Source organism: Parasteatoda tepidariorum, chromosome 1 (assembly GCF_982258835.1).
Source record: "Parasteatoda tepidariorum strain Cologne lab strain chromosome 1, Ptep-v5.0, whole genome shotgun sequence".
Taxonomy (NCBI): domain Eukaryota; kingdom Metazoa; phylum Arthropoda; class Arachnida; order Araneae; family Theridiidae; genus Parasteatoda; species Parasteatoda tepidariorum.
In genome coordinates this window covers 11,232,878-11,292,939 of record NC_141755.1, presented here as the reverse complement: position 1 = coordinate 11,292,939, position 60,062 = coordinate 11,232,878, and the positions used below count along the sequence as shown (strand labels likewise).

Here is a 60,062-nt window from a genome sequence, read left to right as displayed (position 1 = left end):
GATTTTTTTTTAAAATTTTATTTCATTACAGACGAAAAAGTTAAAATTAAAGGAATGAAAATTTTTGTATTATCTTTAAGAATATTATTTTATTCGTATCATTCCTGAAAAATGAAATTTTTAGTGTCTTACGTTTTTTAAAATTCGATTTCTCCGGTACTATTCGACCAATGTCGTTAAAATTTTGTATTTTCCCGTAAAAAAATTATATTTTTAAAGTGATGTAAAAATTTGTATACCTACCTTGCAATTCAATTTCTTTTCGACTAATATAAAATAAAATAGTAAGAAAAAGAAAAATTAAATAATTATTAAAGATTATTTTTTGTGTGGATAAATGAATTTTATAAATGTGTGTAAAAATCTTCCAGTTTGCTTAAAAAGTTTTCGAAATATGTTGATATGCGTAAAAAGTAAAATTAACATTGAGAGGTCTAAACTTTGGACATCTTTTTTAACCAAACTCTTGGGACCATATTTCCTAGATTGCGGTTACTCCCCATATTTTGAGGATCAGAAATTTAAATCCGGTCCAAACAAAAGTATATTTATTCAGAAAAAATACGTGTTTTGATCGAATTTCGTAAATTAAAATATCGTTCGCACTAACTAATTGGCGTTTTTGAGGCGATGCTTTTGAACCAATAGGATTGAGTTCAAATACGTGAAGATTCGATCATTAGATCAGATGTTATTCAAGCTTTTGTGTTTATCTTTTTACGCACTGTTCACCGGGGTAAATCACTCTTTCAGGTGAAGTATAATAGAGCTTGCACATCACGATAAATTTTGTCATTATAATAAAACCATGTGACTGTGGGACGAATCGAGAGAGTATTTCCGATTTCCGTTTCTTCTTTTTATTTCAATGGAAGACAAATGAAGCTGGAAATTTAAATTGAAAGTGTTAAAATAGGATGGTTTATTATGTTACATTTAATTGAGCAGAACAATTTGTTAAAATTTTTGTTAAAATGTAAACAATTATTCATGAATTATTAATTTAAAGATAAGAGTTCTAAAGTAATTTTTAACTTGCTTTACTGTTTCGCTAATCTTAACGTTCCAGAAGCTTCATATTTTCCTCCATTCCCTATATAAGTACAAAACATGAATCTCTCAGAAATGAGAATTCATCTCAACTGCCACACAACTGTATCTTCGCCAAAGTCGCCGAATGAGAGGGAACATTCGACTGTAGGAACTCGGATGTTTAGGACAAAAAGAGATGGGGAAATATAGGATAGGGCTTGCTATCTTTGTATTACAGCTCTATGAAATGTCTAGGGATCTGTCAAATTTGCAAAACACAAAAGCATCGCAATGTTATCTCAAAAAAAAAAAGAAATAAAAATTCAACCAACTTTCAAAATGAAAAAAAAAAGTATCTTAATGTTGGATCACATTAAATACGTAAGCTCGAATTCTGATATTATTGGACTTTGAATATTTATAAACAATTTATTGTGAGAAAAGAATATATAAAAACGTAACAAAGTATAGTTCGTTCACCAGCAGTTGGCACTTGACTCCACCTCCTCGGACGAAGAATTCATTTTAGAGTGGGAGTGAGAGGAGAAACGTATCCGCGCTTGAAATTAAGACAACCCTTAATGCGCGCTAAACGCAAACAGCGAATTCTCGTTCAGTCAGTACTTCGATTTATCATCTGCAATTATACATTTCGTTACTCTAGCTCAATGTTTCCCAAAGTTATGACTTTTGTGTACCCTTTCTACATTTTTCGTAACGCTGTGTACCACTAATAAAAATGAATGTATTTCTTACTACAAAAAGAATTGCACAGAAGTTAAAAATCACAACTGGCTGTTGACACCACAAATTATTAACTGTTAACTCTGCAAATATAGCCAATAGAAAAATACGTAATCGTAAATTTTCATGGCTAACTTTGTTTTTAAATAAAAGTTTTTGAAATTTTCGTTTGTTGCAAGATATTTCGCATAAGAACGCGTACCCCCGCTGAACTGTTACCGTACTCCTGGGGGTACGCGTACCACACTTTGGGAAACACTGCTCTAGCTAATTAAATGTATTGCAACAAAATGACTCAAAAAGGACAAACTATTCACTCAAAAGAGAAAAGCGTCATAAAATTTATAAAATATTTAATGTTAAAAAAATTTACATAAAGATTGCGAAATAAATATTTTGTCATACAATCGCCAAATAGCGACCTTGTTCAGGATTGTTCACATCCGTCTCCCAAAAATAGCGAAATAGTATTGTCGGATACCACGTGATGAAGGCGGAACCAAGTGCCAACTCCTGGTGAACGAACAATATTTACTCGTATTTGTCCAAAATAATGAAAAGATTCAAAACTTTAAAAAAGGTAGAGTTTTAACCTCCATCCATGCTTGCGATATAGCCAATAAATGGCAAAAAATCCTTCGCCAAACCATCACATGTGCGTTCGGTTGTTTCTACGTTCTGTTTTATCTACAAATTGTTACAAATTAATAAACTATGGCATATTGGGCATCTTATCTCAATGTTTTTATAAGCGTAAACAAGCTGTAATCCTTTTTTTTGTGTATAATAGAAATATGGATAAGTTATCTGTTTTGATTCTGTAAAAAGTTATCAAAATAAAACAAATGGATCAGAAAAAATTTGTTTTTCAGCCAAATTGCTTATTGCATCAATAAACAGTAATATAAACGTAAAAATATTTGCTTTTTGAACACAATAACAACGTGTTAATAAGCGCAAGCAAGCTGTGACCCTTATTTTTTTTTATAAACTAGCTGTACCCTGCGTGCGTTGCAACGCTTTCAATTTGAATTTGAATTTTGTATTTAAGTGTGTAAATGACATTTGCGATTATGATTTGAAATGCAAATTTTATTTAATGGTGAAAAAAAGCAGTTAATTCTCTAGGATATCATTAGTGCATTTTCAAACAGACATGTATGGTGATGCACACGGAGCATGAAACATATTTTGGACAATGATCTGAAATAAGACTGGATCTATGGTGACATCAAGAATTTCTGCTGATATCTGATCAGTTTTAGAAGGTGGTTTTTTTTCAATAAGCCAAATTAGAATGCGTGCCTGAGGCAATCCTCGTTTTTGCCATTCAATAGAGTACACCCAACACCGTGTCTCTCTAAAAACATGACGCTTCACAATGAAATCAAGTAAAGATTATCATTTTTGTTTGAACACACGTGCTGTAATATCATGACGATCCGATGATGATTGTCCTGGTAACAAAATATCTCTAATTTCAACCCAAGCAGAATTGCACGTAAATGTAATAAATAAATCTAGGAGCCCATATGCGAGAACATATGTCATTGCATCCTGTGAGTATTCATACATGTGCCTTGGAGTCCAAGGCACATGTATGAATACTCAGACATGTATGAATACTACATTTGCAGGGAGTCCAAGTTTTTCTCCCTGCAAATGTAGTCGGCAATATAATCATTTTCCCCACATCATTAGGATTAACGTTACCATCATTAATTATTGCATCCCGTAAATGAATGCATTCTTCAGAACGTAATTTGGTTTGATTTAATTTAATATACAGTAGGCGTTCAGTTTCAATTTTCGCATACATATCGACAATGTATTGATGAACTAATTGTCGACATTTTAAAGTATGATTATCAGCGTTTTGGCAATCATTAATCTATATGCATAAAAACTTATTGCACTTGCTTTCTTATTGGTTTTCTCGCCTGTTTGCGGACTTCTTAATTTTATGTTAAAATAATATCCCTCCTCTCCTCACCAAAATAAAATAGGATATTGCAATGCATCATATGATCGATACGTTTCTGAGAACTCTTTGAACGTCACGATTTCTGCGATGAAGAACTGTATCGCGGGAGGTAAATTCTTCGCCAACTATAACAATAGCCACTTCATCCAATGTTGGCGCATTGTATTTTTCTTTGTGGTGGCCTACAGGTGTTTTTTCAGCTCTAATAACAACTTTGTAAATATCGGATGACATTTAGTCTAGGGCAATTGTGAACAGCCTAATTAACTGATTATGTTGATCGAAAAATTTTTGTAATACGGTAACAATTTTTCGTTTAGTGCCATTGTTTACCTGACAACGTTGATTGACTTGATCATTTGTGTTATCCATGAAATAAATTTGTAGAAATTTATGATCTGCGTTAGGCATTGAAAGAAGTGATCCTTGCACGATGATAAATTTGGCCTTGCACTTTGAATGTTGGGATGTAATTCTCGTTCAGGATACGTGTAGCACCGAATAAAGTCATTTAGAAACACGAATTGTACCGGCGTATATGCGCCAAAAAATGTTTCGATTGGTTTGTTTGACCTGATACGAAGGTTGATAATGTCTCGGCAGGCGACGTAAAATCTTGTAGTTTCTGTATGCTTCTAGAACAGCAAATTTCAGCTGTTTCATTTTTAAATTTGAGAGCATTACAAAACATACATAATTGATATATTTCTCCGATGATGACACTTGGGGGAAGACTATAGTTTGTTGTCGGATCATAGTGAAATGCACTGAAATTCAAATCAGAGTATTGGCAGCGTCTGAATAGCGAAATGCGTTCTCGGTCGGTTTTCATTCTTGCTTCCCGTTGCTCTGATGTTTCCGACGAACGGGCTTGTGTAGTTCGTAGTTGATTTGTTGACAGTCTTCTTTCCTGTTGCTCAGACGTTTCTAAGGAACGGGCAAAAGCATTCTGTTCTCGATTAGTTTCAAGTCTTTTTCCCGTTGCTCCGATGTTTCTGAAACACGGGTAGTTCTCTTTTTGCGCGCTTGAGATGTCGACCGACTAAGAGCGATTTGCTTAGGCGGCATATTTTTGCAAATATTCTTTCTGACAACGAAAAAGAAATGTAAAAGTTGGCAGTGGTCGCAAATTTGCTAAATCGAAATATCACATACATATTTTAAATAATAAAAAGAGCAATAAAAATGAGATGAATAAGAAATATGAAAATTATAAGATTTAAAACAAAAATCAATTTTATAAATGAAAGAAATAAAATGGATGAATTCGAAAACTTTGCATAAATAAACAAACAAACTAATAGTTTTCAAATGACAACTGTCACAGCACTGAAATCTTCGAAAAGTATATTTAATTTTGCTAACCTAAAATTACGTACTAAATATAAATATTTCTGAAAACGTGCAATTTGAATGAAATTTGCTTTTGTCTTTATATTTATTAAACAGTTTTCACAGTACTGAATCCGTGATACGACCAACAATTAAGAAATCTATTCTCGTTGATTTTACTTGCTTGTGCTCACCTGACATAAAGAAAAGCGCGAATTAAAAATTAAAGTATATGCAATTTACTTTAATTTACTTTTCTAAATGAATAGAGTTATAAGATAGAAAATATCACTGTTGTTATCTTCAAGATATTTGAAAATTGAATCGTTTATAGCAAAATTTAAAACAATGGCTAGCTTTTAACCAATCAGAAAATTCCATTTCGACTTTCACTGATATCGCTGGAACGATTTATCGCACGGGATAAAAAGTATCCTATGTCCTTCTTCTGGCTCTAAACTACCTCCCTGCCAATTTTCAGCTAAATCGGTTCAGTCGTTCTTGAGTTATAAGTGAAGTAACTAACACGACTTTCTTTTATATATATAGATAACAGAAAAATAAATCTATACATAATAATAAAAGCGGCTGTGTGTGTGTGTGTGTGTGTGTGTGTGTCTGTAATCACAATATATCGCCCCAGAAGCCTCGCCCAGGCACGAAACTCGGCACATAATTGTGTTTTGACATAATGAAGAAGTATTTTTTTTCTTTTTCAAAAATTTGGATTAGTTTTTTAGTTATAAGTCATTTTGTAAGAAAATCTATGCTTTTTCGTTGCTTTCAAAAAATTGGCTGTTGCCAGCCAATTTTTTGAAAGTTAACTTAGAAATAACAAACCAAACGATGTTAAACAACAAACCAAACGATGTTAACAAAATGACGTAGAAAGCGCAACTAGATCGAAATTATACAAGCGCAACTAGATCAAAATTATAATACCTGAGCGCTTGACGTAACAATCGTCTTCAAAGAGCCATATTCAAAAAACTAGAACCCCTAAATTAGACAGGCCGACTCATCATCTATTTTTGCTTCAAAGAGCTAATGTATGCTAATGCGAACCTTACAATTGAAATATTAATTTTCGACAACTTAAACCAATAATATACGAAGGAATTAATAATTTAATTGTAAGGTTCGCATTAGTTTACATTTATCAAAGTGGAGAAAAGTTTAACTTTTGTATTAAAGATGTGGCAACATATTCGATACGTAAATAGAACGCTTCGCTTTGATATATTTGTCGCTGTTCATAATTGTTATAATAAGTTTTTCTTCTTCTTTACACGCTCTATTTTTTTTTTCTTAAGCGAAGACGATAATTTTTGTAGCGATATAGATATAGAAATTGATACAATAAAAAATTATGTAGAAATAGAAATTGATACCATAAAAAATTAATTCGTTTTCGTGTTCTTTTCATGTATTTAGCATTTTAGTTTTTTTTTTCTTAAGCATTGTAGCTATATAATATATAAAATAGGAATTTAAGACAAAATTGCAGGACAGGAACACTTTAATTGTCCACTAATTTTCAGATTTCCTGCTATGTTTTAAAAAACTTTATTTGTGAAAATCTTTAGCGTGGCGGACAGCTGGCCGCCTCAGGCGGCTAGTAGGTAATAAATAGGATGACCATACACCATACTAGAGGCAGCACACACTGTACAAGCCTCATTTTTTTGTCATCTTTTATCCTTAAGTTCAGACTACATTGGATTTATTGGCAATAGTTCTTGCCAGTGAATGGCACTTTCATTTCTGTTTTGAATACTTTATTATTCTGGAATAAGCTATATCCATACCAAATTTCATTTACTTATATGCAGTATTTTTTGAGATATTTGGGAAAATGTCTTCCATATCTTAATTTGGTCCACCAGTGTAGTTTACACGAATGAAAATATGTGAAGAAGTAGTTAAATGTTTCCTATGGTGATAATTGTGATAACAGATGTGATGCATTAAATTTGCAATAGGTTATTAAACAATTCAGATTTAAATTATTAAACTTGCTATAGGTTATTAAACAATTCAATTCAAATTCATAATCTTCATTTTTCATATCATTATAAATACTTGCGTGGATAATTTTTATAAAATCAAAAATCTCTTTTTTTTTCTTTTAAGCTAATGATCTAAAAATTTTTAAATAATCGAAGTTGGAGAGAAGCTAATATTTTTGACTGACGCTTGCGAAAGTTTCTGTGACTCCACAACCCTATGTACATTTAAGATAATGAACTTTAAAATTCTTAACAACAGAATTATACTGTTCAAACGTAAAAAAATATATATGTTTATTATATATTATAAAGAATGCATGTACAGGGTATATTGGCAAAATTTACAAGGTGGTAGAAACCATCGTTACAAACAATTTTCGCTGTACAGTACGGCTAGATGGCGCTGTAATGAAAAGCATAAAGAACTTGTTTTCTTACACATCGTATTTTCTACCATTTATTTCAGAAAGCATGGCAACGTAGGAAAAGTTGGATGTGCACTTTATGCGTGGTCTTGTAAATGCTCTGAAAGCCGAAACACTGCACAGGTGATGATATGTTAGAAGTCATGGGAGGGTTACTAAAGGATTCACCGTTGGGCCACTTTCATTATTTTGGAGTTAATGACAGCAGTAGCTTTCTGTTAACTATTTAGTACACTAAAGTTTAAAAATCACCATCATGGCTTTGAGTTAATTCTCGTTAAAATGCACTTCATCTACGAGAAATTATAAATTTTGTACTTTTCTACTAATTTTTCAATGAAAATAAATTCTGGATATCAATCAGACAGTAAGAGTTTTCATTGCTACTGATAGCATTTATAACTGTGTTTAATCAGCGCTATTTAGCCACGTTAATAGTCCTTGTGTACTTAGTAATAATAAAAAAAATTACGAACGTAGTATATATCGATTACTTCAATGAGGCAGTCATGTTGGCTATGAACGGGATGGTAGAAACATTATCCAGACTAACATTTTGCTATCGACTGACATTTTTCTATTTATTAGTAGCTAGCTCCAATAGTAAAATTTAACATAAAAACAAAAAGCTCTAGAGCTAACTTTCATTTCATCACACGCTGGTTCCAAAATTTTTTTTATCGCTCAAAAAAAGTTTATATTATTATCAGACTCGTGATTATAAAAACTGATAGACACATCAATAAGCAATACGTTGTAATACTAATATTATCAAAATAGTATTATCAATAATATATTGAATATGTACAAATCTCTCAAAACTGGATTATTTGCATTAGAACATTTCTTAATATACTTTAGAAAGATCTGTAATAAACATATTTAAATATTTCCAAGCCAGGCAGAGAACTTTAGTATTGTATACCTGAAAGAAATAAAAAGCACGTGAAATTTCTGGGAATTATGAGTACTATAATATATAGAAAAGTTTTTTTAACTACGGTTATAAAAAACCCGGGGTTTTGAAACATCAATAAAAGCAAAATGCCAAGCCATGGAAGTGAATAGTTTAATGAGTTCTTCTTAGGGAATGAGACTAATTATACTTTCCAAGATTTTAAATTAATCAGAACAAAAGATTACACTGTTAACCAGGGACCGTAGAGCCCGGTAGGGACAGAGAGGGCTTTAGACTCCCTTGCATTTCTTAAATGAAAGGACGCAACCACTTCTAAAATTACAATTCTTCACTCAATATTTGTGCTATTAAATTTACAATTAAAAAAAAATTTATTTCTGTCTGCATTCTAAAAAAATGTCTATTTAAACGAGCCTTATTATTTCCTTGGTTACTCATCCCCTTGTAGATGATATATATGTCCCTGTTGCTCCGATGGGAAAATTATTAGTTTCAAATGTCACAGACAACAGATTTAAAAAAAGCAAACTCGACAACAACAATGAAACAGAATGAGAAAAGTATCGTTAAATGAGAGAAAAATAACTTTAAGTGAACCATTTATTTCCTTAATTTTTTAAAAAACAATATACAGTCAAACCCCGCTATAGTGAACACGGCTTATAGTGAACTCCTGGATATAGTGAACGAAATGTTCGGTCCCGTGCCTTGCTATACACGTATAATGTTATTTTTTGTGTATATAGTGAACCAAAAAAGTGAGGAAGTTGGATATAATGAACTTTTCTCTGACTTTGACTGATTTTTTCCCTTTTTTTTTTCTTTGTAATAATTTTGAAATTTCTACTTCAAAATAAATACATATGCCGATTTTCAGAACCATCTATAGAGGGGAATGTTGCGTTAAGCATTTTTTCTTGTTTGCTTCTTTTATCTCACTCTCCCATCCCTAAACAAACCAAGCAGATGTTTCCAACTCGGGCAGATGATCCACCAGTTAGGTGTCAGTGGGATCAATATGCATTTTCTGTCAAAGGGAATGAGTAATTATTCATTATTGGTCAAAGGGTTGGACACTAATATGTGTTGATAAGGCCCTCCTTTCAACTCCCTTCTGCTATCAGTTCAGTTAAAAAAATCCTGCAAACAAGTGTCTCAAATTTAACTATGGCGAGCAGTAAATGCAAAACGTTCTCCATTGATGATAAAATGGGCATAACCCGAAAAATTGAAAATGGATGCAGTCAAGCTGATATTTCCAGGGAATATAAACTACTCAAATCTGCAGTTTGTAACATATGGAAAAAATAGCCAATTAATAATTCCTGCTCATAAAAAAAATTTAGATGGCAGAAAAACTTGAGAAAAGCAGATCACAAGGATGTTGAAGATGCATTACTGAAGTGGTTCACCAATCGAAGAGGCCTCAATTTTCCACTATCTGGACAAATGTCGATGAATTTGCTACGCGATTTTATGAAACTACTATTATGCGCTCGAATGGCAGGTTAGACAGGTTTAAAAAGTGGAATAACAGAAATTCAGGAAAAATTATCTGAGAGTCGGGAAATGTTTCCATATCTGATGTTGAGGATTGCTCATCAGCTAATGATTACTAATTTTCTTTTTTTTTTGTACTCAGGACGAAGAGTAATGAAAAATAACACATTTTTTGCTACTACATAATGTTTTCCAGTAATTTATTTGAATAATGTGTAATAAAAGGGAGGAGTTTAGGAACCATTAGTTAAATTGCCTCCGTAACGGATATAGTGAACTCCCGGTTATAGTGAACTGAAATTTCGGTCCCTTGAAGGTTCACTACAGCGGGGTTTGACTGTATATATATATATATATATATATATATATATATATATATATATATATATATATATATATATATATATATATATATATATATATATATATATAACGATTTTTAAGATACAAAAATAGGAAAAAAAATTACATAAAATGTTAAGCTGCGACAGCGCTAAGCTGCTAATGTCACTACTGGAAGATTATGTGAAGAAAATATTTTAAGGTTAAATACGAAAAGTAATTACTTCATATAAGAACAAAGAAATTAACATGAAATAACAAGATTAATGGCAAACTAAGAAACCACCTTGTGAGCCGCTAACAAAAAGTAAAAATATTAAAAAGAAATTAAAGAGGGAGCACTGACAAGCATGGCAGCATCGTCAGAGGGGTGTTACCATGCACCCAGAGCGTAACTTTATGCTTGCAGTAATTTTATACACTTCCACTTCGACTTTTGAGATGACGGTACATAGTCTTTGTCCGACATGACTTTAGTTTTTTTCCCCTTTGAGCAGTAAAGGATATGATTGTTTAAGGTAATATACCATCAATCGATGAAACTGCTCCCGCACTGGAGCTGCATTGTAATACCCCCCTGTCACTGCATGTCAGTGCTTCCACTTTCCACAATGCTTCCACAATGTCAGTGCTTCAATTTCTTTTTAATATTTTTCCTTTCTGTTTGCTTCTTTAGTGCTTTCACAAGGTGGTTTCTTAGTTTCACATCTAACTTTTTATTTTATGTTAATGACTTCGTTCGTGTATGAGGTAATTGCTTTTTGTGTTTCATCTTAAAATATTTTCTTCTACTATATATATACACATATAGACACGTTTTTCAGGTGAAATTAAAAAAAGATTTAAGTAAAAATTGAGAGTGAATTAAGAATCAAGTATTTTAATTTTGCCCATTTCAACAAAAAGTAGGGGGAGAGAATTCCTGGTGGGTGGTGAAGTTTTATTGTGAAAGTGATTGCCTTTAAATCTATTACCTTTAGAATATTTAAAATTTAAGGATAGCCAAGAATATTTCTATCTTCTCTGTTTCTTCTTAATGTCTCTGACTTCTGATAAACTCCAAGTGATGCGTTACAAGATGGGCAATAATGATGTATATCTTTCAAAGAGTCCATGTAAAGTGGTACCCAAGCGAAACAGAAACTGAAAAAAAGAATATAATAATGTTTGATGCATATATATATATATATATATATATATATATATATATATATATATATATATATATATATATATATATATATATATATATAGGTTTCAATACCATAGTGTAACAACTGCGAACATTGCGTCATCCACCATCTTGTAATATTAAAAAAAGTTGCATCATCCTCTTGACATTGAGAGGCGCCAACCAGACCAGAAGGGGAAGTCCCGAAGGGAAACTCCCGAATTTATAATTAACTCTTACTTTATACCATAGAACTATCTAATTCTTAGTCACATGCATTCCGGAGACCACTGCGCGAAGGCAGCTCTCACGTGTCATGTCAATAATGTTAACTGCTATATCCTTCTATCCTTTTTATTTCTATTAAATGTTAAGTTTGATTGTTAAATTATCGTCGTCATTTACTCCTATGCTGCACTAACTCCCCCCCACACACATATATATATATATATATATATATATATATATGTGTGTGTGTGTGTGTGTGTGTCATTCTCACGAAAACTGTCATTTTTCAGTTCATAAAATCCCAAAAAAGTAAAGTGAATAAAAAGCTCTGAAACTTTTTATATTAATAGAAATATGTAATGGCATTATAAAGAAAGTATATATCCTATAAATTATTCTTAATATTTAAATAAATTAATTAATTTCACTGTTTAAAAGGTGAGGGAATGACATTTTATTTTAATACATGTTTTTCTCTAAGTTATAGCTACCTCAAGTTTGAAAATGATAACATACTAATTATATCTAATGTTTATTATAATTTAGTTTTATATATTTAATAGTTTTTATAGGTTTGGGAAATAAAATTGGCTGGCACGATTGAACAAAAAAAAATTTAATAATATACTCATCTTGAATCATTCCCTCACTTTATACACTAGTGAGGGAATGGCAAATTTAATAAAATTTAAAAATAACGGTTAGGCCCAATTTATTTCTGAAATCAATCACATACAATTATATTCATACAAGAAAGCAACATATAATTATCCACTTTCTCGTTGAAGTTGTATTTTGTTTTACTCTAAAAAACGACATGAGGGAACGGCAAATGTAAAAATTTTTACCTGGTTTGATTCATTCAAATTTATTCCACAGCAAAGCTTCTTTAAGCTGAAGATGGAAACATACTGCAATTTTGTTCTATGATGCCAGTTGTTAACTGCTAAAGTTTTTATTAAAATATTTTTATTCTAAGAAGATTGCAAGTGATAAGAACATTGTTGTGAGGGAATGATGCGAAACACTAGGGACAAAGTTTAAAATAGTGCTGTGTTCATATTTTAATCAGAAATTAAATTTAAAATTGATTTTCTGAATTCTATATTTCAATATTCTGAAATAAAAAACACGAATTTGTAAATTATTTTTTTTAATTTCAGAAACAATTTTTTCTTTTTTTAAATCAACAGTGGGGACAAGTGAGGGAATGACATATTGATATATTTTAATTACCTAAAATAAATAAAAAATAAAAATTGATAATTTTGTTTTTATTCTTTTGTTAGTCTGCATTCTGAAGGACACTTACCCTGAAATTTTTTTTTCGTAAGTTGTAAAACAAACATAAAATGTACTGGGGACATGAAAATGACTGTTTTTGTGATATATATATATATATATTGTATTGTAATGTTATGTCTTTAAAGGCTAAATAATTGAAGAGACTTAGACTAGATAATTGAAGAGACTTCTGTTAAAAAGGCATTTTATTTCGTTAGATGGAGTATTGCAAACATTATGCGCGAGATATTTAGATCAGGTTTCCTCCTTTGCAGGGATTGTTTGGATTTGGCCTAGCTTTATCTAGCCATTGAAAATATGAAAAAGACACGCAATTTTGCCTGTCCTGAGCTTTTAAAGTGAGATTCTGAAGGGGAGTGGTTGCAAGGATCTTCTTATCTCAATGAAACGTCATTCAATTGATAAAATTTAGAGATTTTGATTCGCTAAAAGGAAAGCGACGTTCTGGTTCTGGGAAGTTTTGGGGACTATCTTCATCGACGAATTATTGCCCATTAATTTCAGAAAATTATCTTTTATCTGGCCTTATCTGGTTCATCTTTGACTTCTTATGGCTCTTTGTGAGAGACCGACTTCTACATCTTAAACTTGATAAGAAACATGTGTCTTAAGCTTACCATTTAATATAGAAAGACTCGCATGAGAAATTATATATATATATATATATATATATATATATATATATATATATATATATATATATATATATATATATATATATATATATATATATATATATTATATATATATATATATATATATATATATATATATATATATATATATATATATATATATATATATATATATATATATATATATATATATATATATATATCATAAAAAACAAAGAGAAAAAAGATGAAAATTAATAAGTTTTATTAATTTATTTTACTGGCTATATTAATACAATATTAGAAAGCACTCCGTTTTGCGGATATAACCGTGTGGGCTGATGAAGAGATTATATCTTTTCTTTGTTTTGTTTTCCGGATTTTTAATTTCTTTTTTCAAAATTACAATATAAATTTGCAGTCTCAAATAGTTTTAGAACTACTAATTTTGTTATTTAGTCTGTCTGCTCTTGTTTTTATTAAACTGAGCTATAAGCTGACAAACATCAATCATGTTATCCTTAAAATATTTGGAAAAAAAATTCGAATTGCTTACCTGCAAGGGACGTCATGCGTGGGTAAATAGTGACATTTTGTTTATACCACGATTTAGCAGCCAATCAACTTCGACATACACGCGTGACGTCGCTTGCTGGCATCCAATTGAACTTGATCTGAAAATTGATTCTGCGTGATAATAACCTAAGCTTAATAGCAACGTTAACACGTTACGCATAACAATGTCTTCTTCTCCTTGTGTTGTAAGTAACCATATGGATACCTGCAAGCACGTTACGTGTAAATCGCGGCATTTGTGTATGTTACGATTCTGCAGTCGATCAGGTTCGAGAAGCTCGCATGACATCGCTTGCGGGCATCCAATTATATCGGATCCTAGAATCGATTTACCGTGATAATAAGCCAAACATTGATGGCTGTATGGACATTTTTATTATCACATAGTTTGGTAAGACCCTGTGAATTAAGCGGTATTCTTCCTCTAAAGTTGCAAATACCCGATTGTCTACAGTTTAACTTATATGAATAGCTTTTGCCAAACCAATGAAAAAATTTAATTTTTCAAACGTCACTCCCAAATTATGTAATTGGAAATTCTTTTACCGATTTTTAACTAACCCCTTAAACTACCTAACGTTAAGACTACCTCTTGTAGCAACTATCCAAATTTCTAGATGGCACAAGCTGTTCAGGAGTTATAAAAGAGGCACACAGGGATACAATTTTTTATTTTATAAGTATAAATGTTTTGGCAATTATTTTTTTTTTGAATGAAATACAATGTTTATCGTTATTATCTTAAAAGCAATATATTTTTCGACACACTAAATGTTTTTTTTTTTCTTGAAAAAAATGACTTGAAACTCGTTTGGGAATCGATTAAAAAAAATTAAGTGAAACAGCTTGTTTAGTGATAAATGAAACATTTCTTGCATAAGAGAAAAATGATGGGATATTTCTGAAAATTTGATTATTTTTTATATACATTATTTGTATTAAAAGTAAAACTGAAACATAGATAGAACATATACAAGTTTGCACTATTGACAAAACTTTTAAATAATTATAGTGTTTTGTAAGAAATTTTTGAATCATGTAGAAATAAAAACAGATACTCATTACATTTTAAAATGTTTAAAAAACTTAAGCGTTTTTTTCTCTTGAAAAAGATTTTGATTTTAATTAAATAACATTAATATGTACTTTTTATCAATACATAATTCAAAAATAGTTGTAACATTTTGATATACCTATTATAAAGAAACACATTTTTCAATGCAATAAAAATTTAATTTTTCGCTCTCAAAAACATCTTACTTTCCTTGCACTGAAAAACAGTTTTTATTATTTTAGTATAAAATCTTAGATAAATCATTACTAACCAGAGAACACAAATAAATGCAACAGCTGCCCAAGTACAGGCCCCATTCACAGTCACGGTTTTAGTTTGCACCTGCTGGTGACAGCATACGCACGTTACACGCATTGGGTTAGGTCCGTATAGTATTCGATGTACAGTCAGGACCATTGTTTGTTGAGTTTGGGGAGCTATAGAAAAGAATATTGCTTGAATCATAAGACAAGTGTTAAAAATATTTATTTCTCATTCTCACAGATGGCTCTCTGTGTAAGAATGTAGCAAAAAATTAATATTTAGATTCCACTCAGGCACTCTAACGTTAATATCATTCTTTGTTATTGCTATTAAAAAGTTTGGTGATTGAAGAAGTTTTATTTAATATTAGTTGAAGAAGATGTTGATTGATGCAGTTCCAATTGTTTACTGTTTTACATCAGAGTGACACAGGCCAGCAATTACATATTAAACATCATAAACTACTTAAGGAGGAATCAAAGCATGATAATAAATAAATAAAAATATTTTATTTATGAAATATACGGAGTTCCAAAGAAAAAAAAGGATTAATCATTTTTAATATACATATGAATTAGTTAAAAGTAATCAATTTTAAAAATGGTCCGGACTGCGTGTCTGCAGGGCTAACCCCCCACAGGACATCTCCATCCACCAAGAAATAAAAAATGCGAGCCCTGAGTACGTTAGCATAGTTTTCGCCAAGAAAAATTAAGGAATACCCATGCATTGGCTATTAATCGATTTAATTGATTAATGTTGATGCTATTACTGTCGATTATTTACAATGGCCATTAGGTAATCGATTTAATCTATAATCAAGGCTCTTTTTCCGCCAACACATTTGAATGCGTAAGGCACTCAAATGTTTTGGCGGAAAAGAAAGAGTGAAAAACAATGACGAATTTTAATGAATTCAAAACATTAGCTACCATATAACGTTTTTCTAATTCTATGCTAATGTAATAGGCAGATGTAGAGGGTATCTCATAAAATATATTTTATTCTGCACTATATTCAACGTTGTGGTATGAAAGATAACTGATCATATTAATGATTTTTACTTACGGAGTAAAGGATTAAATAAGATAGTAATATAGTTTTTAAATGTTAGGAAATATGTTATGCATATTTAAGCATGAGAAATATAACTTTCTGTTCTAAAGCATTTTGTTATAACAAATGCAATTCACTTATCTTGTATCGATTAACGAAATATGCATTCACGAATAACCATTGATACAGAGAATATCATATTCACAATACCCCTAGCAGCATAATAACTTATGCCGTCAATGACTTATGCCGTCATATTCATGAATCTTGGCTCAATAAAGGCTCAAAGGACCTATTTTTTCCAATATAGGGCCGATTTAGAATTGTCCGTTTCACCCAATATTTTACTACCACTTAAGTACTAATATCGGTCCTACATAGAATAGTCAGAATCACCTGTTATTTTATAATCATTATTCAGCCAATATAAGCCCTATATAGGCCGATAATGACACTGCATAGGACCAGAGCATGCTCATATAAGACCCATATTGAACAAATTTTGAGTCCAACTAGTGCTAAGGTATAATTGTTACTAGGGAAGATTGAGTAATTAAATCCAAAACAATGATGATTAAGATACCGATTATCATTTAAGGGCGTACGAGAAATTGCGGTTGGCCAATTTGCTTTTATAAATTTTAGTGCTCGAGTGTACTGAAAATATATGATTTATTATTTTTCATGTTTTGATGATTAAGGGATTTAAGTAACTGCTAAGGGACTGAAGTGACCTCGTTGCAAAAACTGACTCAAAGAGCAATTGCATATGACTCATTTGGCCGTTTCAATGATAATACAGTTTTCAAGATACAATATAAACGATGAAATACACATTTTTATTCTTTCAAAACATTTAAGCAAGCTTTCATTTACTGATACAGAAAGTTCTTTTTTTTTTATTTGTCTGAGGCAAGATTTTGCGTATCGCATGAAACTTCATTTCTCTGCACTTTTTCTTTGTCCGGCTCTTAAAGCCAATAAAAACGTGTGTCTTATCAACAAATTAAATTTATTGGTAGTTTATGTTTATTACATTTTTAATAAGTATACAGTATATATAAGTATTTAATAAGTAACAGAAATATCAATATCACAGTAACTAGTGTTTCAACCTTCGTCTCATCAAAAAATAAACCAGTTGAACTTGAGTGGTTACTGCGTTGGAAACTGAAATTTTAACACAGTTCTGTTACAACACTAAAGAAACTCAGACAAATCACCATACCGCACACGTAATAATGCATATAATGTTCCTATACTGTTATAGAAGAACTTTTAGAAGAAGAAGAAATAGAAGGACTTTTAGAAGTATGCCTACGGCAACTCAATGCAAACCTGCCTCAAACACCTTTTGAACTCTCCGGGTCTCGACTAGAGGGGCATAAATTCTAGCCTACATCATGCATTTGATTTTTCGAAGATTCTTCGGCTCCTGGACTTTGTATAGCCTGCAGCTACACCATGCAGAACAAGTTAAAAAATATCAACAATAAATAAATAAATAAATAAGGTACTGATAAGTCCCAATTTTTCTTGCGAAGCGTATTTTTATTTTGGCCATTTCTTAGATAAAATTTTCTAAAATTATAAACATATATTAATGTCTCTGTAATATTCAATTTTGTTCCCACCATAAACTTCTTTTAAGAGGACAGCTGAAACAAACAGTTAAAAGGAAGTAATTTTCTAAATCTTTGCTTATACTAATAACACCACCAACTATATTTTTAATGTTTTTAATGATAAAACCTTTGAAGGGATTATTAATGGTAAAATTATAACAACAAAATAAAATGTAGGAGATATAGCTAAAATCATCCAACACTGCGCGTCAGCTACTGATTTAGACTCTTGGGAATCATTCCACACTTTAAAAGTTTTTACAATTTAGGCAATGAAATTTCTAGAATCCCATCTATTCTTCATGTTTAAAATCTATTTTGATTCAATTTTTACATCCTGCACACATGGGGTTTGCGTTCTACCCTACCTCACACTCCTGGTTCTTATATCCCTATATCAATTGTAAACCTCCTTATCAATATTTGGTAACACTTTTCAAACTTGCTTTTCTTACACTATTGGTTTGGCCATTTTTTTTTTGTAATAAGTGTTTCGCCTGTTTTATTCCCGCACTTTGTGTTTTTACAAGGAAGAAGGCTTCTGTTTATCGAACCAAAACTGTGGTATGTCTATTTTTATCCGTTGATTGTGTTTTATTCATGTTATGCAGTTTTGTATTCAGTAATGATATAATAGAGAATCGTCGAAATATTTCCTGATGATATTAAAAAAAATTACAATTTTAAATAACTCGTTGCACAACTTTATGTTACCATTAAGAGATACATCCCATAATGCATAGTTTTAATTTCTAAAATATTCCCTACTTTTTATACCCACGAAATTCTCGTGAAATGTATCACATTTTGGTGTAACGATGAATCTCAAGATCTAATACGAAAATTCTGAAAGATTTGATAGCCAAATATTAACAAAACACTAAGTGTGGTTTTTGTTGGGTTTTTAGATTTTATTTTTATTTTATAACTGCCGTTGAATGATTTTTACGTTAGGACTACCAATGTTCAACTCCGTAGCCTAGTAAGTTTTTATCCTAACTCAGAAGACAAGGAAACTCTTGGATCATTGGGACAAACTAATCTTCTTGGAGGTCTTTCTGATAGTACTAACCAGCATTTTCTTTACATGGATAATAAAAATGGCAACCTCTCACGGTTAGCCCGATGGCAAGAGAGTTCTAAACCATTATCCGTCTACCACTAAGAATTTTTTACCTCAGTACTGTAGTTGGTGCTAGTCTGGAGAAGAATACGCACCAATCATCCACTGCTGCGATTCGAACCTGGGTCATCTCATTGGAAGGAAAGCGTGCAAGCATCTGGGGCACCACTGCTCTGGGTGTTTAGATTAGAAAAAGCGTTTTATTTCACACCGCGTTATTACTTATTTTAATGGCCTCTGAAACAAATGTTTCTTCAATCAAATGAAACATTTTGGCAATTTTTCCTGCCGCTTTTACCGACAATCATTTGTCCTTTTCCAGGATTGCGGCACTTTCTCAAACAGGATGAACTTAAACGGCACTGGGTGAATTATCATTCATATCGCTAAACTCTATAACTGCACTCTTGGAGAAGAAATTTTGACGAGTGTTGAAATATATCATCCTTCAAATTATTTTAATGGCATGTTGAATCATTTTATTCTAAAATTAGTTCTTTTTCGTACTTTACTGCCAAATTCTATAGCTAAAATTGAATGACAACGTGGATTAGTATAACAATTACTGATAGCACTTGGCTAACTTAAACAGCACTTGGGCATCTTGCTTTTGGAATCGAAGATCACAGTAACTTCACCGTTAAACCATATTGTTTTTCCTTTCTTTTTTGTAATCTCAATAAAGTGTCTGGTTGAACCATATTATTATGAAATTAATCCTTTCAGAACTTTATTACCTGATACTATTGTTCGCTTCAAAGCACAATAAGGTTGAATTTAAAACTTGAAGATTATCTTAAACAAAATTGTACATATTACTATCCATCTTGGTGATCTTTACAACTAAACTGCGGGAAACTTTTAAGAGCTTTTAACCATGCTCAATTTTGCTGTATTCTACGACGCAATATTATACTAAACCATAGAATCCAATATTGAAATCAGTCCTTATTGAAGTCGATTAACAGATATGATTAAAACCGCAAGATGTTTTAATATATCACCTTATTAAGGTTGAAGAGATATTGCAAGATATTTTATATTAATCTTGAACCGAAGAATGTAACGAATTTGCCTCGGACATCTAAATGTATTTTTACGCGTCACTTTTTAGATACGCATTTAGGTACTTAGTGTTTTACCTGTAATTTCAGCCTTCTGGCACTTATTAACCACTAAATCGATACTATGCTGATAATTGTTATTTGCAAGATCTCATTAAAAATGAATATTAAGTTACTTCCTACATTAAATAAATAATTAATTAATTAATTTTTGTTCTGATAATATTTCAGCCAATACAATTGTAAAAAAAATTTTGTTTTCACAGAATCATGCATTACTTTGTTCGATAGATTTTTGCCCATTCGAATGACGTTCTAAAAGCTTACAGTTATTTCATGTAAAATGAAATGATTTCAAGCGGGAGTTGTTTCCAAAATTTTCCAGTTGACTTTATGTAAATCATTATCGTGGAATTGAGACGCGGGTATTAATGGACTGAATTTTTCAAATTATTGTATTTACGCTTAATATGCCCTGCGCGAAAAATTATTCATTTGATATTTTACATTGACTAGGGATTAAAGCAATGATACGCACCATTTTCCAATTGGCTGTTTTGAGAAAATAATTTTATTTGAGTTTAAAGACAGGAACTTATTAATAAATGTTACAAATAGAATGTTAGATAAATATAATGAATATTAAATGTGAATAAAAAATATTGAATTAGTTACAATTTTTTATAATTATGTATTAGAGAATAATAATATCAATTTTTATAGCAATACAAAGTTAAATTTATAAGACACACTTGCTTTAGAGCAGGGTTTCTTAACCTGTGGTTCATGAACCCCTAAGGGGTCCATGAGTTATATTTTGGGGGTCCGTTGACTACTCCTAATTTTTAAAACGTTTGGAAGCCTACCCATTGCTTGTAAATCGAACTGTGGCAGCTATAATTCCGTTTGCTACAGTGTATCTTTGCGAAGCGGAATTTTCCACACTTGTGACAATAAAAATATAACATCGAAATCGATTGAATGTTGAACATGATATACACGGTGCTTCGTGTCATTAGTCTTAATGAACCCTACTTTCAGCATGATGGTCAAATTCCATTCCTCTCAAATGATCTTAAAATTTATTCATTTAGAGCAGGGGTTGCCAAACTTTTTTGATCATCGACCCCTACATAATTTTTCGAAATCTCCATCGACCCCCATAAAAGTAATTTTCTGTTAATTAAAATAAAACTCTATTAGATACTGTGTTTGTACATTTATTTTATGATTTTGAACATTTATTAAAGTAATAGTAAATGGTGTAACAATAGTTTTATGAAAAATATATTAATGTTCAAATATAAATACCTTAATATTTATGAAATAATAAGTAATTATAAGTAAGCAAAAATAATAAGTAAAGTAATTACGGATTTATTGCTTCTTAATCAATCACATGGGTGTGCCTGGTGTTTTTTTTTTTGTTTTTTTTTTTTTTTTTTGCAAAGTTCGTTATATTGGGTTCAAAATTGGTCAATTTTAATCTTAAATCCCCTCGAAACTCCACATTTAATTTATTTCTGTTCTTAGTTAAGATTGAATTTACGTGACTGAAACCGGCTTCAACCATATAGGAACTTGGAAATGCTATCATAAATGGCTGAGCTATTTCGTAAAGTCTTACATGTTTTTGCATTATATTTATATTTGTCCAAAATTTGCTTATTGTTAAATTTTTAAAAAGCGTCTTTGCTTCAAATCCCCATAATAATTCAGCAAGCTCATCTTGCAGGTTGATGTCCACGTTTTCAATTTGAGCAGAAAATGGCACAATAATCCAATCAGGGATGTCAATGTTTTCCAAATCAACAAAACGCAGCTTAAAATCGTCGCTCAATTTTTGAAGATTACCTGTATATATTCTTCCTGTATAAGTCTTCTTCTTTTATTTCTAATTGTCACATATCTGAAAAATACTGATAATCCTTCGACTAATCGACCCTTCCGGTTCGGATCGACCCCCATTCGACCCCCTGGCTCAGATCGACCACCGCTTATGTTAAATAGACCCCTGGGGGTCTATATAGACCACTTTGGCGACCTCTGATTTAGAGAGAAACCTAGAGCGGCAGTTTTGGTGGGAACAGGGATTAGCGATGATTCCCTTGTTATCTGTCATAGAGATTTGTGCGCTGTTACCTTCCAAATTGACTCACAAATGTTTGTCTTTGTGTCTTTCTATCTACCACCTAGTGACTCAATGGATCCAACACTTAATATCCTGGACTCTCTTTTGGTGAAATACTCCCAATACAATGTAATACTGTGTGCTGATGTTAACGCTAAATCTACGGTCTCTGATAATAGGGGAGATGACCTGTTGATGTTCTTGATTAGCCATGATGTTCATGTAATCAATGATCCTGAGGCTCCTCCGACTTATTCATCCACACTGGGACACAGCTGGATAGATATCATTGCTACTAACTCTGACTTGCTTGACAACTATACAGTCCATGACCACATTAGTTTGTCTGACCACGAATTAATTACAGCTGAAATAACCACTCAAAATAACAAAATTCAACTTAAAAATAGATCACACAATTGCAGGAATCTCAGGTGGATTGATCTCAGGACAAAGCTTTATAAGATTCCAGAAAAATGGAACGCTGAAAATATAGAGAATATTGATCAACTGGAAGATCTTATCAAGGGTATAACTAATGACATTAATAGGGCTTGCGATGAATCTAGGAGAAGATCCGGTTCTAGAAAAAAGGACCAACTTGTCCCTGGTAGAGTCCCAGACTGAGTGAGATTAGAAATAAAACCAGAGCACATAGAAGATCGTACCAGAGAGCCCGGGAGCAGGACGACAGAGTGGCACAGAAGATCAGGTATAAACAGACTCTGGCCAACTATAAATGTGAAATCAAAAAAGCAAAAAGAGACCACTTTAAGCAATTTATCAACAGTATTAACCTCGAACAGGCATTTGGATCGCCATACAAGATTGCTGACGGTCAAGACCTTAGAAGACAGAATCTCTATAACACAATCAGATCTGATGGGACCACCACAATGGAGCTTAAAGAATCGATTGATAATATCCTTGCTTATCATTTTCAAGAGGTAGAAGAAGACATGATCACATGCTTTGGACAGGAAGCTGAGGATGATCCTTTTGGCATTTATGAAATTGAGTGTGTAATTAGAGACTTAAAAAGTGGCAAGGCTCCAGGACCAGATGGAATCCCGGGAGAGGTCATCAGAGACCTATTTTACACAAATAAGATCTGGTTCACTAGTATCATGAATAAATGTCTCTCTTTAGGTCACTTCCCAAAATGCTGGAAAATTGCCAGGGTTACCCTAATTGGTAAACCAAACAAAGATCTTGTCAATCCAGATTCCTACAGGCCCATTTCCCTACTGCCAGTCTGGGGAAAAATTCTAGATAAACTTTTATGCAAAAGACTCACATATTACTTGGAAAGTAAAAATAGCTTGAATGATAATCAATACGGCTTCAGATCTGGTAGGGGGACGGATGACGCATTGAAGGCTGTAGTGGATTTTATTGGTGAGGCTAAACAATCCAGCAAACATACAATTGGAGTGGCCCTAGACATCAAGGTGGCTTTTAACAACGCGAGATGGGCTATACTCAGGGAGAGACTTAACAACCTGGATCTTCCAATCAACATACTCAAGATTCTTTTCAGTTTTTTAAACGACAGAAGTGTTTTATATGAAAACAGTGCTGGTCACATTTTAACTCGAAGAGCTTTTAACGTTGGTGTTCCTCAGGGTTCTTCCCTCGGGCCCATTTTATGGCTGATCCTTATTGATCAAATTTTTAATATCTTTAACGAGGAATATTTTAGCCGTTTTAATAATTTTAATTCTACTGATTTTAAACTTATCATTTTTGCTGATGACATGTTTTTACTTTTGAGGCGTACCATCTTGTATCACTTTGACTCTCTGGCTACACAAATTCTCTGCATGATCTTGACCTGGGCTGAAACCCAGCATCTCAACTTTAGCAAGGAAAAAACCAAATTAATCATTTTTCCGAAATCTAACAAAAGAATTGCTAGACTTCCTTGTGTCAAGATGGATCTTCCGGATAACGCTAATATAAAGAATGTGAAAGCACTAAAGTAAATATCTGGGTGTTATCTTGGATCCACAACTCACCTGGATTCCCCATCTTGACGAAGTTAAGTATCGTGTACAAATGTTCAATCACAAATTAAAGAGGATTGCTAGAGTCACCTGGGGTCTCAACCATCATGTTCTAAAAAAGATCTACCTCCAGGCAACCGAGAGAATCATCATCTATGCGGCCTGTGTCTGGTTTAGAAACACAGTCAAAATAAGAGAAATACTAAAATCAATTCAAAGAATTCCGCTTATTACCATTACCAAATCTTATAGGACTGTCAGTACTGATGTACTCCAGATACTGGCCGGGGTAAAACCAATCTACTATAAAATCATTGACGAGATTTACATTAAAAGAAATATCTGGAAATGGAGGATAGAAGACATCAATTGGCTTGAAAATCATATGTACTTTCCTGATCACCTCTTACTACCTCCCAAACTGGTTCATCCCTCAAACTCTCTCTCGTTGCCCTGGGGGAAATTTCTTCCAACTAACCATGGCATTGAAATCTTCACAGACGGGTCGAGAATTCAAACTGAGAACAATGGTAGACTTATAAATAAATCTGCATATGGTGTTGTAATGAAGATAAATGGCAAAACCATCAGTACCATCTCGGCGCGTTTAAATAACAACTGCAGTATTTATCTGGCTGAGCTCCTTGCGATACAGACAGCGCTCCAATGGCTTAAAAACTAGGGTTCTCCAATGGCAAGCATTTACACAGATTCTTATGACTGTGTTCCAAGACTTATGAGCCTGGAGGACCCACGTAAACACCTCAAACTTATAGAAGACACCACAGCCATGTGGAGTAGCAACTATAATATAAATTGGATTAAAGCACACTCAGGCATTGAAGGGAATGAAGAGGCCGACTGGGTTGCTAAGGAAGCCACTAAGCTTGGCCAGATTGATTTTGAGATCCCGGGTGAAAAATGCGAAATTAAATCTTACATTAAGAACATTACTTTTAACCACTGGAGAGATGACTGGAGGTCTAGTGACAAGGGAAGACAAACCTATAAATTTTTTAAAGACCCAAGCATAAAGCGCCTGCAGGCCAATTTTTATTTAAACCAGCTCCTTACTGGCCACGGAGTGTTCGGGACCTATCAACAAAAATATTTCAAAAAATCTGCTTCATGCAATTACTGTGGAGTGAGACAGGACATTGATCATCTACTTAAGCACTGTCCAAGATTCCGGGCACTTCGTGGAACCCACATGAATAATTGCGAAGAGGAACATCAATTCTTCGCTATATTGACCTGCAGGAAAATTATGACTCAAATTATTAAACAAACCCTCGAGGACATTCTAGCCCCAGATCAACTGACCCCAGTCATGAAACAACAATAGAGCATGTCATCGTTAATTTTTACTAATCAACTTTTAGCCTTACATTTTGAATTTTTATCTACTTTTGATTTTAGACTTCATAGACTTCTAGTCAGACTTTTACTTTTAGACATTTACTATTTGGACTTTTAGCTTTCATTGATTTTAGTTTTGAGATTTTTTTATCTCTTGTTTCCTTATTATTATAATCATTTAATTCTCGACATTTACACCGGCGCTATTGGGCTTCATTGCCTTTAACACATGTTTTTAATTGTCAAGCGTTATTGTTAATCCACTTTTAACTGATCACCACCACTGTCATTTGGCGAAATTTTACTGTAACTTTAGTTTTTAGAGAAATTTTATTGTAATAATTTTACCTTTATCTCCGTATACCCCCCTGGGGTGGGTCGGAGTTCAACCTATCTTATACACGGTGCTTTGTTGAAAATCATCCCCCAATAAAATTTATTAATTAAGGAAAAGCAGCAGCAACCTTCCCATTAAAAATTTTAATTTTAAAAATTTTGTACACGATTAAAATAATGAAATTAAATGTTTTCCAACAATTGATGTTTTTTGCAATTATTTTTTTTCACAGGGGGGTGGTCCGTGACTTCTTAAAAAATTTTAAAAGGGGTTCATTATATCAAAAAGGTTAAGAAACACTGCTTTAGAGACTGCGTATAAGAATCGTTAGACCTGGACATTGCTTGGGGTATACTAACAAAAGTTGTTTAATTGTTAAAAATTACTTTCTATACATAATAATATAAAACGACAAACTATAAAACACAATTAAACATTTGCTTGTTGTTTCACTATTAACACCAACCACGCAATTTTTTGAAACATATGCCACCACATGATCTTAGGTCTCTCTTTGGCAATAAATAAGCTACACAACTTCACTTGCTTAACACTCCGTGTAAATGTAATGTAAAAAATTGGTTCGATGAATTGGAAGCAGGTACAATACAACTAATTTTTATGGAATTCAGTCTGAAGACATCATTTAATGACAGCTGTTATTTAAAGTGTTCAGAAAAATGAATATAAAATTTTTAAAAAATATCTTAATTCGATGAATTGGCAGAAATATGACTCACTTTCATAGATTTCAGTCTGAAAGTATTGTTTAATGACAGCAGTTATTTAAAGTCCCCAGAAAGATCAATATGAAAATTATAAAAAAAAAATTTGGTAAGATGAATTAACAGCAGTACCACTCACTTGCAAGGAGTTCAATCTGAAAGCGTTGTTTAAGCACAGCAGTCGTTTAAAGTGGTAAGAAAGATTAAAAGGAAAATTATATATTAGAAAACAAACTTGACTTGATGAATTGACAGCAATACAACTCACTTGCATGGGATTTAGTCTGAAGATGTTGTTTAATTACAGCATTCAAATACATAACTTAATTAAAATTTTCAGAAATATTAATATAAAAGTTATAAAACAAACTTGGTTACACCAATTGACAGCAGTACGATACTACTGATTTTCATGGAACTCAGTCTGAAGACATTGTCTAATTACCGCAGTTGTTTTAAGTGTTCGGAAAGATTAATATAAAAATTATTAAAAAAAGCAAACAAACTGGGTTAGATGAATTGACCACAATACGACTCCCTTGTATGGGATTCAGTCTACAGATATTATTTTATTACAGCATTTAATAATATTGCTTAATTAAAATTTTAAGAAAGATTAATATAAAAGAAACTTGGTTAGATGAATAAAGAGCAGCGGGATGCAATGAATTGCATGGAATTCAGTCTAAAGACTTTATTTAATGACAGTAATTGTTTAAAGTGGTCAAAAAAATTTATATAAAAAATATAAAATAAACTTGGTTCGATAAATAGACCATAATACGATAAAACTCTCTTGTATGGGATTCTGTCTGAAAACATTGTTGAGTTACAGCAGTCGTTTAGAGTGGTCAGAAAAATTAATACAATAATTATAAAATAAACTTGGTCGGATGAATTGATAGCAGTAGGATGGAACTTACTTGCATTGGTTTAGACCAAAAGAGTATTTTAAGAATAATTATCACAGTTTAAATTGATTAATAATAATAATAAAAATAGTAAAACAAATATATATTGAGAAAAAGAATTCAGTATAATTCAAGCAATTAAAAACAATACTTCCAGTGGAAAAACGCGCTATGCAGCTAAAAATCCAAAAGGAATTGAAACAATGAAAAATGAATAAATATGACAACCGAAGATGACGTCTTCAGGGGGTACCAGCTCCGGAAGCCATAAATGCAATACCTTTTCTATCGAGAGAGCACGACAAATGTCTAAATTGCTCTCTCTGTACCCCAAAGGTTTTGCCAAAGTCCAGGAAGTGAATACAATACAAAATACATAAAGCAAATACAAAAGTATAAATTCAAGACAAATACGTCAGAATAATAAGCACAAAAACTTACTTGAAACATAAATCCAATAGCCGAATTACGCTACTGACTGGCAGACAACAACTAAATTGAAATAAAAGAAAAAACAAGCCCCCTTATTTGCGCAGAAGGAAGAAAAAAAGGGATAGAAAAAAAGAGCGAGTAAGTAGTGACATCATTAATAATAGTAAAACAAATAGTTTTCGATGGATTGATGACGGTATGTAAAAACTATGGAATTGAGTCTGATGGCATAATTACAACAGTTGCTTAAAACGAATTTTATTTTCTCTTCACTCATTAACTGTATAATACAAAGCAGGCAGAGGACAATCGTAGTTTATATAAATATATGTATTTTTTATTGTTTCGCTATTAATACCAAACACATAAAGTTTCAAAACATAATACTAGTTCGTGCGACCTCTCCTTTTTCATGCATAAGTTTTACTATCTCACTTACTTAACTCTCCGTGTGAGGGCGCTAGTTCCTAGACGAGTCTTAATGGAAAGATTTATATAAAAAGTTTAGTACAAACTTAATTAGATGAATTGACGGCAGGATGAGAAGTTACTAGCATGGAATTCAGCCTGAAGAGTATTTGAATTATAACTACAGCAGTCGTTTAGAGTGTTAAGAAAGTTTAATATAAAAACTATTAAACAAACTTGATTAAATGAATAGACGGCAGTACGTAAAAGTTACTTGCATTCGATTAAGTCTGAGATGTATGTGAGACTGTATTTCAGCAGTTTTTTGACATGCTAAAAATGAATAAAATGGAAGCATTAATAATCTAATTTGAATGTTTAAAAGTTTTTCTAAATACTTATTTATGCGTATATATAATAATTCTCCTGACTTTTAATTAATATTCAATCAAAGTAAGTCGTTATTAGATGAATTTAGGAAGCATATTTATCAGAAAAAATTTCGAGCATCCCAGTCTATAATAATTATTAACCAATCTGTAACTATTAAGTTTGTATTTCCTTATCATGCTTATTCGATTTCGAAAAACATTGTTCTGACATAAAATAATAAATTTCGCAGAAAACAGTTATTCAAAGATCCCTTTTTAAAAGGTTTGAAGAAATTTAATTGATTCCATGTATTTTTTAAAATTTTGATGATATTCAAATGGTATTTTTGAATGGTTTCCAAAGAAATTTTATTAAAAATTTACCTACTCCCTGTATTCCTTATATATATTCTTAAAAATAATTTTTACTATCATTACGCTATTGATTTTTACTATTGTTTAAAATAAATGACGTTAAATTTATTTTCCGTTATTCTTGGAATCCTATAACATTACCTAAGTAAACAAAAATTTACGATAATCACATTTAGTTACAATTTTACAGTTAATAGTTAAGTTAGGTTTGCTTTCTAATAAGTTATATTTATTTAGTATACATCAAAATGATTCACAGTGTGTAACGAAACCGATTCAATGTTTGAAATCAATGATGTGAAAATATCTTAGATCGAATCAAAAATCTCATGCCACAGAAATAAAAAAATCCCCCCCCCCCCAGTGTAATCCAATGATTTTAACAAAATTAAATTAATGTAAGAACGCAAATGTTTTTTTGTTTTGTTTTTTAAAGTTAATATTGAAGAATTTTCTTAGCGTCTTTTTTTTTTGCTGGCTAAGTAGTGTATTTTAATTGTAAAAAAAATCACCATTATGATATGAAGCAGAAGGGACAACAGCAGGATATGCAGGCGGCTGGTCCATCATAACTGAATCTGTCGGAAAACAAAACAAAAAGAAAATTATAATTATTTTATAGTAGTTATTCATAAAGATGTAGTAGCGAAAAAAAAAAAAGAAATTTGGCTACTTTCAATTTTGCTGAAATGAATCATTTTTGGAGCTCTCCGCTTGCTTAACAATACAAGTTTGAACAACCTTCTGTCCACTGCAAGTAAAATTTATTGCCAAAAAGAATTTATCGTTAGGCAAAATTTCGAGCACTTTCTGGAAGCTTCACAATGAAAGTTTCAATTATTTCTTGAGCACTATAAGCTGAAATTACCACCAAGCCATCGTAAAATTTTTTTATCGTCATTCCGAATTTTGACCACTCACCGATAAGCTTGAATGTTCAAGTTTCAGTTGGAGTGCCTTACATGTTAATACAAGTTACTGTTTTTTTTTTGCTGTTGTTTCTAATCCCATTTGTCAATAACAGAAAACGTTCTTGGTTAAAACAGGTGAATTTAGGGCAAATAGCGTATTTCTTGTTTTTCAGTGGCGCCATCTTTGACCGAGAATTCGGCTATAGATGGCGAATTCTCGGCCAAAACAAGAAGCACACTTTCCATTTAAATTCGCCCACTGATATCGACAGTGGTATTAGAAACATTAACAACATAAATCTTAAGGATTTCATTTAAAATTAGTTAAATTTTGTAAATATGATTAAAATTTGAATAGAATTAGAAATAAATCATAACAAAGTATGTTTTAAAATGCACATCATATATTTATTTCATTTCTTGAAACTATTGTTCAAAAATACCAGTTTCTTTTTGCTACTCGAAAATTTAATTTAAGTACGTTTCTCATGATTCAAATTTTCTATAAATTAAAATCGTATCATTATCATCTTCAAAACAGACTAAAATTTATAAACCACAAATTTAATTTTAATTTAAGTTATATTTTAAACTTTTTCAAAAAATAAATAAAACAAATTTTGTTTCTTCACCTAAGAACACACTTACTGTTGCTGCAGCATTATGCAGAATTATTTAATTTATCTATTTAATTAAAAAAAAATTATAATTAAAGGCCATCTTAATTTGAAATCCTCCTAATGGATACAAATTTTTCATATTCCAATTTAGCTTTTATGGTATATTTACTTTACTTCTTTTTCATGTGTAAGCTTACAAATCCAGATATATATTTGGTTATTAAAGTAAAATACGTTTAAAACTTAGAAATTTCTGAAATGTTCTTCATCATTATCCATTTTTGTTGAAAAGACCATATTTAATAACTCTGTTTTACAGCTCTTTATGAAAAATAAAATAAAATAACTCTTTTTGTGTTCGATATATTCGAAAACATTTAATTCTACATAATATGTATACATAACATAATACAATAATATTTTAAAATTGCAACTTAAAAAAGAGTGGAAATTAAACACTAAGCTCTTATGTATTTGCCAATAGAAATTGATAAAGACAATAAATTGAAATTCAATGACTTTTTAATTTTTTTTTTTTTTTTAAATTTTGAAAAATCAATTGATTTAACGCAATGATATATTGAAAATAAATCAGTTGAATACAATCTTCAAAATTGTAAAATTAATCAAGCTGATTATTTTACGACAAAATGCAATGTAAAACACGTTTTTTTTAAAAGTTAAGATTGAAGAATTTTCTCTGTGACTTTTTTTTGGCTGGCAAAGTAGTGTATTTTAATTGTAAAAAAATCACCATTTTTAGATGGAGCAGAAGCTGCAACAACAGGATATGCAGGTGGCTCGTACATCCTATATTCAATAGCTGAAACAGAAAGAAAATTATAATTATTTTCTACTAGTATTTCATAAAAATGTAGTGAAGAAAAAAAAACTTAGACCACTTTCCATTTTACTAGAGTGAATCATTATTGGATCTCTCCACTAGCTTAACAATACAAGTTTGAACTACTTTCTGGCCACTGCAAATAAAATTTATTGCCAAAAAGACTTTATCGTTAGTTAAAATTTCGAGCACTTTCTGGAATTTCACAATGAAAGTTTCAATTATTTCTAAATCACTTCAAGCTCAATTTAAATTGTTGATACTTGATTGGTGGTATCCTGATAGTATGTATATTCCAATATATAATATATAAAACCAGTGGGCTGCGCCCCCTGCTTGCTATCGCTCGCCAACCCCCGAAAATTGCTACGCAATCTTATATGGTTTGCTTCGCAAACCAAGCTCGCTACTAACTTAGGTACATTGCAAAAGCACAAAATTCTAAGAATTCAAAACAATCATTCAAATCCATATAAAAAACTTCCTTTTTTTTAAAAAAAAATGCATCTTTTTAGTAAATACTAAGTGATGAAAATAAATTTGAATTCAAATAAATGACATGTAATTCGTTAAACCTATTGGAAATGTGCTATAGTATAATTCGTAATATAAATCAAAAATCGTCAAATAAATTCGTATTCAATAAATAAATTCAAATAATTTCGACAAAATACTAAAATAGAGATCTATCGACCAAGACTACTCACTTCTGCCTAGCTTATTAGTATGAGACTGCCGCAGCTGATGCTCTCTGGTTATTTCAGTTTCCGTTTTTAAAAGCGCTATATGTTGAGCCACCTCAGCTAGATTTGGCATGTGACATTTTTAGCGGCAATCATTGGTCGATTCGCCGTGTAAGAGAAATAGTAAAGCAAACAAAACAAAGCAAACGCTGCCACCGGCGGAAAATAAATACAGCCAAAATTTGGGAGCCACGTAGGAGAATTATGTATATTAGATAATCGGTATATTTATCCAAAATGATAACCGGTTTAAAATTCGACTTGGTCATTGATCCTCAGCAAATAACATCATGTCTTAATTTACCAAAGATTAAACGAACTTAGCAGACGGATCAGAGCGAAACTTTTCCGACCTTTAGTACTAGATAAAATTTATCAAATTTGTTCTCTCTCCTTTTTAATTTTTCATTTAACTTTAAAATTCTAAAAAGCGATTAGTTTACAAAACATTGCAAACTATGTTCACATAAAAATTACAAAAAGGGAATTATCAACATCGTCATCAGAGTTGGACAGACAGCTCAATGTGGGCCAATGCCTTCCTCTGAAGATTTCTCCATGAAGACTTCCGAAGTTTCGTTAATCTCCAATTCTTTTCATTAATTTCAAGAAAGTAAGACTTCACCGAATCAGCTTATCTCTACCGCCGCCTACCCCGCTCTCCTGTTCCTGTAGGTTTAAAAAGCAATATCTTCTTTTTTCTATTGTCATCACTCTTTCGAATCTCCGGAGACATCCAATTCATTCTATTTATTTTTGTTTTTTTAATAATATTACAAAATTTAAATACAAAAATTATAATTCATTAAATTATAATTAATAAAATTATAATTAGTTAAATTATAATTAATTAAATTATAATTAATTAAATTATAATTAATTAAATTATAATTAATTAAATTATAATTAGTTAAATTATAATTAATTAAATTATAATTAATTAAATTATAATTAAAATTAAATGATTACGAAAAGAGAATTATCAAGGGTAAATTAAAAATCTGAATTTACACGGTATTTACATAGGAACTAACTCCGACGCAAAAACTCCTTACTTTTGAATATAAACAATCTAAGTCCAAGTATATATATCGGCTGAACGGAGATGGAGGTTTCATTTTCCCGTGATTTGGGATAACCTATTTTTAAAGTTATAAATAAAGCGAAAAGTGAATATCATGACTAAAAATCTGAATATTGGAGACAGATGTAGGAGATATGATTAGCATGTAATCTTATTTGAAAGTTATAAAGCAAAAATTAAAAGTAAAAGGCACACTTTTGAATATAAGTACCATAAATCAAAATATAAATATTGACATCCAGGTAAAGGAAATATTGTCATGTGACCTGAGTCTGCTTGTTTTGAAAGTTATAAAGCGAGAAGTGAAAGCAAAAGTCACACTTTTGAATAATAAACACCATAAATCAAAATATAAATATTAACAAACAGGTAGAGGGGATATCATTGTCATGTCAGCTGAGTTTGCACGTTTTGAAACTTATATAAATATTAACAAACAGGTAGAAGGGATATCATTGTCATGTCAGCTGAGTTTGCATGTTTTGAAACTTATATAAATATTAACAGACAGGTAGAGGGGATATCATTGTCATGTTACCTGAGTTGGCATGGTTTGAAAGTTATAAAGCGAGTAGTGAAAGCAAAAGTCCCACTTTTTAATATAAACACCCTTAATCAAAATATAAATATTAACAAACAGGTAGAGGGGATATCATTGTCATGTTACCTGAGTTTGCATGGTTTGAAAGTTATAGAGGGAGTAGTGAAAGCAAAAGTCCCACTTTTTAATATAAACACCCTAAATCAAAATATAAATATTAACAAACAGGTAGAGGGGATATCATTGTCATGTTACCTGAGTTTGCATGGTTTGAAAGTTATAAAGCGAGTAGTGAAAGCAAAAGTCCCACTTTTTAATATAAACACCCTTAATCAAAATATAAATATTAACAAACAGGTAGAGGGGATATCATTGTCATGTTACCTGAGTTTGCATGGTTTGAAAGTTATAAAGGGAGTAGTGAAAGCAAAAGTCCCACTTTTTAATATAAACACCCTAAATCAAAATATAAATATTAACAAACAGGTAGAGGGGATATCATTGTCATGTTACCTGAGTTTGCATGTTTTGAAAGTTATAAAGCGAGTAGTGAAAGCAAAAGTCCCACTTTTTAATATAAACACCCTAAATCAAAATATAAATATTAACAAACAGGTAGAGGGGATATCATTCTCATGTTACCTGAGTTTGCATGGTTTGAAAGTTATAAAGCGAGTAGTGAAAGCAAAAGTCACACTTTTTAATATAAACACCCTTAATCAAAATATAAATATTAACAAACAGGTAGAGGGGATATCATTGTCATGTTACCTGAGTTTGCATGGTTTGAAAGTTATAAAGCGAGTAGTGAAAGCAAAAGTCACACTTTTTAATATAAACACCCTTAATCAAAATATAAATATTAACAAACAGGTAGAGGGGATATCATTGTCATGTTACATGAGTTTGCATGTTTTGAAAGTTATAAAGCGAGAAGTGAAAGTAAAAGTCACACTTTTTAATATAAACACCCTAAATCAAAATATAAATATTAACAAACAGGTAGAGGGGATATCATTGTCATGTCAGCTGAGTTTGCACGTTTTGAAACTTATATAAATATTAACAAACAGGTAGAGGGGATATCATTGTCATGTCAGCTGAGTTTGCATGTTTTGAAACTTATATAAATATTAACAAACAGGTAGAAGGGATATCATTGTCATGTTACCTGAGTTGGCATGGTTTGAAAGTTATAAAGCGAGTAGTGAAAGCAAAAGTCCCACTTTTTAATATAAACACCCTTAATCAAAATATAAATATTAACAAACAGGTAGAGGGGATATCATTGTCATGTTACCTGAGTTTGCATGGTTTGAAAGTTATAGAGGGAGTAGTGAAAGCAAAAGTCCCACTTTTTAATATAAACACCCTAAATCAAAATATAAATATTAACAAACAGGTAGAGGGGATATCATTGTCATGTTACCTGAGTTTGCATGGTTTGAAAGTTATAAAGCGAGTAGTGAAAGCAAAAGTCCCACTTTTTAATATAAACACCCTTAATCAAAATATAAATATTAACAAACAGGTAGAGGGGATATCATTGTCATGTTACCTGAGTTTGCATGGTTTGAAAGTTATAAAGGGAGTAGTGAAAGCAAAAGTCCCACTTTTTAATATAAACACCCTAAATCAAAATATAAATATTAACAAACAGGTAGAGGGGATATCATTGTCATGTTACCTGAGTTTGCATGTTTTGAAAGTTATAAAGCGAGTAGTGAAAGCAAAAGTCCCACTTTTTAATATAAACACCCTAAATCAAAATATAAATATTAACAAACAGGTAGAGGGGATATCATTCTCATGTTACCTGAGTTTGCATGGTTTGAAAGTTATAAAGCGAGTAGTGAAAGCAAAAGTCACACTTTTTAATATAAACACCCTTAATCAAAATATAAATATTAACAAACAGGTAGAGGGGATATCATTGTCATGTTACCTGAGTTTGCATGGTTTGAAAGTTATAAAGCGAGTAGTGAAAGCAAAAGTCACACTTTTTAATATAAACACCCTTAATCAAAATATAAATATTAACAAACAGGTAGAGGGGATATCATTGTCATGTTACATGAGTTTGCATGTTTTGAAAGTTATAAAGCGAGAAGTGAAAGTAAAAGTCACACTTTTTAATATAAACACCCTAAATCAAAATATAAATATTAACAAACAGGTAGAGGGGATATCATTGTCATGTCAGCTGAGTTTGCACGTTTTGAAACTTATATAAATATTAACAAACAGGTAGAGGGGATATCATTGTCATGTCAGCTGAGTTTGCACGTTTTGAAACTTATATAAATATTAACAAACAGGTAGAAGGGATATCATTGTCATGTCAGCTGAGTTTGCATGTTTTGAAACTTATATAAATATTAACAAACAGGTAGAGGGGATATCATTGTCATGTTACCTGAGTTTGCATGGTTTGAAAGTTATAAAGCGAGTAGTGAAAGCAAAAGTCCCACTTTTTAATATAAACACCCTTAATCAAAATATAAATATTAACAACAGGTAGAGGGGATATCATTGTCATGTTACCTGAGTTTGCATGGTTTGAAAGTTATAGAGGGAGTAGTGAAAGCAAAAGTCCCACTTTTTAATATAAACACCCTAAATCAAAATATAAATATTAACAAACAGGTAGAGGGGATATCATTGTCATGTTACCTGAGTTTGCATGGTTTGAAAGTTATAAAGCGAGTAGTGAAAGCAAAAGTCCCACTTTTTAATATAAACACCCTTAATCAAAATATAAATATTAACAAACAGGTAGAGGGGATATCATTGTCATGTTACCTGAGTTTGCATGGTTTGAAAGTTATAAAGGGAGTAGTGAAAGCAAAAGTCCCACTTTTTAATATAAACACCCTAAATCAAAATATAAATATTAACAAACAGGTAGAGGGGATATCATTGTCATGTTACCTGAGTTTGCATGTTTTGAAAGTTATAAAGCGAGTAGTGAAAGCAAAAGTCACACTTTTTAATATAAACACCCTAAATCAAAATATAAATATTAACAAACAGGTAGAGGGGATATCATTCTCATGTTACCTGAGTTTGCATGGTTTGAAAGTTATAAAGCGAGTAGTGAAAGCAAAAGTCACACTTTTTAATATAAACACCCTTAATCAAAATATAAATATTAACAAACAGGTAGAGGGGATATCATTGTCATGTTACCTGAGTTTGCATGGTTTGAAAGTTATAAAGGGAGTAGTGAAAGCAAAAGTCCCACTTTTTAATATAAACACCCTAAATCAAAATATAAATATTAACAAACAGGTAGAGGGGATATCATTGTCATGTTACCTGAGTTTGCATGTTTTGAAAGTTATAAAGCGAGTAGTGAAAGCAAAAGTCCCACTTTTTAATATAAACACCCTAAATCAAAATATAAATATTAACAAACAGGTAGAGGGGATATCATTCTCATGTTACCTGAGTTTGCATGGTTTGAAAGTTATAAAGCGAGTAGTGAAAGCAAAAGTCACACTTTTTAATATAAACACCCTTAATCAAAATATAAATATTAACAAACAGGTAGAGGGGATATCATTGTCATGTTACCTGAGTTTGCATGGTTTGAAAGTTATAAAGGGAGTAGTGAAAGCAAAAGTCCCACTTTTTAATATAAACACCCTAAATCAAAATATAAATATTAACAAACAGGTAGAGGGGATATCATTGTCATGTTACCTGAGTTTGCATGTTTTGAAAGTTATAAAGCGAGTAGTGAAAGCAAAAGTCCCACTTTTTAATATAAACACCCTAAATCAAAATATAAATATTAACAAACAGGTAGAGGGGATATCATTCTCATGTTACCTGAGTTTGCATGGTTTGAAAGTTATAAAGCGAGTAGTGAAAGCAAAAGTCACACTTTTTAATATAAACACCCTTAATCAAAATATAAATATTAACAAACAGGTAGAGGGGATATCATTGTCATGTTACCTGAGTTTGCATGGTTTGAAAGTTATAAAGGGAGTAGTGAAAGCAAAAGTCCCACTTTTTAATATAAACACCCTAAATCAAAATATAAATATTAACAAACAGGTAGAGGGGATATCATTGTCATGTTACCTGAGTTTGCATGTTTTGAAAGTTATAAAGCGAGTAGTGAAAGCAAAAGTCCCACTTTTTAATATAAACACCCTAAATCAAAATATAAATATTAACAAACAGGTAGAGGGGATATCATTCTCATGTTACCTGAGTTTGCATGGTTTGAAAGTTATAAAGCGAGTAGTGAAAGCAAAAGTCACACTTTTTAATATAAACACCCTTAATCAAAATATAAATATTAACAAACAGGTAGAGGGGATATCATTGTCATGTTACCTGAGTTTGCATGGTTTGAAAGTTATAAAGCGAGTAGTGAAAGCAAAAGTCACACTTTTTAATATAAACACCCTTAATCAAAATATAAATATTAACAAACAGGTAGAGGGGATATCATTGTCATGTTACCTGAGTTTGCATGGTTTGAAAGTTATAAAGCGAGTAGTGAAAGCAAAAGTCACACTTTTTAATATAAACACCCTTAATCAAAATATAAATATTAACAAACAGGTAGAGGGGATATCATTGTCATGTTACCTGAGTTTGCATGGTTTGAAAATTATAAAGCGAGTAGTGAAAGCAAAAGTCACACTTTTTAATATAAACACCCTTAATCAAAATATAAATATTAACAAACAGGTAGAGGGGATATCATTGCCATGTAACCTGAGTTTGCATGTTTTGAAAGTTATAAAGCGAGTAGTGAAAGCAAAAGTCCCACTTTTTAATATAAACACCCTAAATCAAAATATAAATATTAACAAACAGGTAGAGGGGATATCATTGTCATGTTACCTGAGTTTGCATGGTTTGAAAGTTATAAAGCGAGTAGTGAAAGCAAAAGTCACACTTTTTAATATAAACACCCTTAATCAAAATATAAATATTAACAAACAGATAGAGGGGATATCATTGTCATGTTACCTGAGTTTGCATGGTTTGAAAGTTATAAAGCGAGAAGTGAAAGTAAAAGTCACACTTTTTAATATAAACACCATAAATTAAAATATAAATATTAACAAACAGGTAGAGGGGATATTATTGTCATGTAAACTAAGTTTGCATCTTTTGAAAGTTATAAAGCATGTTTGAAAGTTATAGATTTTTAGATCATCCACAAACTATTCGAGTAATTTTGAAAAATTAGCATCGACTAGTTACATGATTTTTAAAGTATTTCAGCCTACTTTATGAATTTAAAATAAATAAATATACTAAATATGGTAACAGACATATTCTCAGCATGAAAATATTTTTTATGAAATATTTTTTGATGCTTCGAAATGTAGTGTTATAAGTATAATTTATTTCTTTTATTATTTTATTTATAAATCAAAATATACATATTGACTTCCAAGTGAAGTGGATAATATTGTCATGTAATCTTATTTTTCACGTTTTGAAAGCTATAAAGCGAAATGTGAAAAAGTGAAAGAAAAAGTGAAAGTATAAACACAATATTAAGATTCGAGCAGATAGGAGTTTCTTTTAATTTAATTCTAGAATTTAACTGAATTATTATTAGGATAAATCAAACTTAGTAATTTATGACACTAAAATCAAGAAATGTACATATAAGCGTAAAATAATTATAAGTCTTACTTATTTTGCCAAATTCAAAAATGTAGAAAGAAACGTATTTTGAAAATACTGGTTCCTTGCCTAATAAATGCTTACAACCAATGTTGATTTCGTACACAAATTAAACTCTACGTCACACGTTTGTCCTTCATTCTAGGAATAGTGTTTCACGAACTTTTCAGGTCGAACTTTTCTTAGAAAAGGGAAATGAATGTCTAGACAAGATATCCCGATCTACAATGTGTGTCTGGAAATGAAATAGGGAAGCGGCCGTGGGGATCAATTCATGTTTTATTTTCCATAACAATTTTTCAAAATTAAACGAAAATCTGGGGTGCTAATTTGTTATCAACAATTCTTTTTCCATATATCTGTGTTTTTTAATAACCTAAATTTATCATTTAATTGAAAAGGGTGCCTAAGTTTCAAATTTTTTCTCTCCAAATATTAATACATTTTGTGAGGTTTTTCAAATATAATTTTAAAACAATTGACTTAAATCTGATCTGCGTCGAAACGATGTCTTTAACGATCTTTTTAAATAATAATAATTAATAATTATTATAAACAAAGTTTCTTTTGAGAATAGAAATAGTCTGGGCCCTACAAATTGGGTAAAAATGCTAAAAATCTTACTCTTCACAAATATTTATTTAATCACTAAACTACCACATAATTTTTATTTTTGTGAAACTCTACTATTTACCAGATAAATTAGTATTAACAGTTAGTTTTCAACTTACTTCTAACTGTTCTATGTAATGCAGTTAAAATTTTACTTTAGTATTTAAAGAAATGTGAGGAAGAAAGAAAAAGTGTATTTTTTTTCTTCAAATTATGCTTTTTTTTCGATCATCCGCTACCTATTTCGCATCATTTTGAAAAATTTTTGCTTTCTGGTCACATGATTTTCGAAGTATAACGGCAAAATTTATAGTTTCTAATAATAATATACTAAGTATATAATATTCTATATAAGTTATAAAGGGGTAAGTGAAAGACGCACTTTCGAATCTTAACATAAGAAACCAAAATATAAACATTGACACCAGGTAGAGAATATATCATTGTCATGTGACATGAATAAGAATGTTTTTAAAGTTATACAGTAAAAGCAAAAGACACGCTTTTGAATATGTTGATGTTGTTGCCGTCGGTCATTTAGGCAGAGAGGGTGCGATTATTCTTGTTTTCCAGTGGTGTCATCGATGGCCAAGAATTCGACTTCTGCCACACCCATACGTTTCACTTGTTTATAGGGAGAGCCCATTAATGCATCCATTCATTCATTCACATATCGTAATTTTGCCTGAACCAGACCAATCTCCAATTCAGTACTCATAGAAGTATAATTTGCTATGGGAATACAGAGGACTTTATGACCTGACATATTTAAGTTGCACCACGCACCATTTACTGCAGATTCTTCAGCCGGCTGGATTCGAACTCTCGTTCTCACGAACGTGAGTCCAGCGCCCTGCCAACCAATCCCTGCCAAGCTATTATGTAGCTATTATATGGTATTATGTATTATAGGCTTTATGTAAGTTACTAAATATAAAATATACTATATATGTTATAAAGGCGAAAGTAAAATCAAGAGAAGCACTTTTGAATGTTAACATAATAAATCAAAACATAAATACTGACATCCAGTTTGAGGATATATCATTTTCATGAGATCTGAATTAAAATGTTTTAAAGGATATAAAGCGAAAAGTAAAAGCAAAAGTCACATTTTTGAATGCAAACACCATAAATCAAAATATAAATATTGACTAACAGATAGAGGGGATATCTTTCTCATGTGACCTGAGTTTGTATCTTTGAAAGTAATAAAGCATGTTCGAGAGTCATGCATTTTTAGATCATCCGCAAACTATTCGCATAATTTTGAAAAATTGACGTGGTTCACATTGACTATAGTTACATGATTTTTGAACTATTTCCGCATAATTTATGGGTTTCAAATAATAATATACTACATATGGTAGCAGACACATTCTAAGCATGAAAATATTTCTTATGAAATATCTTTTGATGTTACGAAATCTAGTGTTATAAGAATATTTTAGTTGATTCGAACATTTATCTCACAATTCCAAAAGAAAAAAAAGAAAAAAAGAAACTGAGGAAAACATTTTATCTTAGAAATTACTGAATTTTGTAATTTTCCTATTGAGCTTGTGATTTTAATAATGCTTTAAATAATTTACTCTCTATATTTAAAAAATTCCCTCGAGCAAACAACAACGTCACTGTTTATGGTATTTAACTTCAGGTTTTTTATTTTGTTGCGCGGAAACTACAAGACTAAGAAAGCTGAAATTGTGATGAATTATGGAAAAAAATAGTAATAAGTTGTAATGAAATAAAAAAAGTTTGAGAATTATTAACTGTTGCATTTAACTTGAAGTTTATCTTAAACATATCATTAAACTTTTTTTTTAAAATTGTCTTTAAACTTTTTAAAGTAACTCTAAGAAGTAACTTCAAATTGTTAAATTTTTCAAATCTTAATAATTTTTTTAATTATACATAAAATGTTTTGTTTTTGCTTCACTGTAAATTTTCAATGCATTGTTTAGCTTACACTAAATGAATATTATTTATACAATAAATCAGCTTTCTTCAAAAAATTGAATAATTGTCAAATGCTGCATAGGGAGAAATTCATTCCTCATATGCAGCATTCATTCATTGAATATTAGGTATTCTTTGGTATTTATTGAAGTATGCATTAAGTATTAATTTAATAATTAATGCTTATGAAAATAAATAAACATGAAGCAGTTTCATACAAGATATTTATTAACGTTAACAAATAGTATGAGACATAAAACTATTCGATTTTGTTTACACAATAAAAATAATCAAATTCTTATGTAAGACCTATACAAATGGTTCAAAAATTGAATACATATGTGTATGCAATAATAAAATCAATATATATCTGAAAAATATTTTTATAAATGCTGTTAACATATTTTTAATGATTCATCATTGAAAAAGAAGAATATAAATGTACTTAAAAAAAATACGATTTTTATTTTTTTCATGTATAAATTTGCTTGTTTCACTGCATCATGTATATCAAGAACGTAATACATTTGACTATAAATATTTAATTATATACTACAAAATTATGTATATTTAATATAATATTTTTTTTATAATTAACTATATATATTTAAATATATATTCAACTATAATATCTACGTTTAGCTATATAGTTAACAGGATTGCAACAAACATAAAAAAGAACGAAAAATAAACTATGAAACAAGAAAGAAATAATCAGAATGTAATGTAAAAAAAAGGCAAGACACTTTAAGTTATTTGTGGAAGCTGTTTTGAAAAAGAAAAAAAAAAGTCATAGTTTTGCTTTAAACTCGAAGAAATTTATAGTTTTAAACTATATATGCCATAGTGCAGAAAAGAAATTTTCCGAGCTTCATATCGGATAAATCACTACCAATAAATATAAATAAAAGAAAGACTAATATATATATATATATATATTGATAAAATGGAAAAAATTACAAGAATAATGAAAAAAGAAAGGTAAAAAATAATAATGAAAATGAATTATAAAAAATATTAATAAAAGTCAAGAGAAAATATTAATAAACATTCGAAATCTTTTCATCAACCCACATGATTATATCCACAAAATCAATATCAATACAATAGTGTGAGGAGCACACACACACAAAAAAAAAATGAAAAAAAAAATGAAAAACAGATCAAAATTATTTTTTCTCAACTTTTTTAGTTGACTGAGAAATTGAGAGAAAAAAAAATATTGGTCAAAACTACCAGAATACAGTAAAATTTGCTCTATGGGAACACGTAAAACCTCGGTAGTTTATGGTAATAAATTTGGTTACATTAACTATAAAATATAATTTTATGATCTGTGATAAAATTCAGCAAATGTAAGGCAAAACTTGGTAACTTTGTTATGATTCCTTAAAACGATTTATTCGGTTAAATTTTTTTTTCTTCCAGTTTCGTATTTTTTACTAAATGTGTGATTATAAGAACTATAATTTTAAAAACCAAAATTTCCAGTTAACCGTTATCATATGAAGAGAAAAATTATCAATTGAATGGTTTAAATATCGAATATTTTGGTTTTCAATTCCAGAACTATGGTTTTTCTGACAAAAAATCTTATTACCATGTAGTGTGGTAATTTTATGTCAAGTGTTTCTCCATGTATTAGTTTCATTATTAAATTAAATGAGTTTACTATCAAACATTAGGCACAGAGAAAACATTGTAAGGGAAACAAAATTTAGTTTTCAAACGAATTTAATAATGCAATTTTAGCTCATAAAAATTTAGAAATTACTTTTATTTTTTTTAAAAAAAAAGTAAAATATTTATAATAAGCAATGCATTTTAGTCTTACCATAGCAAAACTTTTCTGATTTTTAATACTAGAATTTTTTTTTAAAATTGTTTCTTTCTAGTTTTTAATTTCTTGGTTAACTTTAAAATTCTAAACAACTTTATGCTCAAATTAGTTTAGAGTATAGATTTAGAATTTTATGAAATAGGAAATGATCCGCAATAACCATGCTTAATACTTATTTTTTGAATCCTTATTAAAAATGAATTAGCAGATTTAAAGATATATGTGGTCGCTAAAGCAAGGGTAAAAACACAAGTAGTTTAGAAGTCATAAAAGTCATATAAAAAAAGAAGGAACTGAGAACATCAAAGATATCTTTGATTGCCGGAGGGAGTGAACAGAGAACATCAAAGATATCTTTGATTGCCGGAGGGAGTGAACAGAGAACATCAAAGATATCTTTGATTGCCGGAGGGAGTGAACAGAGATTTAAAGTGAATCATTCGAAACACAACCAAGTATTCTAAGGCAATCAAACTGGTTTTGAAGTTTTTATACCGCTCTTGTTAGTTGCTTTCTAAAATATTTGGCAACAGTATTGTTGAATAAGATCATAAACAAAAATCAATAATCGACACATACACACCTACCCTTAGAGTATAATGATTTGAACCAAACGTTATGAAATTTCATCAAATAACACAATTCTATACCAATATTTGTTCATGTTCACAATGTGACGTTTCCGAAGTTTTTCTTTCTAAGTTTAACTTTACTTGATTTGAGCATTCAAGGATAATTTCGGACATTCTGGGCTTACATACAATAAGTATCTTCGCTTCTTATTAGAAAACTAAGTCATACATTTTTTCCAAGAAAAGATGGAATTATTGGATTTAACCAGTAATTATTGGGTATTATTATTTATTCATTGTATCACTATGGAATAACTATGTTGAATAACCTTTGAAAAATAAAAATTTTGTTTTAAAAAAACAAGCTTTTAAATTTAAAATTTATTTACACTTTTATTAAAGAATTATTGAAAAATACTTTTTGATACAAATATCATTGCTCTATAGAAAAATAATTCAAATAAATTAAAGATATATCAAATTAATATAAAAAAATATATTATATTGTTAAGCAATAAATGTAAATATTCATCAAATATACAATAAATTTTGTAAATAGCTTTTTATTATGAATATTTTATTTTCTATGTATTGCACATTCCACACAATAAAAATTGCTTCACAACGAAAAATCCGACAATTTTTTTTAGTTTATGATATAATTATAAATATTTGTACATATTTTCAAATTTTTTTTATTCATCTTGTTGTAGTATTTTAACAAAGTCAAGTTAATATCAAAATATATATTATATTGTTAAACTATAAATGTAAATATTCAACAAATATACAATCAATTTTACAAATAGCTTATTAATAAAGTATTAATAAATGTAATATATATTACACAATCCACACGATTGCAAAAAAATAATTGCACCAGGGCGAAAAAACTATTAAAATAATTTTTTTTAGTTTATGTTATAATTTGAAATATTTGTACCGATTTTTTAATTTTTTTTATTCATCTTGTTTTTGTATTTAAAAAAAGGCCTTAAGATGACACGACACTTGAAGTAGACGTGTAAATTTATTCTAGCAGTGTTACTCTTAGAAAACTAATTATCTGGTATTTTTAATAATTATTTAAATTATTCATTTCCGCAACTATCACAAGAAATAGTAAAGGCAAAGTGTTTAATCACCTGCAGTAATAGAAATATTTATTATAAAGGCAATTCTTAAATTTTTTTATAAACATAGTTTTACAATTTAATAACAACTTATTTAAAATAGGTTTATCATGCCTTTCGTTCGAAAAATAATTTAAAATTTTTATAAAACTACAATAACCAGATGTCATGCAGTTAAAACTTTTCATGATCCGACACCCCAAGCATTTGCAAAAAGGAAGAGTGTTGTAATTTGGACAAGTGTAATAATTTGCATTCAGTGTATGTGATTGTTATCCTACTCTCAAAAATAAAACTTTCATTTTTGACGATTCAACAATCATTGGGCTATATTTCGTTAATTTTGAGAATCATTTCATCACGAAATCACATGTCTTACGACGAAATACGAACTCTCAAATGTATGAAGAACACGTTTCGTCAACTTGGAACCTCATCGCCGTGCACTGTGGCCGATAATCAACTATACTTAACTAAAATGACGGAACTAGAGTGGAAACTAGATAGCCTAAATAAGCCGGACGTCCTGCTTCATGGTCAGTGAGTTGGCCTCATACCAGAAAGATCCCGGGATCGAATCCAGCCTCAGGCAGGGATATAATTTATCTGTCTATTTAATCTGTCCATTTTCTGTTTTTAAGGCGACACTGATATAGCTCTATCTCACGATAAAATGATAAAAAAAGATCGTTTTTTCTTGTAAAAAAATAAAAATAAAATGATTAAATATTTCTTTAATATTGACGAAATTCGTTTCCTCGAAAAAGTTACGATATTTCGTCACTTTGACGAGATGTTCGCTAGGAGCATATACCAGGAAACGGTTTCTTCAAAACGAAGAAAGTTTCGTGAAATTTGAGTGTTTATTTTTTACAGTGCAACAACTTCCATATACTGTGTAAGTGACCATTTTTGGCTTTCCCAACATATGGTCAAAATCATTATTTCCTTTTTATTGCTAAGTAATTTTTTTAATCAATAAGTTTGGAAATTATGACCTTATCGTACTTACATACTTACATTCGAAATTAGAGCTAAGGTAGATAAGATAAAATACAATTTTTTTTGGACAAAAATAATATAGTTTTGTGGGACTGCTAAAATAAAAAAAAAGTATGCTTTTTGTATGATCAGCCACAATATTGTACCTGAACAAGATATGTGCTACAGGCCCGGTATTAAAAATAAATTATAGTTGAATGGCATGATTTTTTAAAAATTGTTTGGGCCTTTTAACCATTTATTTACCTCTTTTAACTGTATATTTATCGCTCTTAGTATGACACATTCTTGTTTGATTTTTATCATTTCTGTTTTTATCATTCCAGTATATACTCCTACTGATGAAGATGTACGAATGTGACATCGAAAAACTTGCAGGTGTTCAATAAAATTTTGTTATTTGTGATTTTAAAACTTCGTTCTTAATAAAATTTAAGAGGAAAATGGTTAAGACGTTACTTAAAGTAGGTAAATTTAAATGGATATCTCCATAAATAATTGGACATTTCTAAGAGTCTCCATTATTTAATTCTCATACAAGTACGTACTCAAGTTTAGGTGTAATTATACATGCACAGACCTCCACAGTTACACGACGTACATGAATGGAACGTTACTTTTAAAAGTCTATTTAAGAGTTTTATTTTCCGTCTGGAATAATTATTAAATTTTCATAAATGAAAAAGTAATAATAACAAGTATATTTCCTCCTTCTTTGTTTTTTTCTTCATATTTTTCTGTGGGTTCCAAGATGCACATTACACAATGGGCATTGATGTCTAACATCTTTCCAGACATCGACGCATAAAGGTACCCAAAACAAACAGGTGCTGCAAAAAGGTATAAATAAATGAATAAATAAATAATTAAGAATATCGAATGCATTGTGTTGTTCTAAAAATAATTAGAATATTTATTATAATAATTTTTTTAAGAAAACGAAAAGCTATTTTCTTACAGTGAATAATCATTTTATTGAATTATATATTACCCATTCTGGTTCACTACGTTTTGCCATCCTTTCGGCAAAAGTATGATTTTATACGCTTGCATTTACAAAACTAACCTTTACAAAAACTTTTATGAATGCGTTTATTTAAGTATTTGAAAAATTTTGTTTCAAGACAACAGCATTTAAGTTTCTCAGTAAGATCAGCCCAGATGTGTGGTTGTCAGATTTAGAAACTAACCACATCGTGCGAAAACTTTTCAAATTAAGTCCTTTCTCTGGTTATTTAATATTTTTTTCCTTGGTGCTATTTTAAATGAGCAGTACTATAAAATCGCTAAACCCGATCTATTGCTCAAGAAATTAATTATGGAACTTAAACATGGATTAGCATACTTTAAGAATGCCTTCCACCAAGCTCCTCCACATAGATCTTTCCTGCACACCTGACAAAAAAAGAAATCAATCGATATCAGAACCATCACTAAAGGAATTAAATATAGAAGATAGACATAGATTAGCATATATTAAGAATGTCTTCCACCGAGCTCCTACACATAGATCTTGCCTGGACGTTCGAGGGAGAAAGAAAATATGGATACCAGATTTATCACTGAAGAAAATAAATATAGAAAAGACACAGATTAGCATATTTTAAGAATGCCTTCCACCGAGCTCCTCCACGTAGATCTTTCCTGGACGTCTGAGGGAAAAAGAAAACAAGGGATACCAGAACCATCAGTGAGGAAATTAAATATAGAAGATAGACATAGATTAGCATATTTTAAGAATGTCTTCCCTCGAGCTCCCCCACATAGATCTTGCCTGGACGTTCGAGGGAGAAAGAAAACGTGGATACCAGATTCATCACTGAGGAAATTAAATATAGAAGATAGACATAGATTAGCATATTTTAAGAATGTCTTCCCTCGAGCTCCCCCACATAGATCTTGCCTGGACGTTCGAGGGAGAAAGAAAACGTGGATACCAGATTCATCACTGAGGAAATTAAATATAGAAGATAGACATAGATTAGCATATTTTAAGAATGTCTTCCCTCGAGCTCCCCCACATAGATCTTGCCTGGACGTTCGAGGGAGAAAGAAAACGTGGATACCAGATTCATCACTGAGGAAATTAAATATAGAAGATAGACATAGATTAGCATATTTTAAGAATGTCTTCCCTCGAGCTCCCCCACATAGATCTTGCCTGGACGTTCGAGGGAGAAAGAAAACGTGGATACCAGATTCATCACTGAGGAAATTAAATATAGAAGATAGACATAGATTAGCATATTTTAAGAATGTCTTCCCTCGAGCTCCCCCACATAGATCTTGCCTGGACGTTCGAGGGAGAAAGAAAACGTGGATACCAGATTCATCACTGAGGAAATTAAATATAGAAGATAGACATAGATTAGCATATTTTAAGAATGTCTTCCCTCGAGCTCCCCCACATAGATCTTGCCTGGACGTCTGAGGGAGAAAGAAAACGAGGAATACCAGAACCGTCACTGAAGAAATTAAATATAGAAGATGGACATTGATTGGGAATATTTTAAGAATGTTTTCCTCCGATCTTTTTTTTGTAAATCTTACCTAGAAGACAGAGGAAAAAAGAAGACGAGGAGTACCTGATATATCACAGAAAAAATTTAAAATGGAAAATGGATATAGATTGAAGAATGTTGAAGAATGCCATCTATCGGATTCCTCTACGTGGCTTTTACCTGGACGTCCGAGAGAAAAAGTAAAATTACTGAATATCTAAACTTACATGTCGAAGAAAGGTTGAGGAAGATCGAAACATATTTGGATGGTCTCTCTAGCGTGAGCTTAGCAAGCAGAATGGCTTTGAAACAAAGAAGATAAGAACAAGACTCGAGACCTTATGCATTAATGAGAAGTAACGTAAAAAAAAAAAAAAAAACTAGGTTGATGATTTAAATTTTTGGAAGGTTTAAAAGAAAATTTTACCTTACACATTTTTATTACATTCTGTGCATTAAGGTTTAATCTCAATTAATTGTAATGATTTAATTAATTGTAATGATTTTGCAGTTAAAGCCTTTTCCGGAAAGAAATCAACAAGGTATTACGAACTTCTATTAAGAAAATGAAATTGAGCAAAATACAGTTCAGTGAATTTCAGTTTCATGATATTGAATAAAGCTGAACTTACCAGATAAAACAGAGATATATTGAACATATGAATGAACAAGCACCGTTTACTGGAAAAGTTTTTGTTAATACTGTTTGGCGACAGTTACCACATTGTATTTGTATTGGGTCGGGTCCTAGCTCCATTTGAGGTAAGACGATAATAGTTGTTTTTTCAGGTGCTAAAAAATCATAAAACAAAGTAAAATAACTTTATTTATTGCGAATTCTTATTATTCTGTATTAGAACACATCTAAAAATTCAGACATAATCTAAATTATAGAATCGGAAACAAGTTTGGCAAGTTTTTGACAATTTATCGGGTTTTAACCAAGGTTTTATCCATGTTAAAAATCCTGTTTTGACATAGTTCTTGACAAGCGTCAAAAACCCAAAATTTTGGTGTACTTATAATTATTAGTTATTTTAAATAAGAAGTATTTAAAAATAAATATACATTTAAGAGGGTTGTAAGTTAAATAGAGGCAACTTAACCTTGAAACTCACAGAAGGGCAGGCATGCGCAAATAGGATATGGGAGCGGTGAGGTGGCGCAGTTGTCGATGTGTAGAGTGCAAAAAACAGTCGATCTGCTTAGAAGGGTAGTTGTTGTGTGGCGTTAAAGTGAGGAGTTTCGTTTCCATTGCATGAATAGTAAGGTATACAACTTTCTGCATATTATTTTAAAGTATTTAATTATACATGGCAAACTAGAAAATTTGAGCGAAATCTGTTGAATGGTTCCGTTGAAATTGAATTTAAAAAAAAAGTCGCATGCATAAAATTCGATTTCTCAGAAACTATTCGACCGATGCAGGAGTGCAGAAAATTCTCAGAACTAAATAGTCCCTTTGAACGAAGCTTCTATTTAGGTCGAAATAATAGCTTTTTTTAGTGCAATTACTTTTTTCTGAGTAGTATTTAGAAAAAAAATTCATTGATTTTTCACAGTTCTTGAATAAACGAGCCTATGTGTTATAAAATACTAGAAATCAAAATATATTGAAATAGTAATAATTTTTCAAATTTAATTTAAGCTCCCACATCAAGCAGCATTTTTTTTGTTCCAAGATAACCTCCTTGAAATGATCCATGGTAATAATCCATAGATTCCAATTTAACCCCATGTCATTGTCAGATCTTTTTTTAAATCAAAAATAATAACTGAATCCCCCCCCCCCAAAGTTTTACCCTTTCAAACATCTTTTCTGTTGTCTACTTCAAAGTGAACTAACAGGCTACATGCCACCCTTTCTTCTAATTTGGCTAATTAAAATAGATAATCGACTATTAATAATACATAGATTATTAACATTATTAAGTATATCACGTCATGATTTAATACGTAACATAAACAAGTAATAAAAAAATGTGAGATTAAAGAAAACTCATTCAACAAAAGGGATAACAAAGAAATATCATTTGTCGTAAATATTCCTAAAATACATATAAAGTCAACCACATATTTAAAAGTAAGGAATAGTTACGTTTAGTCTATAAAAAAAGCATGTTTCTATCTCGTGCAATCGTACTTGCGCAATCTTCGAAACTCGTAGTTAATTCTTTGATACGCTCACTGCTACTAAAATGCAGCAGCTAATAATAAACAGTAAATGAAGAAGTGGTTATAGTTTTCATTAAATCAGTAAACAATTTTAGATCTCTGACAATTTTTACAGAAGTTTCCTAACCACGAACAGTGTTGTGATGCAACGCTTAAATATTCTGAAATAACAACATCATGAGTGAGACAGTTTATTTTTGTTACTGGTAGAGCCCATAGTTTAATAAATCCTAGGTTTTACCAGAAAAAATGAGGATTTACCAAAGCGAATGGGTAGAAGTCCGAAGTATGTTTTAATATAATTCTATTTCGTTCCAATTTCGCAATTCCATTTCACCTTCATATGAATCACTTTTTCAAGTCTTTGCGGTAGAAGCTAAGAGCTTCAGACGCCTTCCAGTACAAGCCCTCGAAACAAGTTTTATTTATTTATTTTATTACAAATTGTAGACAAAAATATTATTTTTTTAAAAAAATTACATAAATCTCTTCAGTAGTTATCAAGAGAATTGTACATTAGCTTAGCTTTTTTCACGTGAGATTTTATTTGTGAAATGGTATTAATATTAATTTTATTCCCCTTTAACTCTTTTAAAAATAATAGTAAGACAGTTCCATAGATATAATCTTAAAAATCATACCTTATATTGATAAATTAAAATTTATATTCCCATTTAAAAAATTAGAGTATGCATGTATGTTTTAACCCTGTTGAGACACACTGTATGCTTCCGGAAGAGGGTGCAGTTGGCGATGGCTTAATTTTTTCATTAAATCACACACAAAATATAGTAATCAATCAATAATAATCGTGGTTTATTATTTTTAATAATCTGATTAATGAAGGGATGTGAGAGTCATTATCCAGTTTACCCCATACTGATATTTTTGTAAGGTTAAGTGCCACTGCCCGGTTTAACTTTGCCCGCTATATCTTGCGCTGATTTTATTTTGAGGCTAAATACCACTTCCTAGTATACGTTTGTCTGATATTGATCTTTTAAGGTTAAGTGCCATTTCCTCTTTTATTCTCTACAGCTACACTGACCGTTGAATCGAAGGTGAACCTTTGTGGTCCCGGATTCCCACCCCACGGTTCGGCAGTTTCTTTATGGGCCTCTTCAACAAAACAGTACCCAATTATTATAATCTTCCCCTTAACGTCCGGCAGGTGGCGCAGCGCCGCAACTGTTGTGTCTGTTTTGTTTTGCAAATGTAAGAAAGCGTAGAGGTGCGCGCAAATGAGCCTGTGCAATTATGATATCTGTAAATATTTTTGTAAATAAATAATTAATATAATCAAACTCTTACTTCCTCTCCCCCCAAACGAGCTACTCGACACATGAACAAATGAAATGGGATTACAACACAATATATCAGCGAATGTAAATTCCTATTTTAAGTAATCCTTCGCTTCCATTTTTAATGGAAGGTAGTGGTAACTTCTAGGTTCTACCTCAAAGGCCTCGTAAAAGTCCGAATTAGAATCATATTAAATCGTACTTCGGATTTTACACAGGCCCTTTGATAAAACTTCGATTTTATCTGTAACACGTAGGATTTACCGGACTTCGGGCTTTTACAGTAACATATACATTTAACACAAGCAGAGTTGAGTAGGCAAAAGTTTTTTAGTTTGTATGAAAATAGTTACCATTAGTAATTGAACTGAGAACTTCAGGTAAGGTGTTTTGGGCCATATTTCAATCAGGGGCTGAAATCAAAAGTACTTATTTTAAAATATAATATGTAATTAAATAAATATATTATGTATTAAAATTCAACAGATGAAATGACTTTACATCTATGCTAACAAAATAAAAAGCTTGTTTGTTTTTGTGTGTGTCTTTTTTACAACTCCATGAGAAATTTAGACAGTGGGTAAAAGGGATAATTTTGTCCACAATCCTAAAAACCCTTCTAAAGTTTCAATTATATCGTTCAAGAGAGGTATTGAAAAACAAAAAATGTAATATATATATATATATATATATATATATATATATATATATATATATATATATATATATATATATATATATATATATATATATATATATATATATATATATATATATATATATATATATATATGTAACATAAAAAGCTTCATTTAATCTTTTTATGTTATCCTAATTAATTATTCAAATCGAAATACTTTCTCACACTTTTAAAAGCTACATCCTGTTTCTAAGTCTATTTTTGGCTCAACTATGCATAAATTTAAATAAAGATCTTTTTTCCCTTTTAAGCAGTGGGAATCACTCGAGCAAGTTCATTAACCAATAGTAATTTCTAAGATTTCCCTTTCTTCTCTAAATAGAGATATTTTCGGATTATTTGCAAAATTTTACCTACCAGAAAGACTAATCCTGAATGGACTTAACATCACTTTTCGCTTGTCTTCCATAAGAACATGATCTAAATAAAATACATCTGATTTCATTAAAATCCTGTGTCTGTTTCCCTGCTTTGTCCGATTGCATCATTTTTCATTATATATTTATATATATATATATATATATATATATATATATATATATATATATATATATATATATATATATATATAATATGAGGTGTATCCACACCGATATTTTTTAGTATTTTGCGTGAAAAAAGCATGATTAAAGAGTCCAGTTGTGCATTATCTGTTTATTTATAAGCTATGGTGAAAGCATACACATTTTTACCTCCTCCCGCTGGCGAGGGGTGGAGACCCATGTCCCGTCTAAGCAGACGGATGTTAGTTTAGCAAGATAAACAACAAAAAGCCACGCAGAAACTTGTGCTCTGCGTTTTATAGGATGATTAAAAAGAGTAAAAAGTCCAGCCATATGCTTTTTATGTATTCTTACGCCTCATCAAATTTGTTTATTACTCAAAGCAAATCGTTTAATCTTTCCTTATATGGAAGTGAAAGATCTTAAAATAACTTCTCTTTTGAAGTATTAATCTAATTATTATTCATTGGCATGTTTTTAGCCTTGAAGTCCCAAAATAGAATTTCTACCCTTATCCTTTACTAAAGATATTTAATGAAAAGGAATGAAGTTTTAATGCTTTTATTAATACAAAAGTATTTAATTTTTGTATTACATATATATATATATATATATATATATATATATATATATATATATATATATATATATATATATATATATATATATATATATATATATATATATATATATATATATATATATATATATATATATATATATATATATATATGTATATATATGTATATATATGTATATATATATATATATATATATATATATATATATATATATATATATATATATATATATATATATATATATATATATAAGTTCAAAATGAAGAATAAAACAAAGAAAAATTATAGACATATGAAAAAAAAGGGGGGAGGGATTAATAAGTAAAAAATAACAAACAACAGTTTATATAATATATATAATAAAAAAAAAAATTAAAAAAAAAAAGATGAAATTTTATTTAAAAAACCGGAAAAATAAAACCGGGGAAAAAAAAGATATAATCTTTTCTTCAGCCCACACGATTATATCCTGATATTGTATCAATAAAGCCAAAGCAAAATATATTAATACAATAGTGTGAGGAGCACTCAAAAATTTTTTTTATAAAAATAACAACAAATAAAAAAGATCACAAAAAGTAAAAATAGCATGTAAAAACAGACTAAAGACAGACTACAGATAAAAAATAATGAATACCCAACTAAAGTAATAAAATTTTATATAAAATCACTGAATTAATCGTATATTTTTGTGGATATCTTCAAATTAATGGAATACCACAAGGATCTAATTATTCATCTTTCTTAGCTAACTTATTTTTGCATTATTATGAAAAAAATTTTACTCTTAGTATTAAATTTGTTTTTAGATATATTGATGACTTAATTATCTTTAATTTCCAAGAATTTACTATATTATTGAGTGATATATACCCTGAGGAATTAATCTTACTTCGTAATCATGATGATAATATTAATTTCAATTTTTTGGATTTGGGTATTATGAAAGTTGAAAATATCTGCTTTGTTGATTTATACGATAAAAGAAATGATTTTAATTTTAATATTAATAAGCTAGTTTCTTGGAATTCTAATGTTTCTAGGAGTATCTATTTAAATACCACTTTTAATGAAATGAACAGAATTAAAAGAATATGTAGTAATATTTATTTATCCAAAAAACAAATCGATTAACTATTTCAAAATTTGAAAAAAAGCAATGAATACCCAACTAAAATAATAAAATTTTATATAAAATCACTGAATTAATCGTATATTTTTGTGGATATATTTAATAAACATTTTTTTTTATTGTTAATTTTTATAATTTTCCCATGTGCAAATCCATTTCAGGTAAATCCATTGCCAAAATTATTTACTAAATAATTTCTTTGTTAATTTGTATAATTTTTCCATGTGCAAATCCATATCGGGCAAATCCGTATTTAGAATTATTTACTAAAATTTCCTGTACTAAATTATTTCCTTTGTTAATCTATACAGTTTTTCCATGTGCAAATCCATTTCGGGCAAATCCGTGGTTAGAATTAATTACTAAAATTTCCTTTACTAAATTATTTCCTTTGTTAATCTATACAGTTTTTCCATGTGCAAATCCATTTCGGGCAAATCCGTGGGTAAAATTGATTGCTAAAAATTTCTTTATTAATTTATACAATTTTTCCATGTGCAAATCCATTTCGGGCAAATCCGTGGCTAAAATTATCTACTAAAGGGTTTTTCTTTGTTAATTTTTCCATGTGCAAATCCATTTCGGGCAAATCCGTGTTAAAATTATCTATTAAAAATTTTTTTCTTTGATAATTTAAAAATTTTTTCTATGTGCTAATCCATATTGTGCAAATCCGCGACTAAAATTATTTGCAAAACAGGCAATTTATGTTTCTCTTTTCTTTTTTATATTTTTTCTTAAATAAACATCTATCTTTTAAAACTATTTATGATCAATTTTTAAAATTATCCAGTATAATATTACCTTGCGCACATCCATTTCGGGCCCATCCTTGGTAACTAACAAATCAAAGCTTAGAATAACAAATCACTTCAGCAGTGCAGTAAGAACGACACTTTAAAACCCTCTTGTTACACTCAATTTACGCTTTTGTTTTCATATTTTGTAATCTGGCAATCTTTCTGCGAAAACATTTTTAAATCATTCTTGAAATATTTTCTATCCTTGTAAGTTGATCTGATTTGGTACTCGCATTATAGTCCCTTTTAAATGTTTTTATTTTCTGTTTTTACATGCTATTTTTACTTTTTGTGATCTTTTTTATTTGTTGTTATTTTTATAAAAAATTTTTTTGAGTGCTCCTCACACTATTGTATTAATATATTTTGCTTTGGCTTTATTGATACAATATCAGAAAGCACTCTTTTTTGCGGATATAATCGTGTGGGCTGAAGAAAAGATTATATCTTTTTTTTTCCCGGTTTTATTTTTCCGGTTTTTTAAATAAAATTTCATCTTTTTTTTTTTTAATTTTTTTTTATTACATATATCATATAAACTGTTGTTTGTTATTTTTTACTTATTATTCCCCCCCCTTTTTTTTCATATGTCTATAATTCTTCTTTGTTTTATTCTTCATTTTGAACTTATCTAATGAGTTCTGTTTACTTCAGCTTAAGCGCAATAAATGAAACTTATTGTTTTTCTTAACTTTCTTCGTGTTTTCTTGTATTTACTTATTTATTTATATATATATATATATATATATATATATATATATATATATATATATATATATATATATATATATATATATAACGTCGTTGCCGAGTGGAAGGATTAAAACAGGTCTTAGGCAGGGAAAAGGGGGGTGCAAAATTTATTTATTAATTATAAGACAGAGCAGTCATGAGAGTGTACACGAAAAGTTGAGCTCCTCGATTATATGTTAGGGAAACTCTTGCAAAAATAAAATCCGTAAATGTCTCTATTTAGGGAAAAGAGGGAAATCTTGGAAATTACTATTGGTTTATATATTATAAAAAATGTACATTTGTACTCATGGTAAAAATTTTAACACAATTTCTCACTAAGTGAAATCCAAAACAAGCCTTCAAATTTAATATGGTTTTTATCACTTTTAAAATTTAATCAGTTCTTAAAATTTCACTGACCTCGCTATTTATCTTATTTTTAATCTGAAGTGCAAGTTTGGTCAATTTGCAAATTACCTTTTGTTCGTTTGCATTTATATCTTTCCTTCTTTTTGGACATAAAATTTTTTTTCTTCAAAAATTATAGATCGGATACTTTTTAAAGTAATTTTTGTGCAGAGATCTTAATTGATAATTTAATTTGTCACATTATGTGTTAGGAAATTCTAATATTTTCATTTCCATTTTAAACGTGTTTTTGAAGTGTATTTGGTTACTATTGCTTTTCAATTTGTGTTTGGTCACTTTATCTTTATGTTGGGATTCACTCTCAGCAATAAGAAACTTTGTTTGCTAATGGAAATTACTGAGCCATGAACTATTTACCAACGTTGGACTAAAGCATTAATGTCTGGTTTCACATTTCAATTCAAATTCTAAAAAGAAGTATTTTATTCATTTTCCAAATTATTTGTATTAGTTTTAACAGTTCTTGGTTTAATTTATAATTTATGCCAATCTTTTTATGTTAGTTCTTTTCTGAATATCCTTTTCTTTATTTTATTAATCTAATCGAAATGCTTTCTCAAACTTTTAAATTCACATCCTGTCCGTAAATTTATTTTTGGCTCAACTGCATTAATTAAAAGCAGGACATTTTCCCCTTTAATCTTCGTGGGAATCACTCGACCTATTTCATGAACCAATAGTAATTTCTAAGATTTCCCTCTTTTCCCTAAATAGAGACATTTACGGATTTTACTTTGCAAGATTTTCCCTAACATATAACCGAGGAGCGCAACTTTTCGTGTACACTCTCATGACTGCTCTGTCTTATAATTAATAAATAAATTCTGTACCCTCCTTCCCTGCCTAAGACCTGTTTTAATTCTTTCACTTGGCAACGACGTTATAAGTCGTCAGGATAGTTTTATTTGTGATAATCGGATATTTGTCACTTTCATAGTTTTCATTTTCATTTTGTATGTATCCGGATACAATTAATTGTCAATTTTGTGGTTGGTCACTTTCTTGTTTAGGCTGGGTTTGATTCTCAGCCATCAAAGAATTAGGTTTGTTTATATAATTTTAACCAATGCTTATCATTGGGGCCGCATAACTTGAAAAAAAAATGTTTTTTACAATTGATAGAGTTATGGAAAAGTGAAAACTAAACATTGAATGCACTCTATAACGAGTTGAGAGTCGAAATCATTTGAAACAATTTTACAAACCTTCCTATTTACATAAGCATTGAACTGTTCTCTTTGCATCAAAATGATGCCATGCTAAAGTAGCAAAATAATTTTTTTTCTTAAATATTCTATTATTTTCTACATTTTCCAAGAAAAAAAACTCTGATGTAAATACATTAAGTTATTTTCCTTTTTAGAACCTATTGACCTTTCTTTCTTAAATGAAGAGCTTATTTAAAGAACCAGAAAGAGAAATTTTAACAAACATTTTTTGATCGAAAACTTTCACATTTTTACAAGTCTTTCTGCTTATATCGACGTTGAGCTGTTCTCTATACATCACCATGTTGCCATGCTAAGGCAGAAAAATATTTTTTGTAAAATATTCAAAGTTCAAAACTAAAACAAAAAATGAAAGTGACATTACTACGTGATTTAACTTCGAGCTCTTTAAAATCTTAACTTAGCTATTTTAGGATTTGAAAAGAACATTTTAAGTTTAGTTAGTGAGACAATAATATTGATGATTGTCAGGATAAACTAGCTTAATTTTCTAAAAAGATTACAAATTTGATCAAAACTGTGTTGTTAAATTATTTTTTAAAAAATATAACCAAAATGAATCTTACTTGATTATAAGCAATTAGAAAGCTTGAAATTTTCTTGCGATTAGTCGAAGAAAAGTACTTTATATAATTAAATACTCTGATGTTATAAAATGATTTGATATAATGAATTCAAATCTGATTTCGTTATAAACAAGTGATTCAATTCATTATGTACGGATGCAGTAGTAAACAAACCCTGGAATCTGGGAAATTTCTTATTGATCCACTCCTTCTTCTCATGAAGTCTGACGTCACGTTTCTGACGTCACGAAATTGAAAATGGTTGTTTAAGGGATCAAATACAAAATATTTTCCTTAGAGGGGACAAAGGATGCATAAAAAAATGTGCAACATTAAACAATAAACAGACGTGGGTAGAAATGTTTTTCTTTTGTGGCATGGCAACCAATATTTAAATGATGGCATAAATATGATTTTTACTTAGAAATATTTAGCTCATAAGAAAGTAAACTTGTAAATGTGA

At 30.3% G+C, this 60,062-nt stretch overlaps 2 protein-coding genes across 2 annotated transcripts; both read right to left on the bottom strand.

Annotated features, from left to right (window-relative positions):
* Positions 1-7,378: 7,378 nt before the first annotated feature.
* On the bottom strand, positions 7,379-40,019 carry LOC107441145 (lipopolysaccharide-induced tumor necrosis factor-alpha factor homolog). Its single transcript, XM_087159147.1, has 6 exons — positions 39,839-40,019; positions 31,708-31,776; positions 29,935-30,000; positions 15,507-15,672; positions 11,262-11,430; positions 7,379-8,451 (listed from the first exon to the last, which is right to left on the bottom strand). The coding sequence occupies exons 2-5, from the start codon at positions 31,760-31,762 to the stop codon at positions 11,280-11,282; spliced, it is 438 nt and encodes a 145-aa protein (XP_087015273.1). The 5' UTR covers positions 31,763-31,776; positions 39,839-40,019; the 3' UTR covers positions 7,379-8,451; positions 11,262-11,279.
* Positions 40,020-47,529: 7,510 nt separating this feature from the next.
* LOC110282017 (lipopolysaccharide-induced tumor necrosis factor-alpha factor homolog) lies at positions 47,530-59,834 on the bottom strand. Its single transcript, XM_043056255.3, has 4 exons — positions 59,600-59,834; positions 53,278-53,337; positions 50,081-50,240; positions 47,530-47,777 (listed from the first exon to the last, which is right to left on the bottom strand). Exons 2-4 carry the CDS (start codon positions 53,321-53,323, stop codon positions 47,675-47,677), a joined length of 309 nt encoding a protein of 102 aa, XP_042912189.2. The 5' UTR covers positions 53,324-53,337; positions 59,600-59,834; the 3' UTR covers positions 47,530-47,674.
* Between the last annotated feature and the right edge of the window lie 228 nt (positions 59,835-60,062).

What these genes read in the sequence shown, in the direction of transcription:
- LOC107441145 (XM_087159147.1), bottom strand. Translation starts at nt 31,762, where the DNA reads ATGTACGAGCCACCTGCATATCCTGTTGTTGCAGCTTCTGCTCCATCT. An exon ending in TTCTGCTTCATATCATAATG is followed by an intron (nt 15,673 to 29,934) that starts GTGATTTTTTTT and finishes TCTTTTCTATAG; the next exon opens with CTCCCCAAACTCAACAAACA. An exon ending in GCATTTATTTGTGTTCTCTG is followed by an intron (nt 11,431 to 15,506) that starts GTTAGTAATGAT and finishes TCTTTTTTTCAG; the next exon opens with TTTCTGTTTCGCTTGGGTAC.
- LOC110282017 (XM_043056255.3), bottom strand. Translation starts at nt 53,323, where the DNA reads ATGGCCCAAAACACCTTACCTGAAGTTCTCAGTTCAATTACTAATG. An exon ending in TCTCAGTTCAATTACTAATG is followed by an intron (nt 50,241 to 53,277) that starts GTAACTATTTTC and finishes ATGATTTTTTAG; the next exon opens with CACCTGAAAAAACAACTATT. An exon ending in ATATATCTCTGTTTTATCTG is followed by an intron (nt 47,778 to 50,080) that starts GTAAGTTCAGCT and finishes ACCTTTTTGCAG; the next exon opens with CACCTGTTTGTTTTGGGTAC.